Genomic DNA, 72,089 nt, shown 5'->3' on the forward strand with positions numbered 1-72,089 from the left:
ATCGAATCCCAGCCGCGGTTGGCGCTTTTCGATGGAGGCGAAAAGCAAAGCACACGTGTGCTGTGCGTTGTGCAGTGTGCGTTAGAGAACCCCAGAGGTGGTCAAAATTTCCGGAGCCCTCCACTACAGCGTCTCTCATTGTCTGAACCGCTTTGGGACGCTAAATCCAATAAAAAATCCAACTAAGTGTATTAAGAAGTGGCTGAGAAGAAAGCTGACATAAGAATCAGTTCAGTTCAGGCGTTCAGTCGTGTCCGACTCTTCGTGACCCTATGGACCACGCTTTCCGGTCTCTCGCTATCTTCCTAACATCACATAACTTCATCTGCAATGCCTCGAGGATGCCATCTAACTATCGCGTTCGCTGCCTACCCCTTCTCCGGCAACCCTCAACCTTTCCCAACATCAAATCTTTCTCCAGCGACTCCTCTCTTCTCACCAGATGACCAAAGTAGCTGAGCTTTAACTTTAGAATTTGACCCTCCAATGAGCAGTCAGGGTTTATGGTCGCCAATATCGACTGATTTGATCTGGCAGTCCAAGGAACTCTCAAGAGTCTTCGCCAGCACCACAATTCAAACGCGTCAATTCTTCGGCGGTCAGCCTTTTTCACAATCCAACTCTCGCATCCATACATCACAACTGGAAAGACCATAGCACGAGTTATACGGATCTTGGTTGGCAGACTAATGTCTCTGCTCTTTACTAGGCGGTCAAGGCTAACCATTGCTCTTTTTCCCAGAAGCAGGCGTCTCCTAATTTCATGGCTGCAGTCTCCTTCCGAGGTAATCTTCGAGCCCAAGAAGAGAAAATCTGTCGCAGCTTCCACTTCTTGTCCCTTGATGCTCCAGGACTTGATAGGACAAGACGCCATGATCTTTGTCTTTTTAATGTTCAGTTTAAGCCCAAACTTCTCACTCTCTTCTTGTACGCGCATCAGAAGTCTCTTGAGTTCCACTTCACTTTCTGCCATTAAAGTCGTATCATCCGCATATCTAAGGTTGTTGATACGTTTTCCAGCAATCTTCACTCCAGCTGAAGACTCGTCCAGACCGGCCTTCCTCATGATGCACTCTGCATATAGGTTAAATAGACAGGGCGACAGTATGCAGCCTTGCCTCACTCCTTTCTCAATCGGAAACCAATGAGTAAGACCATGCCCAGTTCTGACTGTGGCCTCTTGCCCTTCATACAGGTTCCTGAGGAGACAGATGAGGTGAATTGGAACTCCCATCTCGTGGAGAGCTTGCCACAATCTGCTATGATCTATGCAGTCAAACTCTTTCGCATAATCAATAAAGCAGAGGTAGATGGGTTTCTGGAACTCTTGCTTTTTCCATGATCCAGCGAAGGTTGGCAATTTGGTCTCTAGTTCCTCTGCCCTTGCGAAACCCAGCTTGCACGTCCGGAAGTTCCTGATCCACATACTGCTGCAGCCTACCTTGGAGGATTTTCAACATCACCTTGCTAGCATGTGAAATAAGCGCTATCGTGCGGTAGTTGGAACAATCTTTGGCACTGCCTTTCTTTGGAATGGGGATGTAAACTGACCTCCTCCAATCCTGTGGCCACTGCAGGGTTGTCCAAATCTTCCGACATAATGTATGCAGAATGTTAACAGCGTCATGGTTGAGGTTTTGAAGCAACTCAGCTGGAATGCCATCAATTCCACTAGCTTTGTTCTTAGCAAGGCTGGCTAAGGCCCATTCAACTTCACTCTTCAGGATGCCCGGCTCGAGATCAGTGATCACAACCGTCTTATGTTGGGTTTGCACATTCGGGTCCTTGTAAAGTTCTGTGTATTCCTGCCTCCTCTTCTTTATCTCTGAGGCTTCAGTGAGGTCCTTGCCTCGTTGGTCCTTTATCACGCCTAGCCTAGCACAGAAGCTTCCTTTGATATATTTGTCATACAGAGCTCTTGTGTTCCTTAATTGGCTGTTGTCCTCAACTGCTTGGCACTGTATGTTCAGGAAGGCATTCTTATCTCTCCTTGCTATGTTCTGAAAATCCGCATTGAGAACCTTGTATCTTTCTCTTTCCCCCATAACTTTTGCCATCCTCCTTTCCTCAGCTATTTGCAAAGCCTCTTCAGATAACCAGTTTGCTTTCTTGCATTTCTTTTGCTTTGGAACTACCTTAGTAGCAACTTCTTGTATTATATCACGAACATCAGTCCACATCTCTTCGGGCTTTTTGTCTTCTAGATCTAATTCTTGAAATCGATTCCTCACTTCCACAGCATATTCTTATGGAATTTGATCATACCTGAAAGGCCTTCTAGTTTTCTGCGTGTTCCTCAATCGAAGCTTAATTTTGGCAACAAGAAGCTGATGATCGGTGCCACAATCGGCCCCAGGCCTTGTTTTTACTGCTTGTATAGCGCTTCTCCATCTCTGCCGGCAAATAATATAATCGATCTGATTCCTGTACAGACCGTCCGGTGAAGTCCATGTGTACAGGTGCCTCTTGTGCTGTTGAAAATAAGTATTCGCTATGGTCAGGTTGTTTTCTTGACAAAACTCTACTAGCCTCTGCCCAGCTTCATTTGGCTCACCAAGACCGAACTTGCCTGTAATTCCGGATATTTCTTCACTCCCCACCTTAGCATTCCAGTCTCCTATGAGAAAAACGACGTCTGATGATGGGGTGCGATCTAAAAGGCATTGTAGGTCCGCATAAAATCTCTCAACGTCAGCTTCTTCAGCAGTAGTGGTCGGTGCATAGACTTGGATAACTGTTATGTTCAAAGGGTGACCTTGGATCCGAAGTGACATCGTTCGGTAGTTTTTGGGGTTGTACCCTAGCATTGCTTTGCCCATTCTTCTGTTTACTATATGAGAGCGACCCCATTCCTTCTCTTGGATTCGTGCCCACAATAAAAGACATAATGGTCGCCGGAGTTAAATTCTCCCATTCCGGTCCACTTGAGCTCGCTGATACCCAAGATATCAATGTTCAATCTGTCCATTTCTCGCTTGACGATATCCAGTTTACCTTGCGTCATAGATCTTACATTCCATGTTGCTATGTGATATATCTCCTTGCAACATCGGACTTTCCGGTCGCTTCCCGACACATCCACAACTGAGCGTCCTTTTGGCTTTAGCCCAGCCGCTTCATTCGTCCTGGAGCTACTAGGAATCGCCCTTTGTTCATCCCCATTAACATGTGGGGCGCCTTCCAACCTGGGGGGCTCATCTTCCGGCGCCATATCATTATTGGTATTGTGACTGGCCATGGGTTTTCTTGGCAGGAAATACTGGAGTGGGTTGCCATTACCTTCTCCAGTGAATCACATTTTGTCAGAACTCTCTGCCGTGACCTGTCTATCTTGGGTGGCCCTACACAGCAGAGCTCACGACTTCATCGAGTTTCGCAAGCCCCTCCGCCACGACAAGGCAGTGGTCCATGAAGGGGGACATAAGAATAGTTGTGTAGAAATAAAACACTATAGGAACTATAATGACGAAATAGTTGATCGATTTATCACAACTTCAAGACATACAAAAAATAATTTATGGTGGCATCCGCCACCACTATATCTATCTTCGCCTACTCTACAAAGGTGCCTGCGGTCCTGCGGCATCGCACGCTAGTGCCTTCATGCAGTTGCGCGCGGTCGTCGAGAGATGGCGCCAGATACGCCCCTATGGCCGGATGAATAAACCGGCAACCGGCGGTGGAAACTAGCAAAAAACTGCTGGAAGATTGGTGGCTTAAAAGCAGAGAAGTGACATAATGTTAGTAATGTAGGAACAAGATTTAATAAATAGAATGATGGTTTAGTTAACCATTCTAAATCAATAATTAAGATATAGGGAGAAAAATGAGCATGACAGCTACTGCTACCACCATGGTAGAAGAACAAATGGTAGCGTAACTCCCATAGAAGCCTGCGTGTCGACTCTGAGCGAGGCTTGTTTCCCAGTGCCCCCTGCGAACTGTGAGGCACAACAAACACGTGACGTTGCTTGTGACGTCACAGTGACGTACTTTTGGCGGGGAATTTGTCTTTTTACTTATGAACGAAAAACAAGGCCAACAACGACGGAGGCAGAACGATGCTCGGATAAGGCAGAAAAATGGACACCGTAACTGTTCAGCCAACTTTACTTGACATGAATTTCTACTGTCAAGTTTTACGTTAACTGAAATGTTACGCCATCTTTAACCACCTTATCATAGCATCGTTCTGCCTCCGTCGTCGTTAGCCTAGTCTTTCGTCGCGCGTCATGTAAACGCATTCTGGGGCTTATTTCTTCGGGCACGTTTGTGAACAAAGGCCTTCAAGTGAATTCGGCAAGCACATGGATAGAACCACATGGCTTGAGGCATTTCACTAAGGGCATAAATGAGTGAAGCTGTGCTGCATAGAAAGCCAGGCTTTATTAATTCACGATTACTTACATAGACGCTTCACGACAATGAAATCTAAGTGTAGGAGAGCGACCACCGCTCATTCGTCACGGTCTTCATGAAATCCTAGTGATAACAAAATTTCCTGAGCGTAGGTCTCCAAACGAGACGCGGTGAGATTATAAAAGGGTGAAAGATCTTGCTAACAAAGTACACATATCAGCGTCAAAGAACAACAAAAACAAACGAACGGAATAACTAACGCTAGCGCTAGAACGCCAACCTGTAAGAGCTTAGGTAAGCAATTCAAATTGGGATTGCTAGTATTTAGAAGTTAATGCGTCTGAGAAGTGAAAATATCTACGATATAGCTTCGCTCCAATTAATCTCGCCCTGTTCATGATTCCCATATTTTACTCGCGCTTTATTTGCAACTGAAAGGAGTCAATGTGAGGTTACAAATTTACAACTTAAGCATTTAACATGTTCATGAGAAAGATCACATTGACAATAGGAACATCACTGTAATAACAGCTAAAGCACGTTCAGCGAACGTTGGTGCGGTAATACGACGCAGTAAGCAAAACACGCAGCAAAGGGAGCGGAACGGAAGGCTCTGAGCAATGCGACACGCGTCTTGGGGGCAATAAAATCTCACTTCACCACTCAATTAAAACATGCAGCGATACGCCGCCCATGCGGACGTGTATCCGTAAAACAAGCCACCACTTTTGCGACGTGCCTGGGAGGCCGAGCCGAGTCGCCGAGCTGTGACGCAGCATTGTCCCATCGTCCGGAAATGCGCACATGCAGCGGCAATCAGTTTCTCATCGAGCACAGACAGTCTTCGCCTTGTTGTAAAGCTCTACCACAACCAGCAGAATGAAATACAGACTGTTTGTTACAGATAACCCACTCTGTACGCAGCACGCAACGATGAACGTTGAACCGGGCTATAACCGGGCCGACCACGCACCCATTCGCCCATTCCGCGGATGAAAAAAGCTTTGGTCTGAGCCATATCTGAGCTTTGGGCAACTACGCAGCGGATAATAAGTGGCCGAGAGAGGCCGTTAGAAACAAGCTAAAATATTATTAAAAATGTGACACGTTTTTTCTTACGCAAGAAACAAAAACTGCATTCATTCCTGAGCGCGAATATTATGTTTACTTTCTAGTTCTCTGGAGTTCTGGCAGATCTTATTTTCTGTGCGCTAGTAATTTGCCTCACAGTTCGCAGGAGCCCTCATCATCGAGTTGATGCCGCTGGCAGTAGGCAGCTACACGCGTTTTCTTCCAAGTTGCGCGACCAGTTGTACATTGACCTTGGTTGCACACTATCTTTCTACAGGAGGCAATGATTCTATCCATTCAGCCAATTTAATATCACATGACCAAGTATGGTCACATGACCAAACTGTATAAATAGCGATGCGCACGGAACAGTCCTAACAGCGCTAAAATTAATCATCTAGGTGGGCGAGCAATGTAAGTTGAACTTCCATTTTTTTTTTTTTTTTACCGCTTCGATCTTCTGATTTTACCTTGGATCAATGCAAATCCATTGCTAAAGATTGCAATTTCCTAATTGCAGAAGCGAATCTTATTATAAAAGTTGAATTGAATGGGGTACTGTACTATTTCGCATTTTTGCGCCATGATGGAGATGGTTTTGCTCTTGCGATTTCACCTTAAGCAATCCAACTGCATCGCCAGAGTAAGTTTACGATTGCCGTTTCTTTATTGCAGAAATGAACTTTAATAAGACGCTCAATTTCACATCTGCGGTATTTCGAACGGAAGGGGATCGGGCGCTTAATTGTAAACTGCCATATTTGCCGTACCCGCACAGCCTCAACATGGCTGCCAAGGCTTAGTGGGCCTCCCGGGTAACTGAGCACCATATAAACCTCGGCGGGATTTGAATTCGGGATTTCGAATTTTCATAGTGTGCATTAGATAGACTTCAATATCTCGAAGCAGCAATTCAGACTGCCCCAATAAATTCTGCCACCCTCGTTTTGCCTGTAGGATCGTGGCAGCATTGGCTTCGAAGGCTGGGCTAAACCGGCATGGTGAGGTCGGCTGTGTGCCCCTCTTATCAACCGGCGCCAACCCCGAATAACTTGACGAATTTTCAAATAGCCCATGACAACGGAAGATTGAGCCAGCTTCGATACACGCGGCTTGAACGCGCGATGCGCCAACCCCGAATAACTTGACGAATTTTCAAATAGCCCATGACAACGGAAGATTGAGCCAGCTTCGATACACGCGGCTTGAACGCGCGATGACTTGCGCAGTTATTTGACTGGCCAACGAGAACGGTGCCCGAGTGCGACGAGGAAACGGCTGCGCATCATTCACGTACAACACACCTAAAAGGTAAGCATGCGATATGCGTGTTTGCACTTCAGTCGTTATCATGAGCAATGAGCTGCCGATGGTGTACAGTAGTCCTCGAGGCTGGATAACGGCAACACGAATATGCGATATGCATGGGTGCTATTCGAAAATGTCAATGCAGTAACGCCACTGTACGACTGTACTGCCAAAAGGAGCTGTGGCTAACGAGATATATAAATACACAAACGAAATTAATGGAAAATCACGTTATTAGCGATTTTGGCGCCAGTTTATATGAGCTGCATACAGTCAGCTGACAGCATTCATTCTTTCATGCGTGGGGTGGACAAGCAATTATAAGCCGACCGCATTATTCTGTCCGCAAATAAAGTAATTTTAAATAGCACATCGCAATGAAGTGTTGACATGAATAAGCCGCGATCTGCTTGTGCACCTTGCGGCATCTGGATCAAAACGTGGACATCTCTTACTGATCATGACTAAAGCCAGTATGGATGCACATCATGGCGAATGCATGTGCATGCTTACTTTTTAGACGTGATGTGAAGTTAGCGCTGCCTTTTCTTTGCCGAACTCGGGCACCGTTCTCGCCGACCAGTCGTTTACCACAGCACGCACGCCATCGTCTGCTCAATTTTTCCTTCCTCCATGGCTTGCTTCGAGTGCCGTATTTTACCAATAGTGCAGACCAAGACCGACTGAAATAAAGACCTGCGTAGATAGCACTGCTGCAGCGTGAACCTTCTAGTTCATAGCCTTCGCCGCCAGGGAAAGAACACGACTGGTAGCCTGGCGCTACTGTAAAAAGGTCTCTCTTGCCACGCTCTATAGCTCACTTTAGCATAAGCACCTGTTTTGCGCATGCGCAGCGGCAATCGCGGTATGTCGTATGTCCTCCGGCGAGAGAAAAACATACTCTCAATAAACAAACCCTACGTAAAATAAAAAAGGCAAAAATTTAAATATATAACTCAAACAAAAATTTGTTTTTTATTTAATTATAGTTTGTTCCATAAAATTTTATTTATGGATGATGATAATGGCGAACAGGTTATTGAGCGTCCACGGCGAGAAAGGTAACGAAAGTTGGCGCACGTGGTATCATAGCACCATCTATAGCACCCTGTTTTCTGTGTGTCTATTTCAGTCTGTCTTGATACAAACTACGCACTCTGCAATATTAGCAATAAAATAGTAGGCAAAATTATTTTTTATGCTGCCGTAAGCAGCGTACTGTGACGAAAAAGGATCGCAGATTGCAGTCTCGTGAATTTTGACTTCCGGGTCGTTTTTTGTGGTTTTCTGCTGGCATTGCTTGCAGGCGTGCGGTTTCGACCTTTATTCTCTTGATATTTGCGCTCAATGTGCTGGGAATGTGGTGTTGTGCTCGGCTTCTAACTACGGCAACTCAACTAGAACGCAATACAAGATGTTCCGAGTGCCGTCGAGTTGTGAACGGCGAAAATTAGTTGGCCGTTGCGATCTGCTGGCTGAACGTCGACGGCGAGCTGCACATGGAACACAAGGCTTTATTTCGAATATTTTGTCAATGGCAAGTGTTGGATAGCGCTGTGAAAGCTAGAAAATTTTGCGAAGTAGGTTATTTGCTCTCGTTCAAAAGCACCAAGTTCTCTCTCTGGCGACTTTGGCTACGAGCTGTGTTCGCACGATGACTGTAGCAGCGAGTGGTCGTTCCACGACTTCAAAAAGTTAGCAAATTTTGTTTTTTTTTTGCTTCCATCAGTACAGCGTGATATATTCTGGTCACTTTTATCCCCAACCATTTCTGCTAAATGAAAGTTTCTACGGCGAGTGCTTACCAATCAGCTGTCGATGGTTAGTCTCATTGCCTGACTAGGCACGCGTAGGTGCTGCATGTCACCGTTAACAGTTGTAAGACTTATACATTGTTGTGTAAGCAATTATTTGCTGATTTCACTCCATATAATGAAACATATGCTTTCACCAGCGAAGCAATCAGCGTGAGCACGCAGAAATATTGCGGAGAAATAAAAGCAAGATTGATAAAGCTTCCTGCTTGTGCTGTGGTGTTTATTCTTGTCTTGTGTAGAAAGAGAGACCATTAAAGACTGTAGCAGGGATAAAAATTAATAGCATTTTTCTATGCTCTGGGTAAGAGTCATTAAATCATTTAAAGACAGCACTGACCTGCTATTTTTCATCTTAGCGTAGAAAAACTGGCAGCTGAGATGCATGGTATAAAACCAAATTTTGCTGTTCAGTAAAGCAGTTTTATAATGGCCTAGGTGCTGCTAAACGTGTGCATGAGAAAATTAAATGCATCTACATAGCTACTTGTGATGCATACAAGGTGCTGCATACAATAGGTTTGTGTTATTTTCATTCGCTGCGTGACCTTCAGATGGAAAACAAGGCGCTGGTGGCCATTGGCTATCTCAAGAAGTGCAAAATTCTGCAAGGTAGTCAGGCCTAGCTAGCAGTTTTTATGTCTAAGCTAGGGTAAGAAGTATGAATCTTGCAGAGGCAAGGCTTCTGTGCTCTGCACTATGCATTTTCTTAAAGCTTGCAATTACTCGCCCACAGGTCTATTGAAGATCATTTCTACAGCCTGTACTAGGCATTTTGTCACAATTTACTATTCCTCACTCCCAGTCTTGCTTGGAAGTCATTAATCACATGCTGTAAAAAATGTGCTGCAAAAGTTCTGCTGGACAAAGTAATATGAGAACAGTTTCCCATTTCCAAGAACCTTTTCTTTTTCATGGATGTATAATAGACTAGTCACTTTTACCTTTGCCTATTTTCATGTGCCTGACTGTTTCTCTTGGTGCCAGTAGCAAAGCTGTGCTAAGCGTTGATAGTCAAATTTCACTTGATGTTTTCATTATGAAGAACCACAGGACAAGTTGACTTTATGCCTGGCTTTTAGCATTTGACTCCTTTACCTTGAACACATTGCATATAGTGATACATTCCAGCATTTCAGTATGTGTGCATTAACAGTTTATGTGCTTACTGGAAACATCTGAACGTATACACAAGTTTTTCTGTCCAACCAGACCCCAAGCACAGAGTACATAACAGCAAAATAGTTACAGGCTCTTCCCAGCTTTGATTGGAAAAAATAATGGTTTCACATCCTGGAGTTTCTAGTGATTTCATGAGACTCCATTAAAATGAAGCTTTTGTTTTAGTACTTCCCTTTTTTTTTGACCGACATATTGCAGCAATCAGGTATTTGGGAATTGAGCATGGAAATTTCAAACATGGAGAGCTTCCACAGTTGTATGTGAATACCATAAAATGTCCCACACACCATGATAGTTAATTTTGTTTGAGTAGCACTTCCTCGCATATGCACTGCAGCCTCGGCAATTGAATATGTCTCCCTGACTACCGGAAAAGTTACGTTACTAGCTGACCCAGGCCTTCAACAAGCACTAGTAAAGGTTTTTGACCATATAGTCTTGGCCATGTGGTCTTGGCTACATACATGTTGGGGTGTGATGCATGCAAAATGAATACAGCAGTGCTAAAAATGCAACTCGTATACATCATGCAGTTGCATTTTTGTAATGCAACCCAAATAAAAATAAATATGCTTGAGAGAGATTTTTATTATTTTTGTTGTCATCCTCTTAATGTTTTCATTAATTGACAGCATAATGTCAACCATGATACAGTTCTTTGGCATTGTATACCTCCTACAGTTATCAGAAGAAAAAAAACTAGGACACATGTAAACAAAATCAGTTAAGCTTGCTGTCAAGAGCATTTAACTTAAAATAGCGAATATTGTGCTTACTTCTAAGGTTTCGAAGCACTGGTAAGTAAATCTAGATCTTCTGAAAGAAAAGCACTACAGCTGTTAGAATCGCATGTCACAATTTTAGCTGAGAAACTAAAACGCAGTGTACCGGCCGTGCTTGCACACACCTGCAGTACACAGCAAGAGAAGAAACCCTAGCTGCTCTGACTCTCTGGCAGTGCAGCATAAACCGATAAAGCTCTGTAAAGGCTGCAACAATAGTGCACTATATTCTCCTGGTATTTGCATGCTTTCAGCTCTCTGCCGTTGCAGCTAGAACTTGCGCGACAGTCCACTGCTCCGTATCGCTAAACTGCGGCTGCCGGCAGTCTAACTATCTAGTTTCTGCTAACGAAATACCTCTAAAGAATGCTTACTCTAGTATATTTTAGAGATATATGTAGCGACTGCATGATAACATCAACGAAAAATGAACTTTCGCCAAATTAATGATGCATGCTAAACTTAGCGCGAACAGACGACACACGTTGTAGTGGTTGCACTTGTAATGATTTTTCACCCGTTTCCTTCAAATGCGAAACATTAATAGGCTCATAATATGTGTGCAGATCACTATGACCTTTTCTACGACTTCATTCGCGCTTATTAAACACATGAAGAGTCGAAGTTAAGCTTGTCGATGCAGAGTTTCAAGCACAGCACAGCAGACGCGCGTCTCGCCGAACGACCCGGAAGTCAGAATTACCCGGCGTGCTTTGCGGTGGGTTCAGATTCCACTTATAAATTGGTATCTTCTAGCCACCATAACATTGGCAGCAACGGCAATATGGCGGCACGCAGGGCAAGACGTGCACGGTGCACGGCGCGGCATTCAATGAGCTCGAGTTCGCATGTATTATTCGCAAACTATTGTTCTGAAGGCGAAATAGTTAAGCACTTTTTCCCTCAGGCTGAAGGAAGGGAGCAGATCAATTGCCATGTCATCACGTGGCGAATAAGGATATGTCAGCGAAGGCTGAAGCATTCCGAAGCCCATTTCACTGGCCGGAATTGTGCAGTGTTCAGGTACTTGTCGCTGATTTCTCATGCCTTGTCTCGAGAGGTCTCTTCATTATATTGAGCGCGGGGTCGAATGGGACTTTCGATGTAATTGAGTGCACGTTGCTTTGTATGCTTAACGCCGCTGCAGAGTCGTTCAGTCTTTTGATTGCTCGAGTTTGCCAAATCAAGAGTGCCGGATTAGTTTGGAAAAGTGTCGTCACATGTAGCCGTGGCATTGTTTTTGATAGGCACTTAAAATGTCAATTTATTTGAAATCTATAGTTGCCATTAATCCAAAATTTCAAGTGTTCTCATATATATATTTTTTGCTGTATGGCGCTTGCGATGATGCAATGAAAGTCTGCAAATGTTCAAGCATGCCCGAAAGATTGGGCATTCCAATTTTCAAACTACCGCTATTTTCCCAAAAGTATCGGTAAAGGAAGGAAGGTGTTAGGACTTCAGCATGAATAGGTTTGCTGTTTTGGAGCGTGGTTCCTTAGCGAGCTGTCCTTTGGTTTCAGCCAAACGTGCCCTGGGTGAACGAGCACTCAGGTGAAAGCATGTCCTGCTCTGTTTCAGTCCAGTTGCATTTGCAGCAGAACCTTGGCGGTACGTTCCTGGCTCACACGATTTCCCATTCCACGCGCTCAAAATCACAAGCAGTAAAATATTGCCTAGAGAGTTACAGTATTTTTGTCCCGGTTTATATGTTCTCGGATAACACGATTCCCCGATTACTATTTTCGAAATTTCGACAAACTGTGGTCATAAAATATGTATTGTGAATAACCGGACATGTGCTATTGTGCGCTCGCGACATAAACTGAAAAATGATGCTTACCTGCCACCATTGCCCTTTTCAGTAGAGCTTGGTTGCAACAGAGCGAAGCATAAAAAAAAAAAGCCAAGCAGCCAACACAATAGTGTTCCTGTGGAAAAACACTCTTCCATGGGGAGAAATGTGGTGGCTTCTTTGTGGGGGTTCAGGGGAGTAGTGGTGAACCATTTGATAACTAAAACTATGCTCTTGCATGCGAGCAGGCTGGATCTGGTGGAACGCAGCATGAGCAAAAACGCGGTGACTGTAAGCTATGGCTTCTCCATATGGCAGTGGTGCAAAGCGGCGAAGCATCCGGAAGCAAAGGAAGGGAGGATCCTGGCTTGCTGTCTCCGAACTGTATTTGTTACTAAATCTCCTCCAAGCTTAGGACAATGCAAACACAAACCCAATTCTGCCAGGCTAAAAAAATGAGTCATTCATACCTGATATCAATAAATGCTAATCTACACTTTTCTATAGTGAAAATGTCAATTCTAAATACCTTTAGCTCGCTCAACAGTTTTGCAATTTTCAAAATTAGGCAGTTCAGATGAAATGCTTTCCCGGATAATAGGATTAAAAAAAGAACCATATCAACAAGGTTTTACGGTCTGCCTTTGGTGCAAAATTAGCCTTCTACATATTAATAGTGCCCTGCGCCTTCCATTCGGGGCCCCCCACCTGCGTAACACCACCAATGAAACAAGGTCAGCACCACCGCGTCCAGCTTTAGTCTGGAATCAATCCCGACAGCTTCATTGTGAGCACTTTCCAAGCAATGGACTTCGAAACAACAAGTTCATTATTTTCCATTCACCCGAGATTGTGCTTTCCAAATTGGCATCGGTGCCTCTTGACAAGCACGCTCTATTGCCTTCGGACACAGCCACTTTTCTTGCTGTAGTTCTTGGTAAATATATGAAATTTAATCTGCATGCTCACTTTTACTAAAAATGATTTCATGCTGTTCTCTGGTCTTTTTTTGCTGCTGAAACCTGTCTTGACACAAGGGTTACTGACTACTCTAGCTGCTTCATATGTCACATCACCATTCAACGTCCTTTCAATTTCCTCCAAAATCCTTGGATTACCTAAGGCTTTTTACGAGTCATAAAAAACGAATAGTCTTCACAAAAAGTCGTCATAGCCATTTAATGTTGACATTCATAAGTTCGACAGGTATTTTAACCGAAACTTACTGAACATGACTACTATCAAAGCCAAATAGTGAAAAACGTAATGACACCTACTGCCATTCGTAGCTCGTTAATGAATTCCTTAATAACTGGCTTGACCTCCATCCGATTAGAATTAAAACTGATGATTTTACATAGACTGACCCTGATGATGTTTCAGACTTCAGTGATCATTTTGCTTCGACTGTAAAACTCCAGTAGCAGCCATCATTGCCAAACCTGCCTCGTTGTGAATGTTCTTTTTCCTTGCGTCCCACATCTGCAGATTAAGTAAAGAGTAATTTTTTCGTTGATAAGAATGGGGCCAGAGTTAGATTTCAATCACCCTTTTGACATTAAACTTTTGGCAGAAGAGCTTTCACCTGTGTTAGTAGCTATATTAAACAAAATGTTTTGTTCTATCATGTTTCCTGACAGTGTAAAGTTATCAAAACTATTTGTTTTTGAAAAAAGGTCACCGCATATTTATCACAAACAACCAACCAGTTTGCAAAATTATCGAAAAACTAATCTCTGCACGACTCATGGCATACCTATCAGTACTTCCATCTAATCACTTTGAGTCGAGGATTTTCCACTGAACATTCTCTGTTGTCTTTTACTGACTAAATGGAGGATGCCATTGAGGATAGTGCTATCATTGGAGCATTATTTAGAGATCTAACCAAAGCTTTTGATACAATTATCCAGTACATTCTTCTGCATAAATTATTGTACTTTGGAATTCGTGGTCTGCCTTTAAGACTTCGGAGCTATTTATCCAACCGATACCAAATTGTTCAAGTAAGTAGTAACCATGGGAGTTCCTCAAGGATCTATTTTAGGACCTTTACTTTTCCTTATACACAGTAGAACCTCATTATGTTCTCTGTTCATATGACTTCCGATTTCATATGCTCAAAATCACGCGCAGTGAAATGTCTCCATGTTTTTAAAAAAATGGCCAAATTATATGTGGTCTTCTTGTGAAGATTGTCAAAAGTAGCTTAAGGCTGATAAAAAGATTACCTGCACCCTAACGTCCCTTCACTGTAGAATACGCTTATGGCCGGTGCAAAAAGCGGCACGATATGAGGCCACACAGCTGGTTTAAGCTGGTTTATTGTTATGCGTGCATTTTAGTGCCGTGTGATATTCGAATAGTTTTATCCAGAGACAAGGTCTGTCACACATTGCGCGTGAATAGCACTGGCGACAGGAGGCATGTGCAGGTGCTGATGTGATACATTTTACATCTGCAGGCTCTGCTTGTTGTCAAATTTGGCCTCTCTGGAACCTGACTGTGCATTCAGCTGGCTGCGCTGCCTTCAGTATAAGGTAAGAATGGCAGGGCATTCACCTAGGCCCTTGGTTTCTCCCCGTGAATTACATCACTGTCTTAACCTGGTGCCTTCGTTAACCATGGAAACGGAAACTGCATGGTATTGCTGCACGGGTGCATGCATTTGTTCACAGCATGAGCACGACCTGCGTAAGTGGCTTGGACATGACTTAAGGTTACAGCATAGCTATTGTGCTTGGAGCTTTCCGTAATCTGCTTCTGCGGGGCACCACTGTGTATACGGTGATCGCTTTGAGCGAATTGCATGCTTCTCGGCGGCACGCATGCCTACCAATTGGCTACAGTCACCGCGCCCGCACTGGCGGCCGGGCCCACTGAATTGAATTGTATTTGCGTGTGCGCAAGTGCAACTTGAGGGTATTAGCGTATTTAATGAATGCATTTTACACTTGTACTTAATATACTTGCAGTCTTTCGAGGATGGTTTTGAGGTCACGCGTCGGCATCTTGGGGTGATATGCACCTTACATTTTCGGGCTCGGTCAATAGCTTCGACCATAGGCAGATGTGATAGCCCTTGTTGGGAAGCTTGCGAGCCCTGAGCGCTCGTTTATTTTTAGCGTCCTTCGGCCAAGATTTTGCATGATTTCCACTGTAACGCCATGACATGTTTTGTTTTCCTTAAAGGGCAACTCCGGGGGTTTTTTGACATTCGAATATTCTAATAAAAATTTTACTGTAGATTCTCCTCTCCGTCCTGACGCATTCTACAAAATTTGGGCGCCGTACGATAATCCGTTCGCGCGCAACACGACTTTAAAATATGCTGTTTTCAAGGCTTAAGTTGAGACTATTTCTGCCGGCAACACTGAGTTTCTGACGTCACAATCAGTATACCGGCGTTACTGTCCACTTCCCGCATGATTATGAAATTGTGAGGCTAATATTGAAGTACCTAAGACATTTTATGCAATGCTTCATGATTTCCATACTTTATTTGCACCATCCAACGCACGTACGAGTGTTTCTCTAATACTGAGTGTGACGTCACCACTTCGTCACCTGGGATGTCGTTTCTGGTCGTGAAAGCAGTTTCGGTTTCGATTTGCTGTTTTTTCTTTTTAAAAATACTTCTAATTGGAATTTCGAAAAGCGGTTTTTTGTGTTCGAGTCAGGACGTGCCGAGGAATGTAATTCAACCAAAAACACAGAATGATGGAAAAACCACCGGAGTTGACCTTTAAGGAGGGACATGGATCTTAAAATTGGTTTTGTTATTTATTTCCTTAAGGGGGGACATGGATCTTAAAATTGGTTTTGTTATTTATTGCACAAATTTTATGAAACCTCGCAGAATTGTTCAGTGTTTTCTACGATTTTAAATATGCAAAAATTTCTTTTCTAGGGCAATTAGTTCTAAAGGTATCAGAGAATTATTGCTACTGTCTGCTCAAACAATAAGGAAAAAAATGCTCATCAGAAATTAAATTTTAATGTACGGGTAGGTACTATAAAGTGTAAGGAATGCAGTGTTGGAAGTAGTTTTATAATTGAACTAATAATAGAGATTTAGCAGCTCACTGAACTTCACACTCAGACATAGCAACTGTGTAAGGATTTCAAGATAAGATATAAAAGATTTACAAGTGAGAATAAAAAATGTGACTCTAGAAGGAGCAGTGCAAGCAATGAAAGGATGTGTTTGAGGATATTACTGTGTACTTGGCCATCACTTGAAAAAAGGAAAAAAAAAAAGTGCCGTCGCACGATTGACCGATAGGATCTCCCTCTCTGTCCGATAGGACCTCTCTCTCTGTAGTGTCTTTCGCGCTGTAATTATGGAAGATCATCACCAACTCTCCCAACAACTTGCTTTGTCGAGTAAAAGAATGTTTTTTGGGTATGAATTTCGGAGCCTGCAACCGGTGATCCCATGGCCTGAAAAAGAAAAGAAGTGACAGCAGCAATAAAATACAATTCTGGTGGATAATGAGTCAACACCTAAAGCAGGTTTAATGCTGATATGCATTTCTTGAAAGGGTATAGGCATTCCAAAGGGTCCTGATAAAAAATACATTTGCAGGGGAACAGTTCTGAAAAGCTTTCTGCAAGGAAGGGAGAAGGACAAAGGAATGATAATAACAACGCATGCCGAGCCCATTATCTGAAGAAAAAAAAAAGATTCAAGGGGGAACCTAATTAAGAAGTGACAAGAAGGAAATTTTTTGAAAAACAGATGCAGGTTATGCTATTGCAGAGGTAGAAAAGAGGCACAAATTAAGGTCTGCGGTTTTCATTCGTAAGGCTTGTTCTGATAAGTGGAACGAATTTGTTTGTGTAGCCCAGGGAGGGGGACATTGCATGTGTGCATTTGTCAAAGACGCAAGGTCTGAGCTGCACAGGCCCAGATGTGGCCACAAATTTTTGAACCAAATGAAGCATCACCATAATTATCCTCATTTGCACCATGGCACAGGGATTAGTGTCAATTGCACTGAACGCATTGTCCTACAACCAAACGTAACTCGGAGCCTCGCGACGTGCACTTATTATCCTCCTAGTAGTGAAACAGAAGTGACATCAACACCCCTTGTTCACCAAGCTTGATGCCAATGTAGCTTGCGTACAAATAAGAGTAGTACTTGCACTCATGGTCCGCAATAACCTTTGTACCTCATGCGGCTCTTTAGATGTACTGTACACGAAAGTGAGACATTAATGCGGCTTGGTAATGTACCCCGAGCTCGTTCGCCGACTCATACAACCTGAGCTGACCTAGCGCTGTGAACTATGTCTGGGAGTCACTCTAGCCAAAGCAAAAGGTCCCTTTGTGATTGAGAGAGTACTTTAGGTCAAACTAAGACATTGCTCCTTCCAGAGCATGGCGGGTGTGTACAGTGCAAGAAAAAAGGAATGTGGCCCACATGACAGAGCTAGGCAGGCCGGTTGGGATAGTCAGGATCAGAACGGCGATGGTAGAAGATGCAGTCGTCATTCTGCAATGTTCCAGATGAATGCCCTAGACGGTGTGCACTCTAACTGTGGCAAGGAAGGCTTGATTGGGACAAGGGCTACAGTTTTCGATGGTGTTAATCAAGGTCTGCTGTCGAACATGCAGGTTGTTGTGTATCAAGGAAGATGGCCAACGTGGCAGAAAGTACGCCACTGGGCACAGGCGCTTCCATCTCGGCCACCTTCCGCTTCCTGGACACCACAAACGTCGACATGGAGGATGCCGATGACAATTTTAGGTGTGCGCGGTGCTGTTTTTTACAACTAGGAAAAAGCCGTGACTTGCTTTACCATGCTGAATAATGTCTAAAGAAAATTCTGAAACTCAGCACTGCACATTCACTTTATGCTTGTTGCGAGCTGTTCCAAATTTCATTATCAGCATCCTACATTTTATTTCTTGTAGCAGATTCCATGCAAGAGTTTTGGTAGTTTTAGGTAGGCGTACCCATTCTCATAACAACACTAATCCGAAGCAACGTTACACGCTACTTTTTGTGTAGTGACGGAACTAAGCCCAATATGCGGTAAAGCCCATTTTGGAGGATTGTCATTATAAACATAGCGATAGGATCGTACTGGCTCCTCACTCCTTCTAATATAAAAATGGCTTAGATAAAAAACGCCTTGATAGTTTAATTATTTGGCCAATTTTAGGCTGCTCACGACACGCATCACCTCTCACTGTTCCCTCAAAATATGCAGAACTGTAATTTTTCAAATTTTGTATTTGCTCTGTACCTGATATCTTTATTGTTCCTCACTATTCCCAACACATATTTCGCAGTGGGTGTTAAAGCTAGCGTGCAGCGCAAAAATGGCTATGGTGCAAATTATGCCCAAAAGCATAGTGCCCCGGCACCGTATAAATTTGCTACTGAAAGCCTCCTCCAAACTGCCCATCTCGCACGCTGGGTTACTACAAATGCACAGCCGCTTTCTGAACCATCACAACCATGCAAGTCTCTCCCCTCCGGGGTGGTGCTGTGGTTAAGGCGCTCGACTACTGTGCCCTAGGATACGGGATCGAATCCCAGCCTCTGCGGCCGCTTTTCGATGGAGGTGAAAAGCCAGGTGCCCGTGTGCTGTGTAATATTAGTGCATGCTAAAGAACCCCAGGTGATTGAAATTGCCGGAGTCCACTATGGTGCCTCTCATAGCCTGAGTCGCTTTGAGACGTTAAATGCTGCAAAAAAAAAAACTGCATGTCGTTAATAATGCATCTCGCGTAGCTTTTCTCTGCGTTCACTTAGCTGACTGCACAGAGCTCGCAGCTTCGGCAGAATGGAAATGTTCATACCGAACAGGTAGCGTGGGAAAGCATTGCAGATGCTTCAGTAACTCTTTGCTCATCTTGCTAAGCTTTGTTAGGGCACTGTGATAGGCACAGGAAACTTTACTGAAAGCGGCCAAGCTCTGCGGTTGGTTTTTTCCTCCTTGGTTGCCAAGCGACAGCTCGGCATTACCGTCGAAAACAGCAAACCGCACTTTACATTGGGAACTGCTGTTATCATGTGCCCAGCCAGGTTATGTCTCCAATAGTAGTCTCAAAACTGTTGCCAAAGGTATGCCAAACCCTATGTATTGCTTTTCAGTGCAGCATTTGAGCTTATGGCACAAGCGCCTGCTTAAACATAGGCAGTAAAAAGGAGGAAGTCCTTTGGACTACCTCTAACTCTTCTAGGCAGCCGTTATTACACGCTAACCTTAGACTAACAGAAGAAAACCTTGTCACTTCGTAACTTCGGCCACTTGCAGGCTGTTGTGATAAGGTGCTTAGGTATCCACTTCCACTGCAATGCTCTGAAAATTATTTTTTAAATATTGCTGTTCATCCTCTTTTCTTGTTTTGTTCATCCTCCTTACTCCAATTGAGAAGCGAGTACCAGTACAGAGCTCCCCTGATGCCTTAGAATGCTGACATTCTCTCAATCCGTGAGGCAGCATTATCGTCAGCTGCGAAAACTGCTGTCACAGCTGTTCCCAATCTAAATGTAGCTGTAAAGTGCCTCAATGGGCCCCCATAGCCTATCAAGAATATGAGTAAGTTGAACTCAATATATGGTGTTTCAGTGCAGAGTCCATGCTTTATGGCGCGAGCAGCAACTGAAACATATACTGTCGAACCCGGATATATCGAACTCTAAGGGGATCACGAAATAGTTCGATATATCGATAATTCGATATACAGAAATCGGCCAGCTCGCTCACACGCAAGCGACTGAGCGATCTCAGCGACGAGCGGCAGTGACAGAGCGAAAATTTTCAAACTTGTTGGAACTGCGTCCCTCTCGCCACTCGAGCCACCGCGGCAGCTCAAAACAAGGTTTCTGTGTCGCCGCGGCAGCAGAAATCGCGAGCATTTTCGCTTGCATGTCGACGGCGGCGCGCATCAGTCAGTTTCGGTCGTCTCACCCACAGCTCATTGGCAGCGTGCCAAGATGCTGCGCAGCGATAACGTCTTTTGATAGCTCCTGCTGTGGCGGGGAGCGAACTTGGCAGAGTGCTCGTGATAGCTTGATTGCACAAGCCTGGTTCGATTTATCACGCCGCGCTTCGGGGGCGGGCGTCATGATCGCAGCAGCTGACCGCGTGCTTTCGCTGATTCATACGTGCAATTATAATCAATAAAAATGTAAATAAAATAAACATCCCTGAAAAAAAAAAGACCCTGCCGCTTCTTAAGGTCCGCAGGCGCCATAGCCACGTCAGCCGCCGCACGCAGAGGGTTCGCAACACATGCTGGAGAAAGCGTCCGACGTCTGTCTGAAAACGGGCTGAGCTGGCTTGGCGCATGCGTTGCGCGTGCTGAAGGAGAGAGATAGCTCAGCAAAAGAATGGGCACACCTACGCACATGACTTGCAAACGTCATGTGTTGGCGCGCTGGAAACAACTGCAGATGCGCGCGCCTTTGGGGAATGGGCGTGGTGCTGCCCAGACCAGACGTCCTATAGGGCCCCTCTCATTCCTTCCACGCGTGGCGTGAAAACGTCACGCGGCAAACGGCCAAGGGTGATGCAATCATCTTTGGGGAAGGCACACTTTCCAGTGCGTGGTGCGGAGTTCGGTATATCGAACGACCGGTGAAATTGAGTTCGATATATGACGCGACCTTCCTATACTTTTACATGGGATTTTCAAGGGGATATTTCGCGAGTTCGATGTAACCAAAATTCGATATATCCGGGTTCGATATACCCAGGTTGAAGAGCAATCAATAAAAATGAGTCCTCCCTAATGTTTCTCAAATTAACACTATTATCTGCTAGCTGCACTCACTTTACCTCTTCAAACTTCTTAACCTCACTCCCTCTGACTTCCTGCTACCCCCTGCTACGCATTCCATCCTTTGGAATCCAATTTGTTACTCTTAGCACCCATCTGTTATAATTTGTCCTTCCTGATTCCCACTCAATCCTTAAATTCCTAGAGGTATTTCACTGACCCACTCTGCATGTTTATCTCTTAGCGCTATACCTATCATTTTCTGTTCCACAGCATTCTGCATTCTTCGCAAGATAAGTTAAGGACAACGGTTAAGCTGAGGAAGGCTTCCTTTTGAAGCGGTTTATATACACGATGGCAGTGAGGAAGTAATATCTCATTTCTTGTCATTCATTATCTTGTGCAAACCTGTGGAGTAAATACGCAAGACAGTGCTAAAACATCTCGAGCGTAGCATACTGAGCGTACTGAAGGCTATAGGCACCATGAAGGAGTAACTCTCGCCGCTATGCGCACGCCCCTCGCAGCAGGAAGGAGACTCTTGTGGGGGACTGGCTTCTGGACCGGTGTGCTCGGCCTCGCCGCGGAGACGGGCATTTGCCGTTCATTCTTTCTATTCACGACATTCTATGGTCACAAATGAATTGCTAGGTTGCACATATTTTTACTGGCCTGATAAAATATTTTTCATGTCACCAAATAAGCTTTACGAAGTGAAGCGACGCTAAGTTTGAATCGCTGCCTCCAAATTTTCCACCAAGCGTTTTTCCCAAAGTAGGATGCACTACCTTCACCTCCGTTGGCTCTCGTTACTCATAGGCATCTGCTTTGTCTGCATGGTGCCAATTGGCATGCCCGACAAATGGAATGCGTGTCTATTGGGACCACCACGCGTACCCGGTGAGTCGCGCTCATAGAGGAAGTTGTTTGCATAATTTTTATTTGCTGTCCTGTTATCTATATTTCCCTGTCCACGATAGTTTTCATGAGCACCTGTACAATGCAGAGAGTAATCGACGGGAATGGAGCGTTTAATTGTATATTTACTATGTCTCGCGCTTAGTTTCGCAAATTTGTCTGAACTTTTTTTTTCTTTCTTTCATTGTTCCTCCCTCTCAGCTCGTTCCTTTTTTCCTTTCATACTCTGCCACTACTTCTCCCTTGTCTGCCATTCCATACACTTTACTCATTTAGTTGTGTTAATGAAATTTCGATATCTACTGAGCTGTTGCACCTCGAATGATGAACTTATGCCATACTGTTCAATAGAGACTATTAACATTGGTAAATGTTACTTTTTTTTTTTTTACCTATTCGTGGACACTCCGAACACATTCTTACATTCGTTACACATCATTCTGCTGCAAACAAGTGGTCGAGCGGCCTGCTGCCACCTGTTACCTTCCCCCGTCCTAACTTAGTTTCGTGGCAGAGAACTTGCAAGTATGGTTAAAGAGGTAATAAGTATCGTTACAAAAAGGAAAAAAAACTAGCATTCAAGTTTGGATCTGAGGCAGGACGTTCTTTCAACGAGAGAGAAAAGTGGCAACTTCCTCACCAAAAAGACAGCTAAAGCTTTTCAAAAATCTTCTAGGTAATATGAGTACCTGCAGCATTGTCAAGACCTGGGGATCATTCTTGAGTTTTCACGCTTTTTGTGTTGTTTATTTTTTCTCAGGCTTTTTTCTCGTTTTCAGCTCCAGCTTTATTCATTCTTCTTCTCCCATACTCGTTCCATCCTTCTCCACTGTGCAATTCCTCGCAGCTTTCCCTTTTCCTTTCTCAGCCAGTCCCGTTTGGATCATTCGAGGCTGCCTTTGTATGAAGCTGTACCACACATGGGAAGAGGGGTGGTGGCCACAATTTTTTCGTTTTACATTTTGTATCTGTTTTTGTATCCCCTTCCCCCCTTCGCTTTTTGCTCGGCCTTTTCCAACTGCTGCGCGTTTCTTCTGCTGTCTTCAGTTTCTTGTGTTTCCAGCCTAGAAATAAGTGCCTAGCAGGCAGCCAGGGCTTATCCGTGTCTCTCCATCTTGTGTTGTGTGGCTCGTGTGTTGTTTATGCTTTGCTATATCACTCCAGCTGGCCGAAACTGCCACCATTTCACTGCGCAGACCCCGATTACATTCCGATTACATTCCACGACCAACTCTTTCAAGTGCACGCCCTGCCCAGGCGGCCGCGCCTGTCCCTACAAAAATCTGGCACCCACTCGTGGCGCAGCCTGTTCGCCGCGAATGCTGCCCTGGGTTTATTCATGGTGCCCACAGCAGTTTTGAGCCTGCAACTGGAAATATATGGCCAGGGCAAACATGTTATTATACATCTTACCAACTTGCAGTGTCATTAGCGGAGAGAGGGAGAGCAGTATCTACGGTAACTGCTGGTTGTCATTTCTGGCATCGCAACCTATCGAGCACGTCAATTAAGCTGTAACCTAGGGCTTGCTCTTGCATCTAAATGTAAGTAAGGCGGTGGACCGAAAAGAAAAAAAATAGAGCTGCGGCGTTTTGAAAATGCATTGTGAAGAACACAGACACAGGGCTTGCTAGATGTGGACGTAGAAGACTCTTTCTGTCTCATTGTTATCGTGCAGAGCATCTCTGGTCTGGACTGGATTGACCTGCTGACCTCACTGTCACCAAATAGACCCTCTTCTTCATTTGTTGCAGGTGCAGGGAGTCGGGAGTGTTTCGGATTGTCAAGGGGCAGCGAGGAGTAACGTATATGTACCGATCTTTGACCAGGGACCAGGTCTGCACTGTCGAAAGAGAGCCTCCGAGATGTCAGCGTTGCTTGGCCTTTGTTGCTTCTGCAGCCCACAACGATGTGGTCTTGGCGGCGACCACTATAAATTGCCAGAGCTGGGCAATGGAAGCTTCTTGTCGCTCATCGAGCTATAGCCAACCAACAGCATGTGTGCTCTGTGGGCCATGGTAGAACGGCCTACTGCAGTAACGGTGGCGACGTTGGCCCCAAGCGCAGGCAGCCGTGGCGAACTATGGCAAGTGCTGTCCCTCGCGAGGTCGTCCGCTTGCGGTCTGTGTGCAGTGTCTGTATTCGGTGGTGTACCATGCCGCGGAACTTTATATAGTTACTTAATTCACAGGTACAGTTTCAATAAACGATATCTATCGAAGCGTATTTGTCAACACTTCACAGTTCTGACTTCGCGGGCTCTGAACCTGTTAGAATGCTGTATAGAATTGCATGTCATCCTCCTTGGCGGCCTTGTGGGCTAAGGGCTGACAAGGCCTCTTGCGGTAGCTGCCCAGCTTCCCGCAGCCTACGCACTGCGTGCTTCCCATTGGGAAGATATCCATGAGGTCCTCCATCTGCACGTGAATGGACGCATAAAACTGACGGGTGGAGTCGAGGCTGCTGGTAGCTGCGATCAAGGGCCTCAGCTTGTCTCCGGGCGCCAGGTGAGTCACGTCCGCGCCAATGATGATCACGGGCTTCTGGAAGATAGCCGGCTTCTCCTTGGTCAATAGGCCATTGTTGGTGCCGCCAAGCTTGGCATTGATCATCTGGTACAGGTTGGTGATGAGCTCAGCGTCGCACTTCTTGATAACATTGTTCATCACGCACTGGGTGCGCAACCCGATCTTGGTCTCTGCCACCTGCTTGATCTCGGCGTAGTTCGAGTTCTTGGTGAGCACGATGACCATCTCCAGGTTTGCAGTCTTGCGCTGTGTTGCTTTGAGCGGGCGAGCGCAAGAAGACCCTGTGCGGAACACCCAGCTTCATGACCCCGGAAACACTTTTAAAGGCAGGACATAGCTTCGAGGTCGACATCTGGTGGATAGGATGCATCATGTACAAGCTGCTTGTGGGGCGACCTCTGTTCTCTGCTTCCACTAAGGAGGGAATATATGACCACATCAAAGCACACAGATACAGCATCCCTCCGACAAGCGCTTGCTTTCCCAACTCCCAACGTGTTGCCTGGTGATACCACCGCGTTTTGACGCACTTGAAACCCCTGCGACCACTGCTAGCCATCAGCCCCTTTGGGAAAGGGGCAAGGACCTCTAGCTAGAGGCCATGGTTACTCCAGTGAGGAAGCCTCAGGGCAAGGAGGGAAAGCCAGCGCAGAGCCTGAAGCCACAATGGCCAACAAGACGGAAGGCAGCCCAAGCGCCGCCTGCAACTGCTGCAATGTCGAGTCCCCCCCCCCCCCCCCCTCCGAGGAGGACAGCGGGAAAGGCACCTGAGAGCGGTTGTGAGTCTGCTGCAGAAGCTGTTCAGTGCACGGCCGCCCGAGTGTTCCTTTCGAACGCCCCGACAAGGCCGAGAGCCCTGCATCAGGGCCGCTCTTCTGGATAAGCAAATGGGTGAACAGCACAGACAAGTATGGCATAGGCTACCAGCTGTGCGACAACAGCATCGGAATATAGCCAGAGTCGCTTTGGGATGTTCAACCCTACAAACAAAACCACTTTCCCATCGTCAGATAGTGTAGGAGGTACGTCAGTTATGATTACTGTGTTTGCGCTAATATAACTTGCGGTCTCACATGTGAAATTTATTATGTGAAATGGATGCTGACAACTCGAAATACTATAAAATCTCTTCTGTGCACGAGATATGTAATCTAATATTCCGAGTCATCGTCCACTTCCACATCGAAATATTGAGTCAACTGTGTCATCGACAGCCCATAGGAAACGTAAATCACGGGTCGCAGATGCACTCGCTCTTTTCTTTGCTTACGACTTGCTTTCTTATCTGCTTTCGCCATTTTCCTTTTAGCGTTTTGGTCACTGTTTTTCTTTTAGTCTCTCTTCTGTGTTCGCTTTTGAATCTCCATATTTTTCTTGTACTGCGCTTGCTTTGGGCACAGGCTGATCGCAGTCACGGCTTTTAATTGCTTTTCTGGAGGTACCCTTGCACAATACAAGCTGTTGATTTTGCAGACAGTAGAACATTGTTTTATGAGCCTTGGGAGCAAGATAAGACCCCATGATGAAGACTGGCAAATCGTGCTGGATGCAAACAAAAAGAAATATGCTTATCCTCTAGGTTTTTCCAGTTTTACTCGGTTCCTAAAGTTTAAAAAATTAACCTCCTTGGTATTATGGCTCATTTTTTTTTTTGCTGTCATAGCATGCCTTGCAGTTTAAGACGCTTAATTATTTACAAGCATAAGTACACACAGTGTTGGTGATAGGCAGCTATGGCTAATTTCCTTTGGAACACATTCGTACGGTCCAGTTTCACATCTCTTCCTTTTTTGTCCCGAAAGTAAAGTTTCTTCCCTGTTTAACAGCTCTAAAATTTGAATTCGTGCTGCAAAGTGCAGAATTTTTTTTTCTTTTTCTGAGCAACTCCAAAAATTTCTACCTGCTCGAATGCTAGGTCGCCATTGGTGGGCCTGCTCAGCAGCCGTCGTAGAAGGGCATTGAGTTGTTGCGTCCTTAGCATGCCGCTTTATTTGGTTGCCCTCGTTTGTTTGATTTTTAACAGTGCAGAAAGTGGCTGCAAAGCTGTCAAAATCCATTGACTTTGACCATGAGTGCAAAGTCTCGATGGTAGAAAAAAAAAATTAGGAACAGGTGAGAAATCTTTGGGTTGATGCCAAATTTATCGGAGAGGAGCCTGTAACCGAAGAAAATTCAGCTGAAAAGAATGTTGGGTTAATTTACATGGGAATTGCTGCATTGCGATTGTTGACAACAGTAAAAATGGCAAGAGATTTAAGCATAGCTTTATTTGAAAGCTTTCGCTCATATAACTGTATTCAAGCCATGCTAAACACCCACTATTTTTACAGTTGTCGACAAACAACAACATAGCCACCCCCACTTAAGCATGGTGATGGTGGCCGACCTGTAGTAGCGTGTCGCTGGCTCAGCTCCAAAGAGCTGAAGGTGTGGCCGACAAGAAAAAAAAAAAAATCACTGCAGTTGTGGCAGGGTCAGTCTGAAGTGCACCCATAGAGCGTCTCACCACTGTTTGCAACCACTATGGTTTAGTAAGGTTGTACAAGGTTTATGTAGATGCTGAAGCTTTGGCTTTGAGCAGATGGGATAATGCTTTTCTTTAACACTGACTTCCACTCTGTTTATCTTTTTTTTTTTCACCTTTTTGGAGAAGGAAGGCGCAGTTATCTGTCACTTTTCGGTGGGCACCTACACTTAATTAGGTCAAGATCAGTCGGACCTAACGAGGCTAATGTCGAAGTTTCACCCTGATAGTAGAGCTTACTCTAACTGTCGTACACCCTTTGGCCTGTGAGTTACGCTCACAAGGTGCATCGAGGTGCTACACATATCGTCAAGGGCAATTATATTGGGAAAAGAACAGATAGGGATAGGCAAGGTGGGGAGCAGTGCATCAGAGACCTTGGAAGATTCTGGGTGACACAAGCTCATGCCATGGCCCGGTTTTTGTATCCATGTTGTCACTGGCCTTTACTCTATTCCATACATCCATTGAGGGATCAGGCACGAGTTCTGGGTTAGATGGGCCCCACAGTCCCATGTTATGTCACCGAATCTTGCTGTTTCTTCACAGAATTGTGAAAGGTTATCTGCAAATTAGATATGGGTTAGGGAGAACATACCCACCAATGCACCGCTCACTATTCAGAGAGCAACAGGCGTTGTGGAGGAAGTGATCCTAGGCAGCCGCTAACTGCAGTAGGTCACAAGACCGAAAATTGCAAATGGAGCCTTCCACATCGGGATATTTTGCAGGTCAGCAGACTTGGACACATAAATTGAAAGAATCTGTTCAGTTTATGCCTTTCAGGCATTTCAGTATTTCTATTTGAAGGAAATAAAGAAATGTTTGGTTATCTGGGACCATCATTTCATAAAAATAAAATGAATGGCTCAACTTTATGGACTCGTGCACTGCACACTTCCACACTCGCAAAACTGCAGCCCTGTTTAAAAAAAGAAAGGCTGCAGTGGCTCCTATCAAAGTTGAAAAAAAAAAAAAGGTTGCCGCACCAGTGGCAGTTCCTGAGCGCACTGTGCAAAACAGTGATGCCCCATCTGTATATTTAATTTTTAAAAACCAATCTTTTTTTCGTAGCCAGAATTGATGTGAAACTGCTTCCATAGTGCACAATTGTAAATTGCTCAGCTGGCCTCTCTGCTATCAGGATATTTAGGTACGCTCAGTTTGAGGAAGTATCTAAACACTGATGACACACTACAGTAGAGGTAAAGGGGGCAGCGTAAATGAGATTTTTGCCAGCACACAAAAAGTGCCAAGGTCCTAGTCCAGTGATTTACTAATGTGGAAAACATTGCCAAGCAGATTAGGGCTTCTCAGCAGCCCTCTTCAGCTATTGCCCAAGTAGCCAAAATAGAGCCTGCAGGTTCGTGGCTGGCAGCAGTTGTGCACAAGTGCACATTACTTTCAGAAGATTTTTTTCGTACAATTGCAAAACAATCTGTATTGACCAAATTAACTATTGAGCAGCTAAAAATGGTTGGTTTTTTAGGATTTAACCTCCTAAAGCGAGTCGAGCTACGAGTACCCGTATTGGAGGGCCCTAGAAATTTCGACCTCCTGAAACTTGCATTGATCGCAGTGCACATTATATGTGTAAACATCGCCTTGCAAGGTTGAGTTACCGTGGTGATTGTGTGTAAGTGCAAACTACATGCACTTTGCATAGATGTTTTGAAAACTGCTGTAATAGTATTTTGGTATGTCTAATTTGATGCGGGCATCCACGAACCACTGTGATGTGGCTGGGATTAGATCTCTGGACCTTAGGGCTCTATAGCCAAATGTCTGAGCTACTAAACCACATTGTGGCATCACACGCAAAGAAAAGTTCTATAAGAAATACTGCTTGTAGGATGCAAAAGCCAGATGTGATCATTTGTTATAATCGCAGACGCATGCAATGCAGGCAGAGGCCACACCTTTGCTATAATTGTTTGGTTGGCCGGGCAGAGATCTGGCCAACTGAAAGCCTAACTATGGTGGTAAGCCAGCTCAGGAGGTTGCCCTGTCCAGCTCGGACTTTGAGGACCAACATGCCCTAAGTAATTAACATATCATTGGTGTAACACCAACTGTGTGGTGTTACACCACACGGTTGGTAGCTTTGGAAGCCAAACCTTTAACAGCAAATATCCAGAGCACAGTTGGCTGTTTTCCAACTCCAGTCAGAGCCAACCGTGGGAACCCTTACTGTCCAAGCCCCACCCCATTGTGGCAGAAGGGAATTGCCGACTTTCTGGCAAAGCCAAAGGTCTCCACTGACAAGCAGGGGGAAACCTGTGAAGAAGCATCCAATCTAGACAAGCGTGACAGCAGTGCAAATGGCACCTCATCCTCGTAGTTACTGTCACATGTGGTTTTCCTGTGGCAGCCATTGGCTGTTTTCATTTAATAAAAACTACACCAGACATGTGCAACGTTCTGCATTCTTTCAGTTTATTCATCTCACCACTCGCACAAAGAGCAGAAACGGCCTCGAAAGCAACCAAACTTATCCTTACAAAGGAAGTGTGGAAGGACTTATGGTCCCCTGCACCTAACATTCAAGCAATGAAAGAAAATATGCATGGGAAGGTAAAAAAGAAAAGCCAGCTTTCTGCCGATTTTATGCTACTGACAGATTATAACAGCTTGGGTGGGTATAAAAAGTTTAGCGAAACGTTTCAGTACAAGGTTAGCCATGCAGCACAAAGTGATGCAGAAAATGAGCTCCTCAAAAAACATTTGGTCTGGCTTCACCTCCCAACCACGTCGCATGCCCCTACTATATTAGGCGCCCCTTCCTATACATCTTTGGCTTGCCACATAGGCTACATAACTATCACTACAGCAAGGAAATGACTGGCAACATCTCCCAAGGAAACCTTTTTCAATGAGAAAAATCTAATGGAATCGCCATGCTACAGGAGGGAGGGGGTTTAGATGTGTGCCACAGAAGCCTTAACACCGGCATTCAACCTCTTCAGCAGGGTGAGGGATCGGAGAAAACTGGGTGTCAAGGGTAGCATGAAGGATTCTATGTAAGCCAGGCACATTCTTATTTTATGCAATCCTCAGTCTCGAGAGAACATCCAGCAAACGGAGTTTGAACAAATCTGCTCACCGGACAGCACTAAGTTATGCTGAAATGAATGGCATGAAATTTGTTGAAACAGCTACATCTGTACTGCCTCCAGTTACGACTACAGAGCAGTGGCTATCGACAGCACCTCACTACTCGACATACAAGAGAATGTAGGGGAAAGCGAGTTTTGCCAAGGCTTGCTGAGTGCTCTCCATCTCCCTCTGCAAGGGCAGTTGTGGCTATATCAGCTCATGGTATCGCATCCACTTGTAACAGTCGGTTAATCTCAATTTAAGGGGGGATGCGGGCAAAAGGGACACCTAAATTTTGAGCTGTCGGACCAACGTTGGCAAAATTTCCAGGGATGGCTTGTTTTTTCTCTTATTGGAATATATTTTATGTTTCTTCACCTTGTTAAATTTGCACTACGCTGCGTCAAAATGCCCCGACTAGCCACAAATATTTGCCTCTACACAGGGACAACTTTCTGCAGCTGTGATATGGGCAGTCACAACGTTTCAGACACTGCAGTGTGCGTCACTGGCCTTTTCGGTTTATTTTGAGATGCCGTCACTCCGCTTTTAACGTCTACTCATATTCTCTCTTGCATCCACGTGCTTCCTCCGCTTGTCTGAGTATGCTGAACCGTTGTGGTTCGAGGATGCTTCATCTCATGGGTCACAGTCCGTGCGATAAAGTATCCACAATTACAAAGGGGCCGTTTGTAACAAGGCACCACTGCTACTGCATCGCACTGTGAAAAGGGCCGTGGTAGTATTTGTGATTTTGGGGCAATACTTCAACACTGTGTTTTAACCACTGCATGCTTTTAATGGATGTATCTGCAGTCTTTTGTGACGCTCTGGGAAAGTTTTGGTATTTTGCTGGGCTATTCATGCACGGCAGAATTGTTTTTATGCTGTCCTGCTGGTAGACTCCCTTTTCCATCATCAAATAGTGTAGGAGGTGCTTCAGGTATGGTCGCTGTGCTTGTGCTGATGCAGCTTGAGGTGTTGCATGGGAAGCAGGTCAGGAAACGCAGCAGCCTTAGATTTTGAATTCCATGTATTATACGTTTCAGTAGGGCCCAAGAGTGCCAAAACTAACATTTACGGATGCTGGAAGATAGTCTGCTCTGTGCTCGAGATATATATCGTAATATCCCATATCATCGCCTTCCTTCCCTTAATCGAAATATCGAGTCAAAACCACAAAGTCACTGCCAGCCCCCAGAAAGGATAAATCACAGGACGAAGATGCGTTCGCTGGTCAGTTTTCTTTAAGATTTGCTTTCTTATCTGCTTTCGGAATTTACTTTTCGGTAGCTTTTTTTCTTATTTTTTTTGTGTGTTTGCTTCTAAATTAACATCTTGTTTTGTTTCTGTACTGCACTCGCTTTTGGGCACAGGCTGATCGCAGTGACTGGTTCCTCTGGAGCTTCCCACGCACGGCACAAGTTTCACAGACAGTAAAACATTGTCTTACGAGTCTCACAAGCAAGATAAGATCCCCTGATCAAAATTGTCAAACCGCACTACATGAAAAAAAGAAGAAATGCATATTCTCTAGCTTTTTCCATTTGTATGCAGTCACTGAAGTTTGAAAACTTAGCCTCCTCGGTTCTATGCTCAAAGATGTTTCTGCTCCAAAAATTGCTACAAATCTTACTTCAGCTATTGCATCCCTGCAAATAGAAAAAATGTTATGGCTGTCATTATGAGTAATTAAGTGTGCAAGCTTAGGAAAACTATCATTTCAAAAATTCTGAAGATTTACTAATTGTTTGTACTTAGATAACTTCCAGGTAGTTTATTGTGCAGGATAAAGCCAAATGCGGGTTCTTTATGACATTTTTGTTAAAATCTGAGCACTTTGAAAACAAACTTCATTTTTTTCTATTCTATATCACATATTTGATACTTTTTTTCTTATGCAATGATTAGGAATCCAGAAGTACTGTTAAGTGGGGATCCAGGCACTGGTAGCGAGCAGGACCGGAGTGGGGGTGGCCTAGCTTGCAGTGAGCTGGTCCGCAAAATCACTTCCTCTTCCTCTTCAATCTCCCCACCTAATCGGAACTTCTTTACAATCTCGCCCCCGCAGAAAAGAGTAGCCATCCTGGCGACTCAAGGAGTCGAAAGGAATGCGGGATCGTAGTAAGGCTTCAAACGGTCGACGTGAACAGCCACGGCGACGAAGGTCGGTGGAAGCGGCTAGCGGTTCAACTAGGTAAATTGATGGAAGAAGTCTGTTGGAGCACTAGGTAGGGTCCGTGGTACTTGGAAATAAACTTGCTGGTCAGACCGGGTGGTGCCGATGGGACCCAGAGCCACACGTGAGCACCGGGAGAAAATTGGTGGACAGAGTGGCTGCTGTTACTGTGTGCTTGTTTTTGGGCTTGCTCATCCAAAGTGAGTGAGCGAGCCAGTTTGCGACATTCTTCAGCGTGCCTGGCAGTTGCTGAAAGCGATGTATACTCTGAGATATCAGGACGGTAGGGAAGGATGGTGTCGAGTGGAGACGAAGGTTCACGCCCGTACAGCAGAAAAAAATGGCGAGAATCCGGTAGTTGCTTGAACGGTGGTGTTGTAGGCGTAGGTTATAAATGGGAGAATCTTGTACCAATCGGAGTGATCGGAGGCGATGTACTTAGACATCATGTCACCTAGTGTGTGATTGAAGTGCTCTGTCAGTCCGTTGGTTTGAGGGTGGTACGCGCTGGCTGTCCGGTGGATGGTTTGACATTCGCGTAGGAGCGCTTTGACAACCTCGGATAGGAAAGATTTGCCTCGATCACTTAGAAGTTCACGGGGGGCCCTGTGCCGCAGAATGAAATTATGAAGAAGAAAAGACACGATAGTGGGTCCGGTGGCATCCTGAAGTGCTGCTGTCTCCGCATAGCGAATGAGGTGATCGACTGCCACGATTATCCAACGATTTCCTGCAGGTGTGTACGGCAGAGGTCCATACAAATCGATGCCAACACGATCGAATGGTCGGTATGGGCACGGAAGGTGCTGTAGTGGAGCCAGCTGATGGAGAGGAGGCGGCTTGCGACTTTGGCAATCGATGCACAAACGCGACGAAGGTATACATACCGCACCAGTAAAAGCGCTGTCGCAACCGTTCATAAGTCTTAAATACACCCACATGGCCACAATGCAGATCGTTATGGTAAGATGCGCAGATATCACTTCGGAGATGGCGAGGTACGACGAGCAGCCACTTACAGCCGTCTGGCATATAGTGCGTCGATAGAGAAGACGGTCACGAAGAGCGAAATACTGCGCTTGACGACGAAGGGCGCGAGGAGCCGGTGAAAGTTATGAGTTCGTAAGAACATCAATTAGTGATGTAAGCCACGGATCCTTGCGCTGTTCTGATGGCATGTCGTCGATGGACAAGGAAGACAAGGCAGAGTTGGAGGCAGGAGACAACGGAGCGTCAGGGGACACAAGCGAGCGAGATAAAGCGTCTGCGTCGGAGTGCTTACGCCCTGTACGATAGATGACGCGGATATCATACTCTTGTAGTCTAAGCGACCAGCGGGCGAGACGGCCGGTGGGGTCTTTTAGTGAAGACAACCAACATAAAGTGTGGTGGTCCGTAACAACATCAAATGCGCGCCCATACAAGTATGGCTGAAATTTCTGAAGCGCCCAAACAATTGCCAAGCATTCCTTTTCTGTCACCGAGTAGTTGGTCTCGGCCTTGGTCAGCATTCGACTTGCGTACGCCACAACGTATTCATCAACACCAGGTCTTTGTTGGGCAAGAACAGCGCGGAGGCCGGCGTCGCTGGCATCGGTGTGCACTTCGGTAGGAGCAGCCGGATCAGAATGTCGCAATACGGGGGGGGAAGTAAGTATCGTGCAAAATTTCGTGAAAGCAGTATCGCAAGCCGGCGACCAGGCAGAAAGATCTTTGTGGGCGCTGAGAAGGCGCGTCAGAGGAGCAATGATGGTCGCAAAGTTCCAAACGAAACGCCTAAAATAGGCTCATAAGCCTATAAAGCTGCGTAGTTACTTAATGTTTGCTTCGGGAACTCGGCGACAGCACGGAGTTTAGATGGATCAAGAAGGATGCCATCCTTGAACACTGAATGCCCCAAAAAAAGTAAGTTGGCGAGCGACGAAATGGCACTTTTTCAGATTGAGCTGCAGACCAGCGTCGCTAAGACATCGCAAGACAGTTTCAAGGCGAGTTAGGTGGGTCGCGAAGTCGGGTGAAAATACGACGATGCCATCCAAGTAGCAGAGGCATGTGTGCCACTTCAAACCGCGGAGAATATTGTTCATCATGCGTTCAAAGTTGGCGGGCGCGTTACACAGGCCAAACGGCATGACGTTGAACTCATAGACCCCTTCGGGAGTGACAAAAGCTGTCTTGGGGCGATCGTCTTCAGACATTGGAACTTGCCAATAGCCAGATCATACATCGATTGAAGAGAAAAATTCCGCTCCATGCAAAGTGTCCAGCGCGTCGTCTATGTGTGGCAGCGAATAGACGTCCTTTCTTGTGATCGCATTAAATCGGCAGTAGTCCACACAGAATCTAATAGACCCGTCTTTCTTCTTGACTAAAACAACCGGGGACGCCCAAGGGCTACTGGAAGGCTGAATAACACCTCTACGGAGCATCTCATCGACTTGCTCATCAATAATGCGGCACTCTGAGGCTGATACACGATAAGGACGTTGGCGTAACGGGGCGTGCGTACCAGTATAGATGTGGTGGGCAACAGTTGATGTCCGACCCAAAGATGGCTGCTGGATGTCAAAGGAAGTTCGGAATCGGTTCAGCAAGTCAAAGAGCTCGGCGCGTTGATCTGGAGTGAGAGCACTGTCGATGGCTTTGTCAAAGGCAGCAAGAGGCGATGAAGGAGACGAGGAACGAGGTGGGCTAAGGGCACTTATGCTGTCGGAGATTGTGTCTGCACAGGCGGAGAGAAGCGACGGGACGGTAACAAAATTTTCTGATCGAACAGGGTCGGCATGCCCAATGCACTCGCCACATTGTAACGTGAGTGGATAGAACGAATCATTAGTAATGGCTAGTTCGGTGCGGCCGCTTCGTACACTAAGGACGGCGAAGGGTAGGGGAAGACAGCGTCGTGAGACGAAAAGGGAAGATGGGGTGGAAGAGCACTGTACAGTCATGAAGAGAGGCACAGTTTATAGGCACCATCGCAGCAGATGAAGGCGGGATATCAGTAGCATCCGCAACATGGCATTTGACTTCCCCAAAAACGTTAACGGTGGTCGGTGCGGTGCACAGCGGAGAAAGCTCTACTTCAGCACGAGCGTAATAAATTATGGCGCGATTGTGACACAAGAAGTCCCACCCTAAAATAATGTCATGAGAGCAGTCACAAAGAACGATAAAACTGATGACGTAGAGAACATCCTGAATGGTGACTCGAGCCGTGCAGGTACCGAGCGGTTCAATGTGCTCAGCAGTGGCGGTGCGCAAAGAAACCCCAGAATACGGCAGAACAACTTTTCGTAACAAGCGGCACAGTCTAACGTCAATAACCGACACAACAGCACCAGTATCTACAAGCGCAAGAGTACAAACATTTTCAATGGTAACTTCGATTAAATTGTTCGGTGGCAAAGCAGGACTTTCACTGTTTGACGAAAGCGCAGTTCTTGCCTGCTGAACTGCGTCTAGTGGTTTTCTGGCATTGGCAAGGTAGAACGGCGGCGCATCAGTGACGGAGAGCGACGGCGCGGAGAGGTTGAGCGGTTGTCATGCGAGAAGTGGTCAAAATGGGACGAGGGCTGAGGGGGCGCACGGAGAGGGGACGACGGCTCGTGTAGTTGACTGGGCTCTGATCGAAAGCATACGGTGCCGGGCGACGGCGGCACAGGCGTGCAACATGGCCAGGGAGACCACATGCAAAGCAAATCGGCCGATTGTCGGATGTGCGCCAAGGGCGTAGAGGTGGCGCACGACGCTGAGTGAAAAATACCCGCTGAGGCGAACCATACGATGGAAAAGGTGTTGGAGGGGGTGGTCTTGCGGCAACCTCAGCATAAGACAGTGCACTGGGTCCGGGCGTCGGGACAGCATCGGCATGAATGAGCGTTGCTGTGAGTGGAGCGGCATGAAGAGGTGGTTGTCGAGGGGACGGAAGTGCTTCGGCAACTTGTTCTTGAATAACCTGGCGTATGTTCGAAGCGAGGTGTGAGCTGGGTTGCGGAACGTTTGAAATTAATGATAATTGCCGGGCAACTTCTTCCCGTACGAAGTCTTTGATAAGTGCGGAGCTGACAGTGCCATCAGGTTGTCGACGGACGATGCGTTGGCGACGAAGTTCGTCGTAGCTTTGACACATCATGACAACATCACTTACAGTGCGGGGCTCTTTGGCCATAAGAATGTTTAATATGCCTTCATGGATGCCCATCATGATGTGGCGAATCTTTTGAGCTACTGTCATCGATGCATTTACACGATGGCACAAATCTAAAATGTCTTCGATGTAGCTTGTGAAGGTTTCGCCTGTCTGCTGCACCCGCTCGCGCAAACGGTGTTCGGTGCGAAGCTTGCGGACCGCAGGGCGACCGAAGACATCCACAAAGCGAGATTTGAATGAGGCCCAAGTTGGAATGTCAGCCTCGTGAATTGTGAACCACAACTTTGCGACTTGTGTGAGGTAGAATATCACGTTGTTGAGCTTCAAGATGTCATCCCACTTATTGTGGGTGCTTACGCATTCATACGACAAAAGTCAGTCCTCCACGTCCTGATTGTCGGTACCGCTGAAGACCGGCGGGTCCAGCTGGCGAAGCACCCCGGAGCATGGAATAGAAAGGGCCGAGGTAGCGGGGCCGATGGTGTTAGTGCTGGAGTCAGTCATTGAGGTAGGAATTCGGTGGCTGCGGAGCTCCAGGGCGAGGAATTCCCTAGCAAAAAAATCGAATAGAAAACTAATAGCCTATCAGATTATTGATATTGGCTTTATATGTCTGCCAGAGTATTGGTCGTATGTGTATCCTAGCCTATTGGTTTTACAGGTCTGCTGGAGTATTGGTTTTATAGGTCGATTGTTTACTGGTGATATAGGTTATAGTTTTATCGGTCCTGTGGCATCTGATAAAACAGATCTGTAATGCTAGTACACCCATTGCTGTCAATAATCTGATCGACCTACAAAACCAGTAGGCTTCCTATTGGTTTTGTAGGCCCTATGGAATATTGGTCTCGTCAAGTAAGTACCAGCGTGTGTTTACCTCTCCGGACACCTGAAGGGAGAGGGCAGCTATGTTCCATTTTCTAGGGATGAGTTACGCAGCAGGTGCATGTATACACATTTTAATCCACAATGACAGAGGCAACGCATACTGGCACATAATCCAAGCATTGACTGCATCCAGGTATCCCTCGATTCCAAGATTGCGGACTTCGGCCCGATGATGTAGTCTCTCCAATACTGAGGCACCTGAAAGAAATAAAAAAATCGCGTTACAAATTGAAAAATAAGCGATTTCAAGAGCGCGACAGTACCACGACTTCAAAGAATCGACCCACATATATACCGACAACCGCGATTGCGCGCGTATTCATGCGGACGCAGTTAGAGGAGGCGCCGCCATAGGCAACCTGCAGTGGCCAGGCGGCGCTAGTGGAGCGCAGCGTTCAGCGCCGCCAACGGCGGCGCCGAATAATCTGAGGCGGCCGGCGCGGTCGGGCTGCGTTCGCGTTGTACGGCTGGAAGCATCTCGGCTCTTATTTTCTGCAGTTTTAAGGCAATCGAATGTCTTCAGAGCTACTTCCGAAAACCAATACTGGCGAAAGGACACCGCCTGTTCGAGAATGGCCATGTTTATAAGGTGAATGGCGTCGATGTCACCGCGAAGTGCGCGCCGCTCGCGACGGAACACCCGCGCGCACAGCTTTGCGCGTGTGTAGACGGAACATTTTTTTTGGTAACGAAATTTATTCTCTCAGGGCATCAGTTCGATATGTGATGATGAATTAAGAAATGATTAAATGAATGAAAAATGTTGTAAACGTAGCTTTTCATTTACCTATTGCGTTCACACCTCATACCCAAACATTGAAATTGCAGAGAGAACCTGAGAAGAGATTGATCGCCGTTTCTTCTTTTTTTTCTTGCTTTTTGATTACAGCAGCATAATAATTTCCTCGCGGTTTTGCTTTACAGTTTAATATCATGACGAACACTTTTTTCGCGGTGCACCTTTCGACAGTGCCGCGGAGGTTACAGGAGGCGTGGTGCGGTACCCGTTACGGATGTCGTGGCGATTGCAAGCACTGTGGGGTTGTAGCGTGCGTCATTAACGAAAACTGTGCGTGCCGGGGAGTAGGGGGCCTCCTACATCGTTGGAAAAATAAAGCTCTTAACAACAACTGGAATGCATTTTGTACCTCCGTACCTCAAGCTTGGGGAAAGCCGGCGGGTAATGCTGGCAAAGCTTTCGTAAAAGAGGTCGTTAAGAGTTAGGATTTTTTACTGTTGCTACTCATGATGAAACAGTCTATCGTCTGGGACAAGAAACTCTTGAGCTTCAGCAGTCGGTGTAAGAAATGTTTGGCGCGGAACGATAGAACGAAGTTCCATTCTCAACAGTATCACGGGCCTCTACACTCCGTCACTTTGACATTTCAGCGCCTTAAGAACTAATTTACAGATAAATATGCTTATTCAAATATGTAATTGGAAGTTTTGAACATATTTTGGCTTTGTGGTTCCGAATAGACCCCGCATTAGAAATCCGGTTCACAGATACACGAACATTTTTTTTTTATTTCGCCTCCGTTAAAATGCCGCTGGAATACGATGCTGCGGCTGCCGCGGCTTTGTTGCTTTTCGGGCACTACCTCCTTTAAAAGGACAATGCCACTCGATCTTGCACCGCATATACCAGTACACGCCAGATTTTACAGCGCGGAGCGCGTACTGAGTAGTGTGCCCCAACCAGCGTACGACTCCCCGAATCAGAAGTTTATACGGTTTCCTCTGCTCACGGGCGATCGTCTTATTTTAGCTTCTTGGCGTCTGTACGCCAATGGCCCCATAACAAAACGAATTTCAGTTTCATTACTCTCTCGCAGCCCCTATCTCCTTCTCTCATCATTCTCCCCAGGTTATCCCAGCAAGCGGTACGCTTAGGTTTCCTTCGTGATTGTGTCAGTCTTTATCGCCGCCCCTGCGCTTATGTTTATTCTTGTTCACATCCGTAGTAGTCGAAGCATCGCACGATCGCATGTCTCAGCAAACTCCATTGCAGGTTGCCTATTACTGAACGCCGAGGTAGCTGCTGAACCAACATTCCGTCTTGCGCCTCACCACATGTTCTGCCACTTGAACACAGTGCGCACGACATTCGAAAACAGATTTACGCTAAAAAGTTCCATCAATACTTTCAAGAAATCGTGCCGACAACTTTCAAACTCGGCGCTGCGTTATATCACACCGCGCGATTCAAATTCCTTTGTTGGCGCGCAGGCAACGGCATTCTGCAACGCAAAGCCATATCATACACTCAGTCACTGACAAAATATAAACGTCAGCCCGAAGTTGCAAGTGATGCAGACGCACCTGATCAAAAGCTGAACGTGCGCTGGAACGTTGATATCCTCGAGAAGCACCCCGAAAAACGGCGAAAACTTGTAAACACAGAGCATCGACCGAACTGCCGCCAGCCCGATCAGCAATCGCGCCAGCGCCAATGCCTCTACGGAGCTGCGCATGCGCGCCCAGAGGAGAGGTGGAAAGGAGGATGAGGCCAGGAGGCCAGCACGGAAACGCTTGCGCGGGAGTAGGAGTGAGAGAAAGGAAACCTACACCTCCGCTGCACCGCCGGCATCGCGCTACCGCGGCGGCAGCTCGAGCCGTACTCGTCGCGTACTCGATGTCGACTCCTCTCGCTTCGGCGGCGGGTGCAGTTGCTTGGACGCGCGCTTCAATCCATTTCACCGCCCTGCTCTGCACATGTAGGTAATTGTGACTCAGCTGGGTCCCGACAGAACCGCGCGTGTTTTCCCATCTCTCACCCCGTTTTCACGAACCAACCTTAACCTTCCCTTTCGAGGTTCTCACTTTTGCGGCTCCTTATCGCGTTTCAGAAACCAGCCTTCCCTTTAAACTACACCTTTAGCCGGCCTTTCGGCCTCGGAAAGGGAGCGTTCGCTAAGGTAGCGTCTGACCTACCTTCAGCAGCTCCTTTATACCACGGTACCGCTTCGGTGATCGGTGGAACCACGACCGGCTTTATTAGGGGTGGAACGAAGCTGCATTTACAAATATTATAATTTATAACGTGGTTTCAGGAGTACCGGAGTGCCGTCCGACGCGGCGTCAACAGCGCTGTCAAACATCCCACGATGGCAGCACCTCCTCATCGCCGTGGTAGCCCCTCCTCCCGCAAACCGTGCGCGAACGACACGCGGATCGCTAGCGCCGATGTCCGAAATAAAGCGTGATAAATTTGTTGGCGTCTGGAATACTGAGCCGAATATTAATAATGATGCACTCTTGAGGATCGTTGACCAGCAGCAAATTGGTGGTATGAGCGATAGCCGCGATACAAGCAAGTTTCTGCTCAAGCCAGCTGCTGCCGGTGCATTGCGATCTGCTTGTACTATCTGCGATTAATGCGCCAGACATAATCCTATCATTCTTTTACTATGGCAGGACAGGTTAAAAATAAGGCAGTTTCATAAGTAGATGATTTACGATAGCGTTGATCAGTTCCAAAGCGCCGACCGCCGCGGCTTCGAAGCAAAACAATTTAGGCCTAGCGACGACTAGGGACGGTTACGCACGGCGCCGTCGTGCGCCGCGCTCTCGGTAAGTGTAACGTAGCTCAGTCTGCTCGCTGCATCCCGTGCTGAAAGCGTTGCAAACTCGTGTACTTTCATGATAGAGCTAAGGTCGCACATTTTTTGACGTTCCGTTCAGCAACAAGCCGTTCAAATGATACTGCAGGCAGGACGGGGCTTCAGTACGCAGTCGCTGCACTGTCGGCCGTAACCGAAGACGTCGGGCGGTAGAGTAGACACCGCCTGTTTTATGCATCGATCTTTAAACGTGATGAAGTTGGAAAATGAATAACATTGTGAAGCAGACCCGTTCGTACTCTTCGCGCACTCGGGCGCCGACGATCGAGTAGCCTCCGTCAACAGACGCCTCGCAGTTAACGACGCAAACCGAGGTCGCCAAGCTCGGTTGGCGATAACCGCGGAACCACGGTTTGGTCCGCCGTAGCATGGTTTCGCGTAACAGCGGTTAACCCTGCCCGTCCGCTCCTGTGACTGCTGATCGCCCTGTGCTTCTATGGTGCAGGGACATTTCAAGTTGCGACAGGTGATCCCGTGCTGTATGCCGTACCATCTGCGTACTGGGGATCTCGCTGCGTGGTTTGCCGTCTGCATGCCCCTGTCGACTTATTCTCAAGGGAATATGCAGACAATAAAATAAAAGGCTGTGGCTAAAGGTAGTACGTCGGACGGACCCGATCAATGGTCTTAAAGGTACGTCCGACGGACCCGGTGCGTTTTTCTTCGGGATACGACGGACGGATTCGGGAAATATTTTTCAGAGGTACGGCGGACGGACCCGATCGGTAGGGTTCTTCCGACGGACACAACGCATTTTTCTCCGATATGGGCCTTGGGATCCGTCGGGAAAGCCAGACAGATCCGAGATCCCCAGATGTGGTTGTAGCAACAACATGGTAGCCATATGTAGCCAAATCGAAGTTGGTATGAGGTGTACGTGCGAGGTGCAAGAAGTATGTACTACATGCTGCATGCGTGAAATGTGAAATTACAAAGAATAGTACAGTGGCAAGAATAATGCCTAGAATGGGTGATATACTACGTGATGGCATGATAGGTTTACGTGAGTTGGACCGCGGCAGGGTGGCAAGCACGACCAGAGCGCAAGCGCATGTAATCGCGGTGTTGACGGCCAGGCCCACGGCCCGCAATCCCGCTCATTTGGTCATCGTTATCATGTGGATTAACGTCTACGACGGTCGTTATGTAGTTATGTAGTTTTGATTCTTCAAAGTTTCCTCACTTCCATCTGTGATGAGATGCGTCACATAACGCATCGCTTTCTGCTCGCATTGAGGTTCGGTGCTGCAAGTTCTACGTAGTACATATACAAGCGGCGCTGAAAAAGCTGGGTGCCGCCGGCGTGTCTCTAACCCAAGCATCGAGTCATTCGTGTTTGTTGGAGGTGTGGTTTGTGATTACCGTGAGATGCTGTGATGTACGGATTACGTCCTACTAGAGTGCTGTGTGAGACTACGAAGAGTGCTGTGATGAGTGCGCCGATGTCCGGACGGACATCAGTGTGTCCGTTTATGATCGGCGATGTTGCACGTGCATGTCAGTGTTTATTAGGTGCAGTGGTAATTTATTTACACGCGCTGTGCAACAATCAGACGAAAATAAGTCTTCGACAGTTTGTTAGCCTGCACTACAAAGCTCAAAACTCGGAAAATGGGAATGCACATGATGCAGTTTTCGCATGTTGGAGTGGACCGAAAAATAAGTGCCCAGCCCACACCGCCGGGATGCGCATTACTACAAGTGAAATGATTCAGGTTTCAGTAAAATAGCTGCCTGGCACAGCACCTTTCTAAATGTTCAGGCTTTGTACTATTGTTAAAGGCCACTTTATCATTAATAAAGGAACGAATATGCTTTATGTGTTAATGACTAGTGCTTTTTCAACATATGTTCATTTTTTTTTTCGTTTTTCCTTAGTTTCCTTTGTTTTTCATGCTAGACAAATACAAATAGTACACTTTTAAACTTGTCAGTCCAAAGCTGAACATGAATATCTGCCATGCATGTGACAGCTTTAATGCTAGAAAGGTTGACGTGTATAGCATGTATGTACTTACACGCTGCGATGTATGTACACGCTGCGACATCTTAGCGGCACGTTCGGCTACTTGCCCCAAGGTCGTGATGTTTAATGCCAGTGATGGCAGTCACACTTTGGTGCAGGTGAAATGCAAATGCTTCTGTTTCCTGCAAGATGTCAAAGAAAAGTACAAAGCCCGGGCAGTCAAATTAGTCTGGAGCTCTCCACTACGGTATTTTTCATAGCTACATATGTCACATTAGGATGTGAAACCCTACATGCCACAGGTAGGCTGCATTGTTTTTTAGATTTTGTAACCTCTCATCTATGTTTTGCAACATTTGGCTAATTTTAGTTCTCAAACAGTTGTTAAAAATGAAACCGAAGAAGTTCTTGGCATGGTTTCCTGCTTGGATTAATTTGCTAATTGCAGTTCTTTGAAACTTGCATCAATGCTGGACAGTTCAAATAGCAGGCAGTTGAATTACAGAAATGATGTGGATTGTGCATTTCAGTTCTGACAAATGGAAAGTAACGGTCCCCTCCTTGCATACATAGGTGCCCTTAGACAAATACATACTCGGGTGTGTGATTGTGACGCATATCAAGGGTCAACAGAAGGCCATGTGGAGCCAGTGTGATATACTTCATGAAGGCTAAAGTAAAATTGTACAACAGCTGCTGTACCATGCAGAAAAAAATGGATCATTTAGTGTATGATTAACTGACCATGAATAGCATCTTACTCAGAATATGATGTGATATATATCTGGTTTAGCATCCCAAAATAACTACAGCTATGAGGAACACGATAGTTGAAGGCTCCGGTATAATTTCGACCACCTGGGGTTCTTTTACATGCACTGACACCGCACGGTGCATGACGGCCTATTGGTTCGCCTCTATTGAAATGCTCCTGCTCTGGCTGGAACCAAATCTGCATCTTTGGGTTCAGCAGCCAAGCACTCAGATATACTCATTAGCATACGGTCGTAGGCTGCCCTGTTAGGTGACTGAGCTAGCACAACGGGGCCAAGCATCAAAATGCATGCCATTACATTTCCTTCTAGCCTGTGGTTTTCTTCGCAGAACTAATGTATACAAGGAAAAGTAAATAGCAAGAAAACACTAGTTTTATTGCACATTATATTCACATTTCAGCAAACATTCTCTAGGAAAAAATTCTCATGTTTGCATGGAAACCATAAACATCTTACAAAAACAAAACAATGCACTTACTCCACTCCAATTATTAATGGGCAAGGTTGCATCTATGCTACTACACTGCACTTATCACAAAACCACAAGCCCCATCTGCTTTGGCCAATCACTTGATGAAACTAACGGAGACAGATGTCGCACACCACAGACTGGTCGTCTCGCAACATATCTCTGCATATGTTGCATTTCAATTTCATGCCTTTCCACTTAGCTTCAACTGTTGCCAGCATTACTAGTCACCCATCTTTTCTGAAATTCCTTTTTACGCTGTTGGGATCAGCATCCTTGTTAACGATGGTCTCTGGAATTTTCGATGCTATCATTTTCACATCTTCCTCATCTGGAAGAACGAAGGAAATGACAAGCTTTGAGCAGAAAAAAAATTAGGGAGACTCCTAATCTTCACCTGTAAGGGTATGGTGTGCCAGCGTTAATGGTTCTTGTCTGCAGATCCCACTGTGGATTCCCATTAATTTACATGCTCTTTGCTACAAACATAATTACTAATTCCTTAATTCATGTCTCTGTTATCTCAGATATACTCATTAGCATACGGTCGTAGGCTGCCCTGTTAGGTGATAGACAACCTGGCATAGACCTCTGTAAGCCTCAACCTTTCTTAATTGGAGCTGAAACGTCCCAGAACATATTTCAAACATAACTTTGTAAGCTTGACTTAACAGCTCCTGCCATGTCGTGTGGCCTCGTGACATTTGGCTCGTGGCACTTTTGGCTTGTGCACAGGGGTCATCTATCTGTTAAATACTGGTTAAATTGCATGAAAAATACGTTTTCACACAAACTGGTGGCAAATGGTCAAGTGGTGCACTGCAGATTCTGAAATGTATACCTATATGCATGCAAGGATCGCATCATCACATAACATGATCAAGAGTTCTATCAGTACCTGTAGTTACATAGCATTTCAATGCCCATTAAAGGACCACCTCAGACAATGGTTGTTGTTACCACAAGGCCTGTTCTAACAGTGTACTGACACCATTCCACTGAGCGATGGACATGTATATGCATACCCTAGATAGCTCATGATTGTGGATCTCATTTATTTCTATGACTTCCAAGGAGTTCCTGTTAGAAACCCTACACTTTATGAAATCGGGACAGTTGTCTTGAAAGGTGATGAAAAGAAATAACCAGGTTACCTCGATGCAATGCTAAATTACAGAGGGTGAATATGCTGCATGAAGATACCAAGAAGCTTGTACAAAGAAAAGTGAGAGTGAAATGGCAGGATTTTTGAAACATTGAAATAAACTACAAACTATACTTGTCAAACCTGTCATTAAGAAATGGAAATCATGCAGTAATCAAAAACACAACATGGAGGCCATTTTAGGTCATCTTCACAAAACACATACCCACACCTCAAACACAGCTTCATACTTATGAAAGAGGACAAACCAATATGCAAGGAGTGTGGAGATGAACTAACAATAAACCATATCTTACACGTGCGCCAGAGTCAAGAAAATAAGAGGAAACGTTTTGTACAATTTTGCAACAAATCCCTTTCCATTTCAGCATGATCCTAGGAGAGACATGCAAATTTCCTGCATTTTTGGTTTCCTAAAATGTTCCTAAACAAGCTACATCCTAAAGAACATTTTAGTCATTACACACAAAATAAATACATTAAACCTTGTTCTTGGTGCATGGCAGCATTAGTCGCTTATGCACCATAAAAATCAACACAATGCTGCAAGGTATACCTTGGTTAGCTATGTTATATGAGACAAGCTTTCGGTCTGGTGTGGTCCTTATTCACGTGAAAGCGCTGTCATGAGGGTCTATGTCCCAGCGATCGGAAAGTGACCTATCCCAATAATTTTGCAAACTGAAGGCGATTCTACAGATTTCTAAAGACTGGAGTGCTCAACTGTTTTATCAACGCCCGCCTGCTTTGACAGCCTGGAATGAAACTGTTGAAGAGAATACTTTTTGAACATTTAACGCATTTCTGCAGACGTTGCTTTCAATTACGGGGCCCACAAAAAGCAGCTGAATGTCAAACGCCGCCTAGGTAGGCTTTCTAGCAAGACAGCGGTGTAGCGTGGAAAATTGCTCCGCCGGTCCATCGCTGGCGCCGCTGACTTGACAGGCGAACTGTTCAAACTTATAGCTACTGACCACACCTGAAACACTGAATTGCGCATGATCAAGGCAGAATTTCTCTAACACTGAGCACTGGTAGCTATCGATTTCGCGCCCAATATTGTGAAAATCTGTCCTCTCTTCGATCATTGATACGTCCACGGTTGAACATTTATGCGCCTCAGGGTGGGCCAGCCGTTGGAACATGGATGCGTGGTTGCAGCAACGATCACTTGCATGGCGCACTCTGCAAAATTCCAAGAGTCAGCTTCTGCAACGAAATGTGCTGCGGTGCGGTGCAGTAGGTATTCGCCTCGACGAGTCAATGTGCAGCTCGCCGCAGTAGCAGCGCAAGAGTCTAGTAGATTCGGCATGTCTTTTGCCACGGCTCTGAGGTAGAATTTAAACGAAGAATTTAGCTAGAAACATCCTGTTTCCTCGGTCTGCATGTGAGGAACAAGCATAATGCCATTTCACATACATACTTTGGACTGCCGAATGTTCTGCACGGCGATGTGTGTGTGCTGTGCCGACGCTAGATCTTCGGAGGTCGATGCAGGACCTAAGACAGCGTAAATGCTAGGAATAGCTCGCTCGCATTACGGGCAGATCGAGGTGATAGTTTAGTGCGAAGCGAAAGCTGCTCGTGAATGTGCGTATCTCGATGCCAGCTGGTGGAGCTGGTGCAGTACGTAGCATCGCCTGCAGCTATGTGCGTGACAGCGATGCCTGCCGTACACAACCCTAAGCGAAGACCGTGATCTACGTTAGAACGGATGCACTCTTCGTAGCACCTCATCGAGAGTCGCGGTTAGCTGATATCATAAAGGATTCATTCACGCGTAGCAAGCGGAATGTGGCCGCGTTCGACGTGCATATAGCCATGAGCCTGTATATCGACGTCCGCCGTATCTTTACGAGAATCGAATGGATACGTCGGACGTACCTTTAGACATTTCGAAAATAAAAACGATACTCGCGGAGCTTTATCTTAAATTCTTCTTTAAAAAAGACAGGTTGGCGTTCGCGCAATGATAACCACGATTCCACTTGTACTACGTTTTCCGGCTAGCAGACGACGCGCACACTGTCTTGTGGTACTGGTAGTACTCTAGAACGCCACGCTCATTCTCCGTAAATCCTTGCGTAAATGAGCCTCTTTTTTTTTTTACTGCAAAATCTACTGCCCCATTCGAGCTGAAATAACGTTCACAAAGTAGCAAAATATCGTCTACGTTATCTGATAAGTGATTCAATATCGGTACTTGCCTAGATTTTCCGAAATCGAGAAAAAACTGCTCTTGGCGGCGTGCACAATTTTCGCAGAAGAGAGTCGAAAAGCTATTTTGACATGATGCGTCATCTGTCGGGCAGCGAGGCAAGCGCGCCAACGGCCGGGATGGAGCTTGTCTCACTGCTCGACAGATGACGCATCGTGTCAAAATAGCTTTTCGACTCTCTCCTGCGAAAATTGTGCACGCCGCCAAGAGCAGTTCTTTCTCGATTTCGGAAAATCTAGGCAAGTACCGATGTTGAATCACTTATCAAATAACGTAGACGATATTTTGCTACTTTGTGAACGCCATGTCAGCTGGAATGGGGTTGTAGATTTTGCATAGGAACTTCTTAAATCCCAGCCCCCAAATATTCAAGACCCTGTATATATTTAACTGCAATTTCTAGGGCAAAAACAAGCTACGCGAACATACAGGGTGTTGCACAATTAGACCCGCGCTGTAGAATGCTTCTCCCAGCTAAACCGCGGAATCCTTGCAGTTCAGATTTCGCACAGAAATCACATTTTGTCGCTAGTATTTGTTAATACTAAATTTGTTTGTGGTACTTGCCTGATTCGATCAGAAGAAGTAAAATATTCCCATCGCCTGCGGCGGCGGCGACGCCAGACGAACCGCTGCCCCAGTGATGGGACTGGTGGCGCCACCTCATGCTGCTTACAACAACTCAAACCTTCTGCCAGAAACGCTCGCCCCCTCTTTTCCTGCTACAGAGTTGTTGTTAGCAGCATGAGGTGGCGCCACCAGTCCCATCGCTGGGGCAGCGGTTCGTCTGGCGTCGCCGCCGCCGCAGGCGATGGGAATATTTTACTTCTTCTGATCGAATCAGGCAAGTACCACAAACAAATTTAGTATTAAAAAATACTAGCGAAAAAATGCGATTTCTGTGCGAAATCTGAACTGCAAGGATTCCGCGGTTTAGCTGGGAGAAGCATTCTACAGCGCGGGTCTAATTGTGCAACACCCTGTATGCTGCTGATTGAAACATTATTATTTGTTTAGCGTCGCTACCATATCGCGTACAACCGCGCTAAGGCGCCCCTTCCGGAAAGCTGCCCTTAGGTGGGTCGAAACGCGGCTTTGCGTTAGCTTCCCCTTTCCGTTACCTTTATGAAGGTCGCCTTTGCAGTTGCGGGAAGGTAAAGGTTAGACCGGTTTGTGAATACGGTCAGTGGTCCAGTAGCAACAGCGTCGCGCGTCTTGCGGCTCCAACCGTACGTAACTAGTTTGTTGAGACCGCGCGCAGAATTAAGTGAGAACATTTTGTGTCGCGGCGTTCTCAATTGATATTGCGGCTAATATTGTACGTTACGGCAACACTCAATAAACGGGATGAATGCGTGAGTTTTGGGGATGTGTCCGAGATGGAAAAGGAAACAATGAAAAAGACCTAAAATCTCCAACTGACTGATCCTGCATGTAAGACCCATAAACAAAGGCATACTGACGTATCAGACATATAAACCAATATGTAGTGGTCTACAAGACAAGCATATAATATTATGTATCAGCCTATAAGATGTATGGGCTTCTGCACTGGCCTGATACTTTTCTTATACAATCCACAGATAAACCTATGAAACCAATTCTATTGCCTATAGGACAAATATGTACCAGATTTATGAGTTTCTGCATAAGTCCCATAGAAATGCAGATACAACACATAGAATACTTACAGAACCAATACCGATCCTTAGAACCTATAACGCTCCCTATATTGGTCTTTTTTGTTAGGGAAATGGAAGAGAAATTCCGCGACCTCCACCAAGTGTTAAGCGGGGATCCAGGCACTGGTAGCGGGCACTTGTAGCAAGCAGGACCGGAGCGGGGGTGGCCTAGCTTGCAGTCAGCTGTTGTTGTTGTTCTCGTCTAATGTGATGGCACATACCCACACAGGGGGATCGGCCAAGAATTGGGGTGCAGAGATATTAGGTTTTGAGATGTATAACTACATTGCAAAAAAAAAAATAAATAAATGCTAGGGAATAGAGAAGGAAATGTAAATATATAAACCAAAGTATAAAAGAGTAAATACTAACGCACGCAGTAGGAGAATAGTAAGATTTATATGTACAGATTAAAACTTCAAAGCATATTAGCAAGGTCACTGGTCCGCAAAATCACTTCCTCTTTCTCGGCGATCTGCCCACCCAATCGGAACTTCTTCTTTACAGTACCTTATCTTGTTCACAACAAAACTTTAGTTCAGAAACCACCTTGAAAGCAGCCTTTGGCAAAGGAGTTTGAAAATGGCCTCAGGAGTTCAGCACACCTACTTCATCCCCTATTCGATTGTGCACAGTCTGACATGGGTGGACTGAAGTGAAATGAAAGGAGGTGACAACACATGCTTGAACACATTCACATAACTTTTACGAGTAATATGCAGATGACAAGGCTGCATGCATGAGATCAAAATACCATTCATTCCAGCAACAAAGGGTAAAACAAATGTAAAAATGGGAGTGTGAGGGGAGGGGGCGTAAAGCAGGGAGTCTGAAATGCACAGTAATCGAAAATTGTAGTCAGGTGTAATATTTTTCCTTTGCATTACCGAAGAGGCAACAAATAGTCCTTACACAAATGACTCTTGCTGTGTCTAGGCCAAGAGTACTGTGAGACGCTAACAACTGTGCTCTCAACATGCCCAGGTAAAGTAAAAAATTAGTAAGAGGAAAAAAAGGAGCTGCATCTTTTGTTCCACCTATTATGTTTCCTTATGTGCAAGGCAGCACAGGTAACTGTTGTACATAGGGCACACTTCATTATGGTGGTCACATTTACAGAATCAGCAAATCCATTAAGCTGAGTTCCATACTTCAGAAGTCTCGTGCAAATGGACATTACATAAGGGGTAATTACATGGCATACACAAGGGCAATGGCAGTAGCAGCTAGGAAGAACTGACCATGTGAAGCTATTGCAGGTACGAGATGGCTGACCCTGTTAAGAGGGCAGGGGGGTAAAAAAAATATTGCCAGCAATAAGGAGTGCTGTATCATACACTACCATGCCTTTGAGGGCCTCCTATGGCAACCACTGATGTCTGAGTGCATGGTAGTGACCAGGGAGTGAAGTTGGGTTTCCTTAATGATCAACTCGGCCATTTGTGCAGCTTTTCAAAGTGTTTTTTGGTAGAATGCATTTCTGTGACAGTGCCTTAAAACAGCTTGAATGCGTAACGTGAAATATTGTTGCATAAGTTGTTTTTGTGTCTTGAGCATTCCCATTTTTCGTGCTTGTATTGAATTTTGTCTGTGGTCGGTATTTTATAAGTGTATGCTGGTGAGAGCCATCAATGTATTACTTTTTAAAACATTGTTAGTGGTTGTTAGTGGTCTCATTTCTTATTGGCTAATTTATCGGGCATTTTGTAATGATGGTCTCAAGCTGAGGTAGTTATTAGAAGTTTCAGGTATGTTAAGAAAACACATCCATAAGAGCACTAATCCTAAGTGCTGCTGCCAGCCTTCCATGGCAGTTGCTTTAGCCATGTTAATATAATTATTTGGAAATTTGAGTTTGCACAAATGTATTGGACATATATATTAATTGCAACACAAAGTTTCTGCGCAAGATGACAAAATTTCTTTCTAGTCATCTCCAGGCTACACTTTTTATGATAAACATGATAGCTCTTGTCAGGCAGGGGCTCTATGTCAAGAGAAATGGAGATTCTCAGTTTTGTCACAAACGGTTTGCCAAATGTGGACAAATTAGGCACATTGAAAGCCTGATGTACCAGTCCTTTTTTTTTCAACGTTGTGCAGGGGACAAAGAGAAATAAATTTGTTGTGAAGCAAATTGCTTTCATTTTTGGCATGTTCCCCTCCATGAAAGTTGCAGTCTGTGGACAGGTAGAAAGGAATCTGACACTTTGTTGTCATTTTACTTGCATGGTAAATTCCCTTTGGGCCAAACAGTCCTGCAAATGGGAAACTATTTTAAATAAAGTTTAATAATAAAGCAGAACAGCGAAGGTAATCGAACAGGTATTTCTGAGAAGGAACTAGGAAAGAAAAAACCATTTTTCAAGTTTTAGACTGCCAAGCCATTTTGATTTGCATTGAGAAAAATTTGCAGTATTTAAACGATGAGGTACCTGCCTTGTGCGCTGTAAAAAAGTATGCCGTTATCATGCATCGCGCACCTGCAGCTGAAAAATTGTGCTTTTTAAAGTATTTTAGTTGGAGGTGTCGAATGGACTGTAATTTACAAAAGAAAATCAATCAGTCTTCAAAATGTGCATTTGCCTGGATGAGCTTTCTGGAGTGCCTCTAGTCTGCAGATTTGTTTCATGAAGCAGACCTTTTCTTGGCTTTCTGGTTCAGTTAAGGCTTCGTTGAGATTAATTGTTGTGTTTCGTTGCATACCCGAGTTTGTGTCCCTACTTAAAGCAAGCACCTCAATTATGTGTACTTGTCTGTTCTGTTTGATTTTGGGACTCATTTTTTTATTTGTTTGGTATTCAGGCAAAGTGGAGTATTTTTTGATAGTTAGTGTGCATTATCATCTGAAAAATTGTTGTTATTGACCCTAAAACAAGTATTTATCTCGTAGTGCTTTTCCTGTTTAATAGGCAGCATGTTCGACGTAGACAGCTTACATTAGTAAAAGTGCTAGTCACATAGCTGTCTGGCTTTGCAGCTGACCTTTACCTAGCCAGGAATTTCGAAACAAGAATGCAGTTTTGAAGTATTACTTTCCGTGTGTGCATGGCCTTAAATTTCTTGAGTTATGAAGGTGTTTTGCTGAGTTAAGTAACAGCTTAGGAACTTTTCTAACCATGGTCTTCCACATTATTTGCGACACTGACTGCAAAAACAGCTTTGTTAAGCTGTGTGGATTGTGTGTAATGTAAATGTGTTCAAGTGTTGTGCTGTGAAATGAATATTTTAATATATTTCCTCAAGAAATAAGCAGAGTACTTGAATTTGGGGTCTTTGTGCTTTCTATATTGACAATACAATTGTAAACACTGTGGTGAATAGTCCAGACATGCCTTAACCAAAAATTGGCGCAATTTAACACCACAGAGAGATGAAAATGACACGTATAATGCATCAACTTTTAACTCTGGTACCTACATAACTGCTATCAGTGATATCCCTAACAAATGAACTATATGTGTGAAATAATAAAAAAGAAAGACCGGCTTTGAAGCCAGGCTTAGTAAACAGATAAATCACTGCTCAACATGTATGAACCAACATAAGTGTACAATCCTGTCGGGGTGGCGCAGTGGTTACGGCGCTCGACTACTGTTCCCAAGGATGCGGGATCAAATCCCGGCCTTGGTGGCCGCTTTTCGATGGAGGCGAAAAGCAAGGTGCCTGTGTGCTGTGCGATGTCAGTGCACGTTAAAGAACCCCAGGTGGTCGAAATTTCCGGTGTCCTCAAATACGATGTCTCTCATAGCCCGAGTCGCTTTGGGACGTTAAACCCCACAAACCAAACCAAACCATAAGTGTACACTCTCAGTTTACGATCAAGAAAGTTCTACAGCCAAGTGCATCTAACAAATAACAACATGGTAAGATGAGAAATTGTGACATCTGCCTGAAGGTATGAAGTCATCCCCTTTACAATAGTTACAGGAATGGTCAGGTCTCAACAATAAATTGGTAAAAACAAATGGGAAAATGAAGTAAAAAATCTAAACTATTACATAGATAAAAGCGTACAGTGCAAAACTAAAACTTGGAAAGGATTATTGAAAATTCAGGCACAGTTGACACAGTCCAGAAACTATCTGCAAAACTAAAACTTGGAAAGGATTATTGAGGGTTCAGGCACAGTTGACACAGTCCAGAAACTATCTCTGAAAAGCCGTGGCCACATTCTAATGTCTGCCACCTGAGCTGGTGGCAACCTTGTATTGAAGTCTCAAGTTAGTGGTGCTGTATGTGTCGTCATGCTGTACGTGTCGTCATGCTGTATGTGTCGTCATTTTTCGGTGTCTTTTCGCTGCGCTGGTTCTCATTGAAGCACTTAAGGGGGCCTGCTTTAAGGCAGTATTATTGCTCGGACTGCCTTTTTATGCATATATTTTAAAGATGCATCAGCCCTACTTGCTACCTGGTTTACTCAATTTTGATCATTTTTTAACTGTGAATAACGAACTGATTTCTTTTTTGCTGAATTTGCTTAAAAACATACAAAAGTTTTTTTTTTTTGGGGGGGGGGGGGCAAGGTTCAGGCATCTTGAATACTCATGCCTCTGCAGATTGAAGGATGGAGCACTACGTCCAATTTATTACCGTGAAATAATTCTAAAATCCTTCTTGTATTGAAAGATGTTCATCATATGTTTATGTACACTGACTCTTGTCGCTGAGTAATCAGTCTTGGTATATAATCTGTGTGTGTTACGTTTAATTTTAAAATAGTCTCTGAAAAACCATTGGACTTATCTATAATTTTATTGCCTTGGCTCTGAGTGAATGCTTGAACCCATTTTTATGTTCATTGGCAAGCAATTTTTGCTCCTCATGCAGTGTTTTCATTTTTGTTTTTTCATCTGTTTGTGTGTGATGACATTTATTTACAGAATATGCCGAGTTGGTTAGCAAACACATTTCTGCTTGCAAATTCTGTTGGCCTTGCACAGACTGGTTTCTGTGAAAGGTAAAGTGCTCAGGATAGTCGTGTTGAAGCAAAAAATGTACTATTAAGTATATCGCCTTTTGCATCTGCACTGAGAGGCCCTGACATTGATCTCCGTTTGTAAAGCATGCTTAGTACTATGCATAATTATTCTTCCACTGTGGTCTTTCTCTTCTCTTGCATGTTTCTTAGTATTTTTTATGTGCTTTCATGGCACACACAAAATGCTAATGCTACAACTTTTTTCAACTGTGCAGATTGATTTTCGCATCAACATAAGAACATATTACTATTAACTTATTTGCAATCACCATGGTTTCATTTATGAGGTCATGGCATGCAGGCTGTTAAGGCATGTGTTTAAATTTCTGGTCTGCTTTTTTTATATTTGGCGAGCATTTTAAATTGTTACTGCTTTGTGGTTTAGCATTGCACAACAAGTTTTCAATGTCATCACCATTCTAGCTTGCCTTTGGCTAACATGCATACAATATGTGTGCAAGTTATCCATTTCTTTGGTGTTATATGCAGTAATTGCTTCCAGCTTTATCAGAACCTACTTTTGCTGCTAAATCGAGCTACTGAGTGCAGGAATGACAAGCTGGTGTGTGCAGTATAGAAGGGAACACTTTATTCTCACTCAAAAACCAAATTCATATTTACTCCTGCATCAAACCTCTGAGGGCATTAAAGGAGTCACGTGGCTGGCAGAAAAGTGCTCAGGCGAAAAGTTAAAATGCTTCTTGCTTGTATTTGTAGGACTGCTCCCACCTGTACTTTTATAAGCTGTTGGAATGCTTAAAGAACTTGACACAGAGGCTTACAAGTACCTACACTGCTGCTTAAAATAAAGTTCCACTGCAGGTTATCTTTCAAGGAGGACCGCACTGTGGTTCATGCATACTCGTCAAAAGCTTCAAGCTGCTGCTCAGTAACATTGCTTTAACCCTTTTAGGCATGCATTATGTTCTACTAATTAAGAAAAACGTGAAAACTTATGGATATGTACTTCTAACCTCTTATTTCGCAAAAATAATATGAATAGCTAAAGAACTTATAGTTGCGCATAGTGCGTGGCCTTCCGCATGCACTCACAGAATTTTAGCCCTATTTTTTTTAAATCTATGCTCATCCCACCATGTGAGAGAAGAAAATGTTATAGCGACTTCCTAGGCGTACTTTATTACTTCACGATGACAGTTTTTATTTCTTTTCTTTGACAAGCAACGCACTTTTTTAGGCAGGAAATTGCCTTGCCATTCTGTTTAGCGGGAATATTTAATGCAGACGACGTTACTGACTTCGTGAAAATGGCTCTAGATGCCTTGAACAAAGCTTATGTGCACAATCATAGATGCCATGCTGCAAATGGTTAACATTTGAGGCTTCTGTAGCTAGATGGAGCATACATTTATGTGTAAAAAGTAGGCAGTATGCAAAATAAGGAAAGCACATGTAAAATGCAGTTGATTTGAGATTTTCAGAGTATAAAACCTCATATTTCTAGATGATGGTCAGTCTAGAAATAGAACACAAAAGAAAATATTGTTACGTTAGGCGATGCATGCGCTGATATGCGCATAAGAAGGAAAAAGAAGAATCTCGGTAGTTTTTGGCGAAGACGACGACGACGTTCAAGAAGTGTCGGCTGGTGCCTGCAGGAAAGTCCAGTTGTGTGAAAGCATTGTCTCCCGCCTCTGCTCTCTGCAACCTCAAGCTGAACTACCCCCCGTAACAATATATTTGCGTAAAGTAATTGACAAACTTTGACATGCATTTCTTGAGGTAGCTTTCAAATCATTCGCTGCCCTTCTTCTAATCGAAAAGTTGCTGTTGATCTACATTGTCAGACCTCCTGATCACAATTTTTAATCCATATGCATGTGCAATGTATTTGTGTCTCTTCCATAATTTGCAAAGGCCTGCTCCCCCCCCCCCCCCCCCCCCCTTTGCCTGGTTGCCTTATTCTATGCTATTTTGTGGCTGTGGCTCTGATGGAGCTCTCACTGTCCCAGTTCAGACACTTGTGACCAGAGGAGCAGCAGCAGCAGTGAGTGGTTGGCCTGGGGTTTGGAGCACTGTCCTGAGCCTTGTACCAAGAGGCGCTGTGTCATATGCAGCATTATGAAGCTTCTGCGGCAGTCAACTTATTAGTGTCACCAGTGCAAGGCAGGTCTGTGCATAAACAAGGAGCGAAACTGCTTCTCCCAGTACCACTCTATGTAAGGCCCAGAAATGATGGAAGTGCCAGCATTGCCATTGTGGATGTCTTCCAGCTGGCCTTCCTGATCAGAGCTACTGAAAAAGCAACCAAGGAAATGGGGCAGCCTCGGTTTTATAAACGTCATTTCGGCATTACACAGGGTGGCACTTTGATACTTGCAAGTGAAAGCACTCAGTTTCTGTGGCCTTAAGATTATATGTATCACTTGAGAATGAACTGTGAAAACAGTGTGACAAAAAAGAAGAGGCTAGTAACAGATAAAATACTCTATTTAAATGCAGTACGATATCCACGTGATCTATCGATCTGGACGTAAGTACCGATGGCTTCTGCTGACCGCCCGGAAACAGCCTTCATCACTCCCGATGGCTTGTATGAATTCAATGTGATGCCGTTCGGACTGTGCAACGCCCCCGCCGCCTTCGAGAGAATGATGGATAACATGCTCAGTGGGCTCAAATGGGAAATGTGTCTTTGTTATCTAGATGACATTGTCGTTTTCTCGAAAGATTTCCCTTCCCACCTTCTGCGCCTTCAGCGTGTCCTTACGTGCCTTACTGAAGCCGGCCTACAGCTCAACTTGAAGAAATGTCACTTTGCCGCTACCAAGCTCACAATACTTGGTCATGTCATATCCAAGGATGGCGTTCTACCGGATCCTACCAAACTTCGTGCCGTCGCAGACTTCCCCAAGCCCACAACCTTGAAAGAACTTTGCAGTTTTATTGGTCTATGTTCGTATTTCCACCGTTTTATCCGCAACTTCGCCAATATCATCGCCCCCTTAACGCAACTTCTCGCCAGAGGCTCGAACCTCTCCTCTTGGTCACCAGCCTGTGATGCTGCGTTCAGTACACTACGCCGTCTACTGGTCTCTACCCCGCACCTCCACCATGTGTAAGGTGTTTATTGGAGCACCAAGACCGTAAGCAACGTCCGCAAACCAAAGCGACGGGGGTAGCGTTCGAATCAACAGTGCAGTGCCAACAAGGCTCCGGCTCTACTTCGTCTACCTCTTCGGGTTGGCGCGCGAGCTGATGGCGATCGGGATTACTACAACAGAAACTATTTTTGCAATGTATGCAACAAAGAGTTTTATGTTTTTGGCAACCTGATTCAAGGATGAGCATGATTTCAAACCTATGTGTGCCAACTTAGAGTTTAAGATGTCAATACTAGCGGGGCTTTATCTCTTCAGTGATGTTTTGTGTCATGCAGTTTAGCTACTTCATGGTGCCCTTTGTTTTTTTTGTTATAGTTTACCCAGTGTTGCTTCTGTATTAAGCAGTTATACTGTCGGCATTATATTACAGCTCCTTGTTTCTGCATTGTTTTGGGCATACATAGAAAAAGTATCACTGACTTTTGTAAACATGTTTGTAAATACATATATATTTTAAATTTTATGGAATACCTTCCTAACGTGCATACAGCCGTCAGGCATTTGGTTGCAAGACCAAAGTTCACTTATCTTTATTTTCTTGTGCTGGTGGTAGTTTGAGGCACAGTGATGTATGATCTAGCCCTGTAGTTTTGTCTGAAAATCATGGGGCCGTAATGTAGGGACTTGTATCTGCAGTGATTTAATCTGCCACATGAAGTAATGAGTCCAAGAATAGCATGCAGCTAGAAATGATGTGCGAGGTCATTATCATGTTATGTTTATCCAAAGAAATGGTGCATGCCAGAAAATTTAGGCAGCCTCTTTAATAATGATGAAGGCTACGCTAAACACTGAAAGTGGAGGAGTTGGGGAGCAGTCAAGCTACATACCGTCAAGCTACCCATCAAGCTACATATTCTTCTTGCAAAAACAATGTTATGGGCCTAAGCATGGCTAAAGCTTTCCCGACCTTTATTAAAGGTTAATGCAGATGTTCTTAATCACTAAAAAAGCCACAGAGAGACAAATGCTAGTGTTTCGCACATTACAAATAACTTTTTTGTACATTCTTTTGCCATTGAGGATAAATTACCAGATGTTTACTTTATTGATAATGTTGTGTGGTTAGCTGTATAGATTTTTATACGGCTCGTGTAATTTCATAGTGGATGGAGCATTACAAGTTTTGCTGACAATTTCTACTGGTGTGCCAATATGATTGTGAGTAGTGGGCGAGATACAAGTACAAATATCATTGGTGCCTTGTTCATGGACGTGATAAAAGAGAATATGCTTGATGCAGTTTTGTGCTAGTGTAGCAGGTCGGTTCACGTGACAGAGTTGCTTTCTTAATTTTTTGCCTTTATAACACTGAAAGTGCTCACCTAAAATGTGGACAGGGCTTCCGAGCTACTATTTCTGCAGACAGGCATGCTATAATTACGCGTTAAGAAATACTGGGGACAGTCATCTGCACCAAGAAGAGGGCAGTTTTTTTTTTGACAGTCAGTGCAGTTAGCTGCACAAAATCCTATGTATAGCCTGTCTTCATTGAAGCAGTTTCAAGGTGTGAATGGGAATTATTTCGAGACGTGACTGATTTTTGAAATTAATCTAGGTGGACCATTTGCCTGCGCTGAAATATGTTCATAAATGAAGACATGAAGCTAAGCTTAGACATATTAAAGTTGCGCTTTGGTGAGCATGATAAGTTTTACAGGTGCCAAAGCTTTTGTATAGCAGTGCTTGAAATTTTTTATGTGTGCATCTGCTTTGTGCTTTCTGCCGAACAATCTGAGGCTAATTCCCTATGCAGAAGCTATGCTCAGTTTGAGCTGATATGCAGGCAGAAACTTATTTTTTTCAGTCTCCCTTTTTTGGGGAACTAGAACAGGCTGTAGATACATGTTTGGCAGTGTGCAAGACCATATATTGTTTACAAAAGCATTGTTAGAGAATATGGGCCACATGAAACAAGGTTTTCTTTTTCTGTACATTTCTTATTTCAGCGTCACCTTGTGACAAGTTGTGGTCAAGCAGCACAGATGTGTGCTTTTACTAGATACCAATCATTTCTATGTTTTGCTACATATGTGATGCAGTTTTCAATGAAGTAAAGAAAACAAAGCTAGCAGTAGCAAATATTTGTTATAAAGCTTAACAAAGTGCAAGAAGTGTGCGTCAAATTCATTGTGGTCTGTATGTATTAAAGTTTAAGGTGTATTGCTGGCAAGGACATGGTGCAGAACCTTTCTTATCAAGAACTGTGTGCCAGGAAGGGACTCGTAATTCACGTGATATTGATACGTGCCAAGAAGGTTAGTCCGAGAACGCAACGGCTGACGACTTGAGTGAATGTTCGGGTAGGCGCCAACCTTCTAGTAGTACCAGCTACCGTTGCTACAGCTTCGTCCTCTTTCTGTGTCATTACTGTCAATCATGGTCTTCTTCAACGTCCAGCGACGCAGGCCATATATGAACATTACCCCCCCACGAAAAGCACACTCCCGGTGCGCATTATGTCGAACTACTGCAGGTGTAGTACAGCTTCATTCGGTCGACATGAACGATCTCGGTACGTGGCATAGCGGACAGTTGCGGTGGATGCACAGGGGTGACCTCGTATATCACTGAAGTGACTGGTCGTAAAACATGGTAGGGTCCTGCGTAGCGTGACAAGAGCTTCTCACACAGCCCAACTCTACAAGCGGGAGTCGAGAGCAAGACGAGAGAGCCCGGAGAGTAGTGGACGTCCCAGTGACAAGAATCATGGCGGCGTTTCTTAGAATTTTTGGAGGAAGATAGTCGGTGGCGAGCAATAACACGAGCGGTGTCAGCTCTAGATATGGCGTCACAAACATAGACACTGTCATTAAAGGTGGGAGGCAGTACGCTGTCAAATGGAAGGGGAAGGTCGCGGCCGTATAGACGATAGAAGGGTGAGTAGCCCATTGTGTCGTGACGGGAGGAATTATATGTGAACGTTACAAATGGCAAAGTAACATTCCAGTCACAGTGATCATCTGATACATACATTGACAACATGTCCGTTAGCGTGCGGTTGAGGCGAGCGGTGAGGCCGTTCGTTTGCGGATGAAGCGGCGGTGAAATAGTGCTTATGGAGCAGTACCGGAGAATTTCGTCGACAAGAAAACAGCGGCCACGGTCAGTGAGCAGCTGGCGTGGAGCACCATGGAGCAGGATCACGTCATGGAGAAGAAACGCAGCCACGTCAGTTGCACAGCTGGTGGGTATCACTCGGGTGACAGCGTAGCGTTTAGTATAATCTGTGGCCACTGCAATCCATTTCTTCCCCGACGCAGAGAGTGGAAAAGGCCCGAGGAGATCAAGGCCAACTCGGGAAAACGGGTCTACTAGAATTTAAATCGGCTGCAGGTATCCAGCAGGCACCACCGAGGGCTCCTTCCGTCGCTGACACCGGTCACGAGAAGCCACGTAACGACGAACAAAGCGGTAGAGGCCTGGCCAAAAGAAGCGGCGGCGGACGCTGTCGTCCGTACGAGATAGACCAAGATGACCTGCAGTGGGCGCGTCATGCAGTTGCTGTAGAACGTTGGCACGCAGGTGTTCGGGGACTACGAGCAGAAACTCGGCGCCATCTGGTCTCATATTCCGCCGGTATAGGGTGCCGTTATGGAGCACAAACAAAGCGAGGGTAGCATCAAGGTGATTAGTGCTGAGGCGATTGATAATGCTGCAAAGCTTGGGATCTAAGCGCTGTTCATGGCGAATGTTTAAAAGGTCAGCGATGGCCAACACACGTGTCATCGACACACTCGCTCGAAGGTGGTGGATCTACCGGGTTGCGGGACAGGCAGTCGGCGTCACCGTGCAGTCGGCCGGACTTGTGGACGACAGAAAACGTGTATTCCTGAAGGTGGAGGGCCCAACACCCCAGGCGACCAGTGGGGTCCTTCAGCGTAGAAAGACAACATAAGGCGTGGTGGACAGTGATGACGGAGAATGGGCGGCCAAACAAGTAGGGGCGAGACTTTGTAATGGCCCACACGAGGGCTAAGCACTCACGTTCTGTGATGGAGTAATTCCGCTCAACCACAGAAAGAAGGCGACTGGCATAAGCAATGACGCGAGTGCGACCCATCTACTGTTAGGCAAGAATGGCACCAATACCGTGACCACTGGCGTCGGTGTGTACCTCCGTTGGTGCCGAGGGATTGAAATGTGCCAGGATGGGTGGGTTGGTGAGGGCCGCGATGAGTGCAGAAAAGGCTTGAGATTATTCTTTGCCCCAGCAGAATGGAACGTCGTTCTTCAGAAGTGTGAGTGGACGAGCCGTGTCCGCAAATTTGGGAGCAAACCACCGAAAATACGAGCAAAGGCCAAGAAAACTACGAATGTCACTAGTACAGTGGGGTGTAGAAAATTCACTTACAGCACGAATTTTGTAGGGGTCGGGTGGAATGCCGTGGGCATCGACCAGGTGTCCGAGCACTTTGAGTTCACGTCGGCTGAATCTACACTTCCTTGAATTCAGCTGAAGGTCAGATCTTCGAAAGACTCTAAGAATGGCATCAAGGCGGGGAAGATGGCTCTCGAAGGTCGAAGAAAAGACAATGACGTCATCGAGATAACATAAACACGTCATCCATTTGAAACCGCGCAAAAGAGAGTCCATCATGCACTCGAATGTTGCGGGTGCACTGCACAGACTAAAAGGCATCACCTTGAATTGGTACAGGCCATCGGGCGGGACGAAGGCGGTCTTCTCTCGGTCCCGTTTGTCGACAGCCATCTGCCAATAACCGGAACGAAGATCACTCGAACAAAAATAATTGGCACCGTGCAAGCAGTCAAGGGCATCAACTATCCTGGGGAGCGGGTAAACGTCCTTTGTAATTTTGTTGAGGTGTCGGTAATCAATGCAGAACCTCCAGGTATTATCTTTCTTTTTAACAAACATGACAGGTGATGCCCAGGAACTGGTAGAAGGCTCTATAATGTTCCTTGCCAACATCTTGACTTCATCTTAGATGAGGCGACGTTCAGAAATGGCGACTCAGTAAGGTCGTCTGTGAATTGGGCTGGCGTCTCCAGTATCGATGCGATGTGTTACGAGGGACGTTTGACCCGAGGGTCGGTCACCAAAATCAAAAATATCACTTTATAATGTCAGAAGGGTCGTGATGATGATGATGATGATGGATTTAAGTGGCGCAAGGGCGACTCAGGCCAAAGAGCGCTAAATTCAAGGTTAACGGTGTACTCAAGTTTATGTAATGGGATAGTTGTGATGTTTCATGAAGGGATAAAGAACAGTTGTGTATAGGGCCTAAAAATGTATTCGCTCTGTAATATCGCTAAAAACAATAGTGTATAGGGCCTAAAATTTATTTGCGATATATAATGGGATGTGCGATGTATATGTAGATGCTTTAAAAGATCTCATCCGTCCTCTCAACGAGGAGCGGGCTGAGACCCACTTCGATAAGTAATTCCATGTAAAAAGCCTACTTGCGATAAAACTTTAAGCACCTGTTTGAAAGGAAACATCGGGTTGTCGCCAATAAAAATGGATGGGTGTGCAGGTATTTGATGAGTGAACAAGGAGGGAAAATGACGTCTCCTTTCTTGTTTCAGTTGTGCACATATGATTAAAACATGAATGGCAATAAGCCGATCACCACATCTCGAGCACTGTGGTGCAGGAGAGTTGGTTAAAAGATATGTATGTGTTATGTATGTGTGACCAATTCTCAGCCTGCACAGGGCTACTTCTTTAAATCTGTCTTGTTTTTCTGTGGTGTACCTGCCTATCCTTGGCTTTATTGTGTGTAGTTTATTTTCTGCTGCTGCATCCCATTCCTCTTGCCATTGTTGTCGAATCATGTTTTTGATGTGTTGCTTGAGGTCCTGATATGATATGTTATCAATGTCTATAGTGTATCGAAGGGCAGCTGATGCAGCAAGCCTATCAGCTGCCTCGTTACCTGATATACAGCGGTGGCCTGGCACCCAACACAGTGTAACTTTAAGTTCTAGTTTATAGGCAGACATAAGGGTGTTATAGAGAGAATTCAGGATTGGGTTCGTATTATGCCACTTCCAAAAGGATAGGGACGTTAAAACACTGAGGGAGTCTGTATAGATGATCGATGTCTGTATTTTATTTTCTATAATATGGGTCTCACAGCTAGTAGGATTCCATGGCATTCAGCTGTAAATATACTTGTGAGTCTGTTCAGTGTTTTTGAAAGTGAAAAGTGCGGTCCATGTGCTGCACAAGACACTTGAGCAGACTTTGAAGCATTTGTGATTTTGTCTTGTTTGTGATTTTGGAACCACGTGCAAGCTGTGCCCGCCAAATAGAAAATTATGGTGGCCAGCATAAGGGTCGCATCCCAGTGATTGTTCTTCCCGCAGCGCTCGTACTCATCCAGCCAATCTTCCACGTATGTCTTGTCTTCGCCATTAAAGATGGGAGAGTGGCGGATTTTCGTAAGCACGATTGGCTGAGCCAATGTTGCCGCGGTAGTAGGGGTTGCGTCGGAGGTCATAGTTGTAGTTTTTCGACGTCGTTGAGAGCCCAGGTAGATGGCGGCCACTGCACAAATCCAGCTTTTGGCAGCCCAAAGGGTAATCTGTGCGCACGGGGATCTTTGGTCACCTCCACCAAGATGATACGTGGCAAGAAGGTTAGTCCGACAACGCAACAGCTGACAATTTCAGTGAATGTTCGGGTAGACGCCAACCTTCTCGTAGTACCAGCTACCGTTGCTACGGCTTCGTCGTCTTTCCGTGTCACTACTGTCGATCGTAGTCTTCTTTAACGTCCAGCGCCGCAGGCCATATATGTAACAATATTTTGGAAGTTGTTTCCAATAAACCAAAAGCAAGGAATGAAAGTTATGCTGCCATTATGAATGATCTTAACATATCTATTGTATGCGTACAAATATGGCTAAGCCAAAGAGCATGGAACGAGCAATGCATTTAATGAAAGATCAGCTGCTGTTTGATTTTCATTCTTTGTTCCTGTGACTATTTCTGTCTGTAAAATAAAGATAGATTTGGTGCCATCTGCATTCCTTACAATTAATGGTCAATAGGAATGATGTTTCAGCCTGAAATCATTATATAAGGCTAATAAGTTTGGCTTTTTGTGTCAGAAGCACGCATGTTCAGTTAAATGTTTGCTTTTACTGTAGCGCAAATGCTGGCATTACCGAGGCTTTTGCATGTGCAAATGAAGAGTAAAACAGGAACATGTTTTCGCATAAAGCATAAATCGTGGCCTGAGTGAATAAATTTAGCTGCTGCCGCAACTCGACCTCCCAGTCCCAGCAGTAGGCTGATATGTTGGCGATGGTTGCAGACAGCGCTGTGAGCTCGTTGCGACTTGCGTCGTCAAGTGCGCCGACTGCGTGAGCGGACGAAGAAGCACCGCAGACATCTCTGCCTGCCGCTCAACTGGGTCATGGAGCCAAGGCCGCAGCCGATTTCATTCACTGAAAGCCGGTTTGAGAGCAGCACAATCACAGCACACGAATGCGCCAGTGACGTGATATTTTTTGTATCTCACGGGCTCTCTTTAGGGCTTGGAAAAGCTATACACATGAGGCTGTCGGAAATAGATGGAATGGGGGTTTTAGAAGACGCTCTCCAACCCTGCAACTCACATTTATTGTCTAACGTCTCTATAATCGAGTCTTTATATAAATGTCTATAAATAATGTTATAAATGTTATATAAATATATGTCTAATCGAGTCTTTATATAAGAACACCGTAGCTCAGCAAACGTTCGACAAGCATATGACATGCATTGTGGAATGGTAGCTACTTTTGTCCATTTTAATTCGAATTTTTCCCAAGCCTGCACAAGAATAGCAAAAAAAAAAAAACTGAATGAGCAGTGATCACATCGAAGCTTCTTTAAGGCGAACATTACAGCCACTCGTCTGCAACAGCAAAACCGTCTTTCAGCGCTAGATGCACAACCATCCATATATAACACCAACAATGAGAATAATTTCATAAAAATGTAATGTAAGCTGCATAATGCTTGCATGATATAAAATATTAAGCATAACAATCAGAGTAAAGACTGTAAGGTTGAGTTTTCAATGTTATTATAATTTATATATTAGCAAATGTGTTGTATTTAAACATTATTTTGCAAATAAAAGCTGTTTTAATAAAATTTTACGTGATATTATGCTTAATATTAAAACAATAAAAAATGGTCTGATATTCATGACACCACTTGTGCTGGAAGCGGCAAAAAGAGGCGGATAAATGACGCAGCTGGTGATATTGCAGTGGCTGACAAACGAGTTCACTTGCTATATCGAAAGCATCCAAGAAACTTCTAAAGCGTTAAAGAAGAAGAAATGCTGTTCATCACGAGTCTACTGTACAAGTGGTAGAATATACCTCTTGGGGAAAAGTGTCGGCTGCGTCCTCACCAGGAACCTCAATAGGGGCCTCATTGCGGCTCTCTTAGGGAAAGCAAGGCTAATGTGTGGAGAGAACAACATGCTAGATGCGAGGGCCGTAACAGCGGCACTTGACCACATTGTCAAGACGGACATTTCATCGTGGAGCCAAATCAAGGCAGTTTTCGTCGATGCCGAGGAAATCATTTCTGCTCGGCCACAATCAGTAAGCGAGGAAATGAAGGAATTGTGGTGGCATCTCCTGTCATCCCATTACTGTCACATATTCCTGTTTAGCTAACGTCGATGGATACATTGATAAGTTAATCAGTGACCTTGGGTGTGATGCTGCGCTATCTTTCTTGAAACTAGCGAAAGAAGCAGCCCCATGTACACTCTTCTACGAGGACAAGAATTCTAGTGGACTGCATTATCCGAAATTAGAATTTATTGCCCTATTGGACAAGGTTTTCTTAAAAAAAAAAAAAAACGCGTGCATACCACACACAAATGCTCTCGAAGTACTTTAAATCCTGATTCAAGCAGCGCAATTGTGAATTCGCCATTGCTGAGTTGCCCTGAAGGAATCCAACAGCCTATAAGGTCCGCTTCTTTGATATCTGAAAAATTTATCAGAATCCTTCTTGTCAATTAGGCCAAGAAACTGACAGACAGGAATTACAGGCCAGCTCCCTATATGAACAAACCGGCCAGGAAGATTGAGACTGAATTTTCTAGCCGCTGGTCACGTTTTGATGAATTGATGAATATGTATACAATAAAGTACAATAAGTACAATGACAATTTTTGTTTATATTGTTTGCCGCTCTTTTCAATCAGGCATAACTGTTCATGCCCATTTTCTTGATTAAAAGTTGTTGTTTATCTATGTTTTAATCCGACTACGTCTGTTAGACACGTACTTGCGTCAGTCGCGAGACTACATATACATATTCTGTCTTTCAACCGACTGATTTGTTTTGAACGAAGCTAGAACAGCTCAGTCCACTAGACAACTGCAATTTTAACTATATGCGTAAATTTTGTCCCTTACTCTGAATTTGAGACGCGCCATGAATTTTCGCCGATATCTCTTTTGCTCTAAACGAAAACAGAAGCTGTTGACAGAATCTCCAGCCATGCTATAGTACACTGTAGCCATGCACTTACGTCAGGTCGCGCTACACCTGTTTACAGCTTTCGAAGGAATACTGTATAGCCTGATAAATTTATTTCTGTACAAAAGTTAGGGGCAAAAATTTTTGAAGTAAGTGTTCCACACCAGCTGCAGAGGTGGATGTTCGCCACCTGCTATGGACTTGTGCAGGGACAAGGGCATTAAGGACACAGGTTCTGCGCGAAGTGGGATTAACCACAAGGGAAGAGGACTTTTCTAAATGGCTCACCGACAACGCTAAGAGCGGGAGCCTGCTCCGGTTCCTCACGGAAAACCATTTACATGAGTTTATATAATATGCCTTATGGCAAGCTTGCGTACAAAAAAAAAAAAAAAGTATACCAGCTTCATTCGACCGTGCTCGGCAGCACAGACAAAGGCGCGCGCGCGCGCGTGAGCGGTGTTGACTATACATTAGTCCTCGTACACAATAAATCTTACACGCTGATCGCGGCGTCTTTGTATAAACCATAAGGGGTGAAGTGTCAGGACCTGCCGGTTGCAACTGAGGCGGGCGGAGCGAAGAGCGAGTGCGTTTCCCTTGCGCGTGAACGGCGGTAGCACAGGCGCAGCAGTGGGACGGTGGCGACCCCGCCGAGGCGCGGCGGGCGGTGGAAACAGGCCCCATTGGAGAGGCCGTAAGAGAAAAGAAGCGCGCTCTCCATCAAGACCGGCCGTGGCAGAGCGCGCTGAGCGCGCCACCCAACGCGCGAAGTGTTTGCAAAATGGCGGACGCCGGCTTCGTTCAAAGTGTTGGAGATGTCAGAAAAAAGAAAGTCTTGGTTGTTGGTGCAGGCGGTATTGGTTGCGAGTTGCTTAAAAACCTGGTACTTTCCGGATTCTCAGACATCGAAGTGATTGACCTGGATACTATTGACGTCAGCAACCTGAATCGGCAGTTCTTATTCCGAAAGGTGCATGTCGGAAAGCCAAAAGCATTGGTCGCCAAGGAAAGCGCCGAAAGGCTCGACCCGCATGTCAAGATCGCAGCTCGTCACGACAGCATTGTAAAACCCGACTACGGGCTCGACTACTTCAAGCAGTTTGACATTGTCATGAATGCTCTCGACAACCGAAGTGCGCGAAGCCACGTGAACCGCATGTGCCTGGCTGCGAAAGTGCCTCTAATTGAGAGCGGCAGCGCCGGTTACTTGGGGCAAGTGACGCCAATCTTCAAAGGAGTCACCGAGTGCTACGAGTGCCAGCCTCAACCCGCTGAAAAAACTTACCCTGGGTGCACCATTCGCAACACGCCTTCAGAGCCGATTCATTGCATCGTGTGGGCGAAGCACCTTTTCAACCAGCTTTTTGGTGAGGCAGACCCAGACGAAGACGTATCACCGGATTCAACAGATCCCGAGCTGAGGGGCGAAGTGAGCCTGGATCATATGCTAAAGCAGAGTACTGACGCCACAGGCAATATGTGCCGTGTGTCGACGCGGCTTTGGGCTACAGAGTGCGGCTACGACCCAGAGAAGTTGTTCAACAAGCTGTTCGGCGATGACATTCGGTACCTGTTGCAGATGGAAAAGTTGTGGTCGAGCAGGAAGCCCCCGACGCCTTTGCACTGGGGAAACTTGCCGGACACGGGTGCTTGCTGTAGTGCCGATGCGGATGCTACCCCCGGCATGATCGATCACCGCGTCTGGGACCTTGATCAGTGCCGTCAGGCCTTCAGCGCCTCCGTGGAAAAGCTGAAGGAACGCTCTCTAGAACTTGGTGAAGGCGACCATTTAGTGTGGGACAAAGACAACGATGAGTGCATGAATTTTGTAACCGCTTGTGCCAACCTGCGCGCACATATCTTTGGTATTCCTCAGACCAGTAGATTCGATGTAAAGGCAATGGCAGGCAACATCATTCCTGCCATAGCCACAACCAATGCCATCATAGCAGGCATTATTGTGCTGCAGGCTTTCAAGATGCTGCGAGGAAAGCTGGAAGAGTGCAGAACAAATTGTAAGCAGGTGTACTTGGCGAAACGGCCTTCACCAACTAAAAAGCTTATTATTCCCACCCTGCTTCTCGAGCCAAACCCTAAATGCTATACATGTGCCTCAAAGGCAGAGCTCTATGTCAGTCTCAACACAAAGCAAATGACAGTTGGCATTTTTGAGGACAAGGTGCTGAAGCAGCAAATAAAAATGGCAGCACCTGATGTTGAGCTAGACGATGGTAAAGGAACTATCCTCATTTCAAGTGAAGAAGGTGAAACAGAATCCAACCGCACCATGCATTTGGGAAGTCTTAGTGTAACCCATGGCTCTAGGCTTCGCTGCGATGACTTTTTGCAAAACTTCCAGGTCACAGTTAACATTGTCCATGATGAAAATAAGGATGCTGCAGGATTTGAAATTGTTGGTGATGTCTCACAGCAGGGACCAGATGCTGCCATAACAGACAGCAACCACTATGAGAAAGATGAGAGCCAAAACAGGTATGCCTCTGATGATGCTAGTGATGAGGATGACTTACTTATCATTGAAGACGATCATTTTGAGCAAGTTGAAAATGGCAGAGGGAGCCTGAAACGTAAGCTCACAGATGGCGATGACAGCATAGAAGCCAAAAGGGGCTGTGTTGTGATTGACTGATAGGAGTCGCTATGGGTTTAATAGAGTTCACAAGCATTATCTTTTTTTTTTACTGAATATGGTGTGAGTCTGTGTTGCACATTTCATTTTGCAAATGTCCTGGAGGCCCTCTGCCATGATTTGGGGATGCCAATGTGCTGGTGTGTAACATCAAAGAATCATTTGTAAATAAATCCCCATCAGTGTGTGTTTGATTTATACATGCTGCTTGTTGCTGTGCCTTATTTCTAGCAGTATCCTGTCTGCCATGGCAACAGAGATACCTTATCTAACTCAAGTTGTCAGCGAACTGATACAGCACTTCCTACTGGCTTCTGGGAAGTGCTGTGCTACTGACCTCTAAAATGAAACTGTTCTTTGCAAGTGGAATTTATTGAACTGCTTACTGCAGCACATGGTTTGGTTTGGTTTGGTTTGTGGGGTTTAACGTCCCAAAGCGACTCAGGCTATGAGAGACGCCGTAGTGGAGGACTCCGGAAATTTCGACCACCTGGGGTTCTTTAACGTGCACTGACATCGCACAGCACACGGGCGCCTTGCTTTTCGCCTCCATCGAAAAGCGGCCGCCGAGGCCGGGATTCGATCCCGCGTCTTTGGGAACAGTAGTCGAGCGCCGTAACCACTGCGCCACCCCGGCGGGGCTACTGCCGCACATGATATGCAGTGCTATGCTTGGCAATAGCCTTTTTTTGGAAATGAAAAGTCTACAGTTGCTAAAGTGTCTGTAGCTGTGATCACTTTGCCAGTAGTAGTTCAACTGCAGGCTGACTCCATGGTCTCCTCACTCAGTCTATGGATTTATGAATGGTTAAGGCTGAACCCTCCAGTTGTAAACAGCGATACATTTTGTATTTGCTCTTCCCTTGATTTTAGCCACCAGTTAAATAACCTTTCAATGGTTATTTCTACCTGTGTCTAATCTTCCTCCAGTGTCCTTAAACCCAAATCCTTGGAACTGTAGGTTTCAGCCGATTCCTCTTCACACGCACTGCATAGCGTGTCTATTGGCAATTTGCACGGTCTGTCCTAGCCTCGAACAAGAATGAACTGCCCCTATAGTTATCATAGATGCCTCCTTTGGCAGTTCCCTGCTTGAATGTTTTGTCCAGTTCTGATTTGGCCTGCATTTGTCTTCCACAGCCTCCTCTCTAGTTCTTTCATTTTTTTCTTAACAGATCATTCCTAATCTGTCTTCCTAATGCAGTCCATATATTTGCCTGCCATTTTTCTAGTCTATTCTCTCCATTTTATGTCAACATTCATCACATACACAGGCAGCTGAAAACTTTCTTAGCTTACTGTTCTCTTCTTTTTCTCAATCGCTGCTCAAATTGTCTCTTGCTGCTATCATCCTTGTCCTCAAATGGTGACCATCACAAGTAACCTTGTAACCTCAATTTGTGCTCCCAAAGGAAGCCTATCTATTCTGCTCTGCTTAAAATCTGCCCATGCTCAAATCTCTGGTCCCGTACGTAGGATTGCATTGGCGAAAGTCGGACTAAGAACCATATTCAGTTTCAGAATTCCTCATACCACTTCACACCTTTTGTAATTCCACAGCACCTTATTTTTCATGGCAGCTGTATTCCTGCTGCTAGTCACATTTTTGCTGCAATAGCTGGCACCATCTGCGGAAACTTCTTGAAATTGGACATTCATAAGCAATTCATTTAATCAATCATTTTTTTACTGCAACTTCCCAAACTTGAAAATGTGCAGTTATACAGAAATATTGTTACGATATGTCTTCATTACATATTACCAAAATGCAGAGATCAGGGTTCATACAGGCGCCGTAAGAAACATTGCAAGGAGTTTCACGGCAATTCCAGATGATATTCAAGGTCCTACTATGGAGCTATATATAAGAACTTTGCAGCAGATCAGCATTTGCACAAAACGCATTATTTCTATTGCATGCAACAAAAGAATGGTAAGGGTTCAACCATGGCTTGGGCCTGGTAGTACGAGTGAAAGCTTATAAGCATAGTTTTGCAGCCTTTTCCTTCTGCATTTTTTCTTTCATAAGTTGGCTTTTGGAGGATGGAAGGTGCAGCATATGTCTATTTCTGTGTGGGCACCTTCTGGTCAAAGCCATTCGCACCAAGAGTAGTGCAGCCTATGCTCTAAAATTAGGGAGACGCTTAAGCTTTGTCTTAAGAGTAGTAGTGCCATATTGCCTTTTTATTATGCAAAGTTCTTTTGTATACATCAACTTACAATTAATGGCATACAATTTGAGATCCAGTACACATCTTGACTACCAGATTGATGCTAAATGTGAAGCGAAATGATACGATACCACTCAAGAAAATGGCACAAAGAATGGTTCCATTATAATTTTGATACAAAATCATGCATATTTTTCTGGGATGTAGCATGTTTGAAGCGATTTCAAGTTTTTCCCCACGACTATACTGGGGTACAGCGACAGCTTTTCAGCACAAGCCCAGTATGCTCACGCGCAAAAAAAGCCAGTCCATCTGCCATAGCTGAACTTTGAATATACTTTTAAGCTAAATCCTCGTTCAACAGCTTCCAGACCATGGCAAAGTAAAAACAATGAATTCACAGTATTCCACAGCTCATACATGTTCATGGTAGAAAACACAGACTGAAT

General features: G+C 45.1%; 1 protein-coding gene and 1 pseudogene across 8 annotated transcripts; both read left to right on the plus strand.

Annotated features, from left to right (window-relative positions):
* The first annotated feature begins 5,696 nt into the window (after nt 1-5,696).
* Nucleotides 5,697-24,208, plus strand: LOC146183135 (uncharacterized). Of its 8 annotated transcripts, XR_014708724.1 has the most exons (6): nt 5,697-5,844; nt 6,660-6,741; nt 12,040-12,127; nt 14,776-14,851; nt 17,935-18,067; nt 23,727-24,208. XR_014708724.1 is itself a non-coding variant. In XM_084609039.1 (5 exons), the coding sequence occupies exons 1-4, from the start codon at nt 6,014-6,016 to the stop codon at nt 18,056-18,058; spliced, it is 342 nt and encodes a 113-aa protein (XP_084465165.1). In that variant the 5' UTR covers nt 6,002-6,013; the 3' UTR covers nt 18,059-18,067; nt 23,727-24,208. The 8 variants fall into 8 exon arrangements, 3 of the variants coding, with proteins under 3 accessions (XP_084465165.1, XP_084465166.1, XP_084465164.1); XR_014708722.1 differs by lacking the exon at nt 12,040-12,127 and having other exon boundaries at nt 5,699-5,844; XR_014708725.1 differs by lacking the exon at nt 6,660-6,741 and having other exon boundaries at nt 5,755-5,844.
* A 43,337-nt stretch (nt 24,209-67,545) lies between these two features.
* On the plus strand, nt 67,546-69,669 carry LOC146183136 (SUMO-activating enzyme subunit 2 pseudogene; annotated as a pseudogene).
* Nucleotides 69,670-72,089: the final 2,420 nt, after the last annotated feature.

The sequence above is a fragment of the Amblyomma maculatum genome, chromosome 7, assembly GCF_055883805.1.
Source record: "Amblyomma maculatum isolate TAMU_Amacu chromosome 7, ASM5588380v1, whole genome shotgun sequence".
Taxonomy (NCBI): Eukaryota; Metazoa; Arthropoda; class Arachnida; order Ixodida; family Ixodidae; genus Amblyomma; species Amblyomma maculatum.

Coding starts and splice junctions, on each gene's coding strand:
- LOC146183135 (XM_084609038.1), top strand. CDS start 11,477: ATGTCAGCGAAGGCTGAAGCATTCCGAAGCCCATTTCACTGGCCGGAA. Junction 11,540..12,039: donor CGGAATTGTGCAGTGTTCAG/GTACTTGTCGCT, acceptor CTTTGGTTTCAG/CCAAACGTGCCCTGGGTGAA. Junction 14,852..23,726: donor TGCGCTGCCTTCAGTATAAG/GTAAGAATGGCA, acceptor CATTTGTTGCAG/GTGCAGGGAGTCGGGAGTGT.